We start from the raw sequence: 65,436 nt of genomic DNA on the forward strand, positions 1-65,436 counted from the left end.
AAAAATGCCGAACAGGCAACAGGGCCAAATAGCTGAATGCCCTAGAAAATGTGAGATACTAACCCCAAATTATAAACCCACAAAGTGAACAGGCGTGAAAACACATTTGTGACATCCATAATAAACCTATTATAGGCCTTATTTAAGCCTCTTTATAATCTATCATTTTGGCTTGGAGCATTCCATAGGACTCAAACAATGCCAAATTTATTCTGATTGCAAAGAAAAAGAAGTTTCTGTAAAGTCTGAACAAAAGATTTTTAAAATTACAAGTAATTAAAAAATTACCCTGAATTTAAAAACATTGGAATTTTGTCTAATGTTTCTTTGTGTCCCTCTAGCTCAAAAATGGCAGCTTACTGCCCCTTCAAACTATCCACAGAGTTCAGTGCAATTGAAAATACATGCACCAGCTACATTTAGAGATCAAAAGCTGTGTTTAATTAGGTAGCTAATTAATTTTGGTTTGACATATAGAGGTTTAATTCTGCTCACACTGGTGCCACTTGGTGATTTCAGTCCTTATCTACACTGGAAGCAGGACAAGGTATTGTGTGTGTGTGTGTGTGTGTGTAAGAGAAAGTGTGCAAATGATCAAGAAAATATAATGCCCTCAATTGGTTGGTTTAAGTTTTGAAGTTAAGGGTGCTCTTATATTCAGCACCTAACAGCTGCTTTAGCTCACATGTAGGAGCCTTTATTTCTGGAGCTGCATCATAAGAATTCCAGTCCTGTTACTAGTATTTTATTACATTTAAAAAAATATGTTAGAAGAACATTAAGGTTGCAAAGCCAAGAGCTCAACAGTTAAGAAATGCTAGAATTAAGTTTGCCTGTAACCTTAATTCAGCCCCCTTGTGTGTATAAATTATGATACAGTCTTTAATTACATGATCACAAACTATTTTTTCCACAGGATCTATGGTGCACACTGAATGGGTAACTAGTCAATATTTCTTTTTATCTGCATCATTCAAAGTCTGGCCCCAGGCCTCATTTACTGCCCAAACCCTGCACTGAATACAGTATTAATTTTGTCATGGGCATTTCTATGGTGCTCGTCACCATAATATCTGAGTGCTTCACAAACAATAATGAACTTATCCTCACAACACCTCTGTAAGGTAGGGAGCTATTACCCCCATTTTACACATGGAGAACTCAGGATCAGAGAGAGTAAGGCCAAAAGTACACTGATGTATTTTCATGCCTGAACTCAAATTTTGGGTGACCAACTTGAAACACATAGATCCTGATTTTTCAGAGTACTTAGCATTTTATACCATTTCCTGTGTACAGAAAGCACAGCTCCCATTGATCTGTTGCATTTACTTCCAACTTCTGCCACAAATGAGGCAGGGAGCCTCTAGGCAACTGTCTCATTCACTATAAACCTCTGATTAATTCCCTGAACACCATCCATTCCATGCACTGAATGAGACAGGGGTCCTGTGGAAAACAGCATGTGATTTTGTAATTAAAGATTGTATTACAGAGTATACACACAAGGGGATTGAATGCAACCTTAATTCTGGCATATCCTAACTTCTGAGTGTTTGATTTTGAAATCCTAACTTTCTGTTAACATAGTATTTTTAAAAAGTAATGTATTATTTATATTGTGGTAGCACCTAGAGGTCGCAATCATGGATCAAAGTCCCATTTCACAAACAAATAAAACAAAGTTTATGCCCCAGAAAACTCACAATCTGTGTTTATGACAAGACACAATAGGTGGTTAAGCATACAAATTGGCGTGGGAATCATTGGGGACAAGATAACTATAAAGATGCATTCGTATAAGTGATTAGCCCTGGCGTTGCAATTTTGTGTGGTTTATCATGGAGAAGTGGTAGTTTCTCCAAGTAAGGTTAATTTTTTGGCCAGAGGAGAGGAGACTGCTATGTGGAGGCATGGCAAGGAGCTGAAGGGTTGTGGGGCTAGAGAGGGCCTTTTCAGGAGTGTAGTTTTGGGAGGAGGAACCCATTGGCAGCATGACTAGAGGGGACATGATGGGGAACAAAGCGGGAACTCTCAGCTCACAAACTAAGGAGGTTCGCTGGCTAAGGATGCTGGCTAAGGATGCAGTCATCCTCCTTGAATTGGTGTTGGACAGTCCTATGGTGGATGCAAATGTACGCAAGTGGCTTGTGTGGGTGTCAAACAACCAACTGAAGCACAAATGGCTGAGTGCTCTAGTGCAGACAAGGCCTCAGTTGGACTTACTGTAAAGTGGGAGTAATGACACTAACTCATCATTGTGAAGAGCTTTGAAATCTACTGGTATGTGAAAAGCATTATTAGCTACATTTTTTTCAAGGTGGGTAAATAACCCACAGAGATGCTGAATGACTCAGCCAGAGGTGGTCTTGAGAAGCGGGCCCTGGTTATAGAACCAAAAGCTCTGTGTTCTAGTCATGGGTCTGACATTTAACATGCTATCCTTTTCTAGCACTTTTCTGCACAAGATTTTCTAGCATTCCAAGGGAAGGTCTCCTGTGTTGTACACATAGATTGTGTGCCTTTTTTGCCAGGTATGGATTGAATAAAGCAGGGATCACACTTTACTTTGATGCATGTGAAAATACTTTCCAGGGCTAGCAGCTTTGTCAATATGTTCCAGATTTGGGAATATTTAGTTTCTCTCCTTTTTCCTAGAAAACCTAGAAAAAATAAACATAAAAATAACCTATGCTAAGAGGGTGCTAAACTTGCCCAGAGAAGCACTGAAAAATCAGGAAATGTGAGAGTTCCTGGGCACCCCCTCATATATCTCCATTTACATTGCTGTCTTTAATTATATGATTATATGATCAGATCATAGACAACTTCTGAAATAATAATGTTGGCTCTTGGGCTGAGTGGAAGGCTGAAATTCAAGGCCTTGTGGGGTGGCGCCATTCGGATGGGAAATCAAGGAGATGGTAATCCTTGGTGAATCTGTTTATTTACAGAAACATACACAAAGTCCTGTTTGCCTGAGGAGCAGTAGCAACATAGAGCACACAGGGCATTTCCTTGCTGGAAAATCCCACCAGCCAGCTCAGGAGAGGCTGCCTCTCTGTCTCTGCTTCCTCAGGTTCACACAAACCCGCTTCTCCTGCTTTACTCGAAATCTATCTACAACCAACCCGTAGCCGCTGTATTTGTAATATCTAGGGCAACCCTGTAGCTCCACACAACTATAGAGCCTGCATGCTTTGACCGGGGGATGGGCCATTTGGCTCATAACTTTAATACCCCTTTAACGAGTTATGTCCTCTATCCACCCTTTCAATACCTTGACAACTCTTAATGGTGGCCCATTACAATATCATATAGTTTATTTTTTATAGTCTTTGGCCTTCAGCACCAAACCACAAACTCCTATACCTGATGGTATCCAGTATCTCATAGAAGTAGCCCAGCCCGTAACAGTTGGGGCCTTGTGAGTACCTCTCCTGTGTATATCCCAAAGGCTATAGGAGGGTTAGGAGAAGAGCTCCTCCTCTTCTTTGGTCATGTTGTTCTACAGGAAATCAGTTTCACTGCTGCCCAACCCTTAAGGTGTGAGAAAAAAATATAAATAAAAATAGTAAAAAGTATGATATTATAAGGAGGCAGTAGCTCTCCATCATTAAGGCTGCCCTATGATAAGGTTGATTTTGAGACAACTCCCTCCATCCACACTCTCACACAAACAGATACACACATTTATGAGTGAGAAAACCAACATTCTTCATGCTCACAGTTTTCAGATTAAATTTTGGTCTGAAAATGTCAGCTAAACAGAGCGACTATATTTTGAGATTAAGCAATTTACAAATGCTTCCTTTTTTTAAATGTTATAAAGTGTCTACCATCTCTTTGTATGCCTCAGTCTGGAACTGAAATAACAGTACACCACAATATTCTGATAGAAACATTTGATATTGGTTTGTGCAACAGGCAATTTTCAAGGGCAAAAATAATAAATTATTTATTATATTACTATTGAATGTAAACTAGAAATGAATCTGTATCATTGAGGCTGATAGCAAAAAGAAAAAAACAGATGAAGAATATAGTCTAGGATACCCCTCCCAATGAGGAATTATTTCAACAATGACTAAAGCAAAGATATTGAGGCAATGTATTCTTGTACATATTGTGCGCTCATTGACAAATTCTTTCACTTACAAAATCAGAGATACTGAGGTGATATATTGCTTGTGTGTGTGTGTTCCCATTGACAAGTGTTTTCCAGAACCTTCACTGGCATACTGGGGTGATGTATTGCTTATTAACCATGAATCTTCACTAACATATTCTTTCCACAATAATTTCAGTGCCTGCTGTTATTACCTTGACCAGCATGGCCCAGTCCACTAATTCAGTAATTTGATGACATATCCCATCGCATGGATTTTTTTTTTCCAAACATATCTTCATTTACCTACACAAAAGAAAAAAATGAAAACGAATGGCAGGAGAAGAAAACAAAACAAAACCTAGGAAATTCCAAAACTTAAAAACTGCGTAAAAAAACAACTAAGGTTGCTAAGCAACATCACATCATTTACAAATCCTAGGCACTTAAAAGCAAGGAAATGAACAGTGGAGTGTCCACATAATAAATATAACATATTATTCATATCTGATGCAAATAAATGCATATTTAATCACAAAACAACATTAACTATTATTCTAAATAATTACCATTTTCATCGGTTATCTAAAAGTATAAACACAATACAAAACTCTTCTGAAAAAGACACAAATTATATGCATATGCATTACTGATATACTGATCTGCCTCACCAAGTTTTCATGCAAACATAATTTGATTATATATCAAAATGCTATGTTTTCCATATTAAACTACACATAAAACATCATTATCAAGACACAGCACACACACCTGTGCCAATATACTCCAGTCTAGCAGTCTTCTGATATTCCAGTCCTTCCCAACTCATTTGCAGATGCACCTCAGTCCAGACCTGCAGCACCCTCAATTCCAGTCCCTCACACACACACCAACTCAGCTGATACCCCTCATTTCTGTCCAGTAAGACCTCCCCTTTACGCACATTTCAGTAACCTTGCTCACCCTGCCAAACTCACTGACAGATAGACTAAATAAGGCAATTTAGCAATTCTGCCATTCTCCTGTTTGAGCTCTGGCCTTGGACACTACTGCCCTCTCATGGGAGATCCACAGTCAAACATCCTCCTCTTCAACCTCCCCTCCCCTACCTGCTGAAGAGATACGCATTTTGAGAAAAGGAGAGGAGAGGGAGACAGGAAAATGGAGCTTTTACCAAGGTGATTTCTGAACTACAGTTCCCAGAATGCTTCTTGTTATCCCCAAATGTGGCCTCACAGATGGTGTCAGATTGCACATTCCCATATCAGTAGGTGGTGCTCAACCCTCTGAGGCAGTGGGGATTCTGTACTGTAGATGGCTCAGACTACATCTACTCTGCAAGCATTACAATGACACAGCTGCAACAATGCTGTCAGGATCCTGCTATTTAACCCAGACCACAAGATACCTATATACCATCCCTAGCCTTCCTGCCATAGCAGCATACTTAACTATGGCTTCTGGCCAACAGCCTTAGTGCTAAAGGCCTACAGCCCCACAGCAACCATGCCCCAGGGTCCTGAGTGGCTGGACAGACAGCATTCTCATTGGGTACCTGGCCTACATAAAGAACCTAACAGGAACAGGAAGCTGTGACTGTCTGAGCAACAGGCTGTTGCCTGATGGTTGCTGCCTAGACCAGCGGTTCCCAAACTGTGGGTTTGTGCCCCCAAAGGGGGCTGTACTATCAGCAGATGGGGTCACAATGATTCCCAGTGTGCAGAGGATGCTATTTTGCTCCATACAGCATGACCTTGCATGTACAGTGCGTTGAGGTCATGATGCATGGAGGACACCATTTTGCTCTACCATCCTTTTCACATTGTGACCTTGCATGCATCATATGTACATGCCGTGTGGAGGATGACATTTTGTAGAACAACATGGCATCCTACATGCATTGTGACTTCACATGTATGGTATGTGAGAGGTCATGCTTTACAGAGGATGCCATTTTGTTCTTCAGAATAGCATCCTCCATGCTATCTAGGGTCCTGGGAGGAAATAGTTAATTAAAATGGAATCATGCCAGCAAAAAGTTTGGGAATCCCTGGCCTAGATCCTGTTGCTTCTCCTGACCTTGCCTTGCAGGCTTCCCACCTCGCCTCCCTATCTCACTGACCTTGCCCCTTGAATTGGATCTTCCAGCTGGTGACCCCTGTGAGAACTCCAACCACTGCCTTGGACTGCCTTTAATACCGATTGATCTGGCTACCTTGACCACCTGTGTGCACTTGACCACTGCTCCAGACTGCCCCTAGCCTTCCTTGGCCATCAGGCCTCACAGTTTGCTCATACCGCTTCAGTCTTCTCCTAGGTTTATCCTACCCCAAAAGGGTATGGAACCTACAGACTCGGCATTGTAGGTGCCCCAGGGTGCACTGAGACACTAGGAGCAGATTGCCCACCTGCAGGTGGAAAACTAAATCTTACAGGCCACAATAGGAACAGATCACTGCAAGTGGGTACATCTTCCCTAGCCCCACATCCCATTCTGCCTTCTGGACCCAAAACCACAATAACTTTACCCAAGCCCTATGACAGGAACTGAAGCAAATTTGGAGGTTTTGCAAACCACTACAGGTTCTGTTTCCTGCTACAACACCTGCCAGATGGACCAGGCAAAGATAGGACTGCTCATCAGCTTTAATAGGCAAAGCCCTGGACTGGCTGTCCCCGTTGCTAGAGTAGGATCATCCCATACTGGCCAGCTGGGACATCTTCCTGAGAGCCTTTGTGACAATTTTCCGTGATCCTCACTGGGCTCATACCATGAAGATGGCTCTATGGAAACTTCACTAGGTCTTGGGGCCCACTACAACATATGCGGCCCACTTCCAATGCCTGGCAGCAGATACAGTTTGGAATGAGCTGAGCCAGCTACACTGATTCCATCTCGGTCTCGGCAAGGAAATAAAAGATGAACTTGCCTCTCTGGAACCTCTCACAGATCTAGGCGTGTTTATTGAGCTTTGCATCCAAATCACCACCTGACCTAGTGAAAGGCAACTTGAGAGGCAAGGGATTTCACTCTGTGTCCAGGCATCATCCACAATCCCTGCAAAGGCCCCCTCATCCAAGCCCATGCAGGTGGACTCGGCATGGACCTAACTGGTCTTTTCTGAATGAGAAAACTGATGGCGAGAGAACTTGTGCTTTTACAACAGTGGCACCGGCCACGTGGTGTCTGTCCTGGCAAGCCCCTGCACCATGCGGCTCCGAGAAATGACTGCCCAACCTTGATAAGGCAGGTTGAGCCTGGACAACACCAGAAAAACCCCATGCAGCCCCCTCCAGCAACCATTCTGGGTGCCTGGCCTGACACTTTGAAAACGTCCCTGCATCTAGAACTCCAGCTGCAACTCCAACTTTGGGATTCTGGACAGGTACTTCCCCCCCATCTCCAAGAAAGCCTTGATTGACTCTGGGGCAGGAAATAACTTCATGGACTCTACTGTGGCTCAAATACTTGGCCTATCCATACAACCTAAGGCTATCCCTGATTTAGTTGAGATAGTTGAAGGATCACTGCTCTCTTCTAGCCCCATCAGTCAAGAAACTACTGACGTGTGTAAATTACCATGCCCTAAATAAAATCACTGTGCAGAATTGATACCCAGTACTGCTAATCCCAAACCTCTTGGATCAGGTCAGAATAGCCCAGATATTCACTAAATTAGACCTCAGAATGGCATATGACTTAATCAAAATCTGATGAATGGAAAACTGTGTTTTAAACTTGGTATGGCCACATTGAATATCTAGTGATGCCTGTAGGACTTACTAATGTCCCCACGACCTTTCAGCATCTAATTAAAGATGTCTTACAGGGTATGCTGTACCACCATGTGATTGTTGCAACATTCTAATTTACTCCAAAGACCAACCTATGCAAGATCAGCATGTGCACAACGTCCAAGAAAGACTCTGCCAACATGGACTGTATACTTGACTGGAGAAATGCATCTTTGATCAGCCCGCCATGGAATACTTAGGTTGCATTCTGGCCACTGAAGGAGACCGCATGGGTCCCTGGAAGGTGGAAACAGTTCGTGATTGGGCAATGCTGCAAAGCATTCAAGAAATTCAGTGCTTCATTGGGTTTGCAACTTTGTATAAAAGTTTTATATGTGACTACTCCCAAATCTGGCCCCTGTAACCTCTCTGTTGTGAAAACCACCAAGTTTGCTTGGACACCAGAAGCCCAAGAAGCCTTCAAATATCTGAAGATGACATTCACCTCTATGCCCATCCTTGCACATCCTGACCAAATCAGCCATCCATTCTGAAAACCGACACCTTCACCTGGAGCGGGGACTGTCCCAGACACAGGGCCTCAACCAAGAAGTTCATCCCCGTGAGTATTATTCCCACAATCTCTCTCTTGCTAAGCACAATTATGACATTTCAAACGAAGAGCTACTTGCCATCAAAGTGGTTTTTGAGACCTGGAGGCATTAACTAGAACGAGCCAGGCACCCTGTTCGAGTATTCACTGACCACAATAATTTAGAATACCCGTGCTCTGCTAAAGCCCTAATCCAATGACAGCTACGCTGGGCTCTTCTTTTCAAGGTTTGATTTTACTATCACCTACTGCCCTGAATCCTGTAACAGGAAGGCAGACGTTCTGTTCCACAAAGGGGAATATGCCACTGATCCTTAGGTGAAGAGCCTCCCTGCATCTGGAAACTACATCACTTCCTCAGGGGATCACTACTATCTAAAATATTTATGACCATAAATTCTTCCCTACCAGATGACCCCTTCGCCCAGACACTCCTAACTTCCAGTGCTGAACCTCAGAGTAACTTCATACACAAGGATGGACTTCTCCTTGTTTATAGGCGTATCTAGTCCCTGAGGGATGCCCCCACTTGGAGCCCCTACATATTTGTCATGATGTCCCCTGGGCCAAACACTTCAGCCAGGCAAAGACCACTCTCTGGTATGTTGATTGTTCTGGTTGCCAAAACCGTGATCCAATGTTCAGGTCTATGCCAGGTCTTGCGATACCTGTGGCTGTAACAAAGTGCCCTGCACCAAACCCTTTGAGATGTTAATGCCCACCAAGACCCCCTTATGAATCCTTGGTCCAATATTACGATGGACTTCATTGTCGAGTTACCAAAATCTGAGGGATGCCATTCCATACTGACAATAAAGGGTTCATTGATGAAGATGGTACACTTTGTTCCCTGCTTACATCTTCCCACCACTGAGGACGCTTTTCATCCCCTCATCACCCATGTGTTCTGCCTCCCAGACCACGTCACCTTAGTTTGGGGGTCCCAGTTTTTATCTCAGTTTTGGCGGGAGGTGTTCTGCCTACTAGCTGTCTATCCCCAAGCTGATGGCTAATCAGAAAGATTGAACCACCAGTAGAACAACATGTGTGATGCTTCACAAACTACCACCAGAATGACTGGGCCTCATTGATTCCTCACATGGAATTTGCATACAACAATGCAAACCAGGTCTCTACCAAGATGAGTCTGTTTTTTGCCAATTATAGTTTCCACTCCTGTTTCCATCTTGCACTGCCCACAGCCCACTCAGTTCCTGCAGCCTCAGATCTCATTAATCAAATCCGAGGAACACAGGAAGAGTTGGAACAAATCCTAGAGACAGCCAAGGCAGCATACAAACATCATGCTGACCAGCACCTTCAGGTGCAGTAGGACAGAAGGTATGACTATCAGCCAGACACCTCAAGATGGGCAGACTTTGAACTAGGACACAGATGAAACATCTCCCCCAACAGAGGCTTTCCATGCTCGTTTTCAGTCCTTGCCTTTTCATGTCCCAAATAGCTGCAGTTCCAACCTATCACCAGTAGGTGTCACCTGGCTAACCAGTTTGAGGCCTGCTCATGGCTCCCACCCATGTTAACTTGACAGGGGAGAGTGACTGAAATTCTTTGCACAACTTCTCCTTCTGGGAGTTATTTTGGATGGCACAGGGTATGGGGTGGGACTTGACACCCCAGCACAGACTTTTATCTCAGATATTCTTCAGACTCCCTCTCTAGAATTTGGTGGCTTGGAGAGCATTCTTGGGATATAAACACATTCATAGCCAGTGAGCTACTGCCTGCAGTGAACTTCCTCTGACAGTACCATGAGGAGGGTCTATTGGACAGGAGTAGTGTGTGTATGTGTGTATGTTGAGGGGTGAACCACTTCTCCCCACCTCACCATTTCCTTCTTAACCTTTGCTTGCTGCTCGTTTTGGTGTTCTTTCCTCCACTTTCTTAAACCCCATGTAGTATAGAATCATAGAAATGTAGGACTGGAAGGGACCTTGATAGATCATCTAGTCCAGTCCCCTGCACTGAGGTAGGACCAAATATTATCTAGACTATCCCTGACAGGTGTTTGTCTAACCTGTTCTTAAAAACCTCTAATGACAGAGATTACACAACCTCTCAAGGTAATTTGTTCCAGTCAGGGCCAGCTTTAGGCCGATTCCCCCGAATCAGGCCCCGCGCCCAGTTGTGAGTTGGGAGCCGATTCCCAAGCTCGGGCAGCTGTCTGCCCCGCCCCCGGCCCCAGCTCACCTCCCCCTCCTCCCCTGAACACTCTGTCCCCCTTCTCCTCCCCCTCCCCTGCTTCCCGCGAATCAGATGTTCGCGCGGGAAGCCTGGAAACAAGCAGTGGCAGGTAAACTGGGGCGGGAGGGCGCGAGGAGGGCTCCAGGGAGGCGCGGCCCAGTCCGGCTCCGGCCCGGTCCTGGCCCCGACTCTGGCCAGGCGGCGTGGCTCCGGCCCGGCCCCGGCCCTGACTCTGGCCGGATGGTGCGGCTCCGGCCTGGGCCCCGGCCCTGGCCTGGCTCCGGCAGGGCGATGTGGCCCTGGGCCCAGCTCCGGCCCCGGCCCCCGGCCCTGGCCCCGGCGTGGCTCCAGCGGGGGTAAGAAGCATGTTAAGAGGCCGGGGCTGGGAGAGGGTTGGATAAGGCAGGGGCAGGGAGTCCTGGGGACAGGGAGCGGATGCGGGGGGGGGGGGGGGGGGGGGGGGGGGGGGGGGGGGGGGATGTACTCACTGGGTGGTTCCCTACCGGGTCTTCGTTGGCAGGTCCTTCAGTGCTGCGAAAGACCCGGAGCGCCGCCGGGTAAGTCATCCTTGCCGGGGCCCCGTCGAATTGGGCCCTGTACTTCCTAAAGCCGGCCCTGGTTCTAGTGCTTAACTACCCCTACAGTTAGGAAGTTTTTCCTAATGTCTAACCTAAATCTTGCTTGCTGCAATTTAAGTTAATTGCTTCTTGTCCTGTCTCCAGTGGAAAAGAATAGTTTATCAGCCTCCTCTTTAGAACAACCTTTCACATACTTGAAGACTGTTATCATGGCCCCTGTATGTTCCTGTCTCCCAGGAAGTAACACACAGAGAGAAATTTCAGGCTCAGCCAGGGGACTCAGGTGTGAAATAGATTTTAATTGAGTTTAGAGTTTTGTTTTGTCTCTTTTGCTCAGTTGTGGATGGATTGTCCAGAGGACAAAGCAGATGTGATGGATAGGAACAGGGGGTGAAGGAGAGAGAGAGATACAGAGAGGGAGACAGCAAGAATGAGATCCAGGGAAGCAGCCAAGGATGTGTGTATGTGTGTGTGTGCGCGCGCTTTTCCACACCCACATACCACAATGCACTGACCCACAAAACTTCACAGAACAAATGACCCAGAGATTCATAACATGCACACACAAACCAAGTGACACATAGCAGTGAAACTCAATGGTAAGTGCAGACAAACACAGCTTAACACAACACTCAAAGTCAACCACACAGATTCCAGCACACTTCAACATAGACACACCTGGGACAAAAGGACATTTGGAGATCAGCAGAGACACACACAACACACTGACACAAAGACACACCCACCCAGCAAACAGCCACTGACAACACACAGAGTCAAACACAACTATACACACAGACTCACACTAACCAGCACAGCACACAAAGGGAAAGCACACAACCTGACACCACACAAACTCAGACACACATCTGCTCACCATACACACAACAAAAACACTAGCAAATATGCTCGTGCAATCTAATACCCAAACAGAATGACTGGAACATACCCACACACCAAGAGAAAATACAAACGGCGCACAATCAGACACGCTCACAATACCCCTCAGCAGGTGACAAAGGGAAGCCTCATTCTTATCTTTCCCTTGGGTAATTCCAGCTAGGGAGACCTGCACTCAGGGATTTGAGGAGAGAGGAGACCAGCTGGTGGAGTGGAAAAAAGCGAGGGAGGTGTGTGTGTGTGTGTGTTGGGGGGGAGGGGGATGGTGCGGGAAAGGTGGCTTCAGAGTCTGTGCATTGGGAATTGGCTGGGGAGTTGCAGTGTGCCATGGGCAGTGTTCAAAGGACACTTGGGTTACGAAAGTTGTGTCCAGCGAAGCGAGCTTCATCCCCAAGCTCTTCCTCAATCCTGCCAGAGAAAGAAAGAGAGGTAGTGCAACTCAGAGCCTCAACATGAGGGACTGTCCTAGACATGTTTCAGAGTAACAGCCGTGTTAGTCTGTATCCGCAAAAAGAAGAACAGGAGTACTTGTGGCACCTTAGAGACTAACAAATTTATTAGAGCATAAGCTTTCGTGGACTACAGCCCACTTCTTCGGATGCATATAGAATGGAACATGCATCCGAAGAAGTGGGCTGTAGTCCACGAAAGCTTATGCTCTAATAAATTTGTTAGTCTCTAAGGTGCCACAAGTACTCCTGTTCTTCTTTTTGTCCTAGACATGGGGAGCAAGTGCAACACACCAAGTCATACAGGAGCTTGGAATGGGGCAGAGCAGGAAAACAGGCCACTGTAAGTGTGGTGACTGCATTGACAGAGGCATCATGTCTTGGAGCAGGGAGAGACAAGTCAGGTCTGGGGTGACTGCACCTACGGTACTGCACTCAGGTCTGGGATCCTTCTTGGTACCAGGGAGACATGCCCATGCTGGCATCCTTACTCCTGGAGACTCCCTCTCTCCCTGCACTGTCAGTTCTTCCCTCTCCAGTGAGTCTGTCCCCTAGTGGAGCCAGAGACACATTCCCGCCTTTGCATTCTCAGCCCCAGGCCACTCACCTCATGAGCTGGTTGTATTTGGCCAGTCGCTCAGACCTGCAGGGGGCTCCTGTCTTTATCTGTAAAATATTCACCACAAAGCACAGTGTGAGACCCCCCACACACACACCAGCCTTCCCGCATGGGACCCTGAAGGTGCTCTGAGAGGTAGGAGCGGGATTCATGCTCTATGTTAATTCAGTGCCAGTCTTCACCTCCCTCAAGCTTTCCATGGCCTGGATTTCAGCTTAGCTGACACTTACCTGCCCAGTACACAGGCCCACAACCAGGTCAGCAATGAAGGTGTCTTCAGTCTCCCCAGATCGGTGACTCACCATCACTCCCCAGCCATTCTCCTGGGCCAACTTACAGCTGCAGAGAGAAATTAAGTAAGTGGATCATCCTTCTTAGGCCTCCACCTTCTGGGGATGGGACCCTGACACCCCCAATCCCCAGTGATGGTCCTGGGGGCTTTTACCCCGGTGATGGGGACCAAGGCTTTGTCTATACACAAAAACTGCCCCGATTTGACTAATCAGTGTAGAAAGTACTGTAGTTAGATTGGTGCTGGGAGCAGGTGGCTGGCTAGACTCACGCTTGAATGGCTTCGGTAACTGATCCAATCTGGTTGACTTTGAGCAGGAGGCAGTTGCAGGCTTTTTCCTCAACAGCTCGCTCGATGCGCTTGGGGTTGGTCACTGTCAGGTCATCCCCCACAATCTGAATCCCCACATTGGCTGTGAACTTGGACCAGGCCTCCCAATCATCCTGATCAAAAGGATCCTCAATGGAGACCACTGCAGAGACAGGGAAGATGGGTGAGTTAAAGCTGCCCCACTTCCCAATCCACAAGCATGGTAGGGCCACACCCCGGGACATGAGCACTAAGATTCACAAAGCACAGCAGTTCACCTGGGTAATCGCGAACAAAGCTTTGGTAGAGGTCACCCAGCTCGTCGGCAGAGATGTAGCGGCTGGGGTCATCGGGGGATTTGAAGTCCAAATCGTATTTGCCATCGCGGTAGAACTCAGATGCTGCCACATCCATGCCAATGACAATCTTCTCAGTGTAGCTGGCTTTGTCGATGGCTTCCTTGAGGAGTTCCAGAGCTGGGATGGGGAGAGAGACAGAATGAAATTCAGCCATCTGTTTTGGAAAAACTCCTCCCAAACCCCAGATATTCAACTGCCTGAGGGGCAGGACAACTGAGGGCAGTCAGGAAGGAATGGTCTCTCTCTCGTAAGACCCTGCTTGGGGAGAGGGGGACAGCAGACTATCCAGGAGTTTGCAGTGGGACAGAGCATGGGGTGGGTATGTAGGTTGGGGCTGAATATCCCAAGGTCTCATGTTCCAGAGCAGAAAGGAGATAGTCCCTCTCTGTGTGGCTCTGGGGAGACCCCACCTGGCATGCTGAGCCCAGCTATGGGCTCCTCAATCCCAGAAAGAGAGTGACAAGCTGTGGGAGCTGGGAGGGGTGAAGTTCTGGGGACTGATTCAAAGAGCAAAGCCCAGCTGAGCAACGCCACAACCGAGAGGGAAGGACATGAGAATTGTCTGCTAGTGTGTGAGGGGTGTAAGCCCCAGAGGGAAGGTGTTGTTTAGGGGGACTGGGAATGGGGAGAGATTAAGCCAAGGGAAAGGCGCTTAGGAGCTGTCTTCTGAGGCTGAGGGATCTGTGAGCCTGGGGAGCTGCTGCACCCAGGGACAGGCCAGGGGCTCAGCACCTGGGGAACTAGGAATCAGGTGTCCTGGAGAATCGATGGAGTGGGGAATTGTGAGCCTGCCCTGAGCCTCAGCATACGGGCTTTGCTTCCTTGATGTCTCTCACCTTCGCTGTTCTCCAGGATGTTGGGGGCAAAGCCGCCCTCATCACCCACATTGGTGGCATCCTTCCCATACTTTTCCTTGATGACGCTCTTGAGGTTGTGGTAGACCTCGGCTCCAATGCGCATGGCATCCCGGAAGTTTTCAGCCCCCACGGGCAGAATCATGAACTCCTGCATGGCCAGCTTGTTCCCTGCGTGGGAGCCTCCGTTGATCACATTGAAGGCCTGGAAAAGTCCAGAAAGAAGCAGGGGTGAAACTGTCAATATCCCAGCCCGGTACTGGAGGGACCCTCTGCTGAGTGAGTGCTTAAAGTCTCTATGTTCCCACATTCCCGGCCTCCCCTCCCTGCCTCCCCAGTTCTCTAAGTGTGTTTGCAAGTGGACTTTGAAGCCAGGGATAGAAGGTTCTTACGGGCACTGGCAGGATGAGGTCGGAGTTCCCAGCCAAGTCAGCGATGTGTCGATACAGGGGCACATCCTTCTCCGCAGCACCTGCCTTGCACACAGCCAGAGAGACCCCCAGGATGGCATTGGCTCCAAATTTAGCTGTGGACATTCCAAAATCAGGGAGGAATGAATTCTCCAAACAACCTCAGGTCTGCCATGCAACCCCCTGCTATTCCAGTGCTGGGCTCCCCACACAGCTCTGCCAATGCCCCTCAGTCCTGCCCTGCAGCCCCCTGCTATTCCAGTGCTAGGCTCTCCACACAGCCCTGCCAATGTCCCTCAGTCCTGCCCTGCAGCCCCCTGCTATTCCAGTGCTGGGCTCCCCACACAGCTATGCCAATGCCCCTCAGTCCTGCCCTACAGCCCCCAACTATTTCAGTGCTGGGCTTCCCACACAGCTCTGCCAATGCCCCTCAGTGCTGACCTGCAGCCCCTGCTATTCCAGTGCTGGGCTCCCTACACAGCTCTGCCAATGCCCCTCAGTCCTGACCTGCAGTATCACCTCACACACCTCTACATTTCTATTTCCCATGCCAAAGGAGAGTGGAATTACATTTATTTTCTGTCCCATCCATCTCTAGCATGAGGTTGTCTATCTTCTCTTGATCCACAACAGAGAGGCCCTGCAAGAAGACACATCTGCTAAGAAGGGAAGGGGTGGAAAGAGGCTCAGCTAAGGGAGGGCTGTGTGTGTAACTGTATAGTACTTCTGTAGCACATGGATTCAGTATACATCACACTTCTGCCCTGGTTGTGAGGAACTGGCTCTGGCTGGGCCATGTAGGTTTTGTCACCTCCAACGTACAAAAAAAATAGGACATCGGGGGAGATCCTGAGCCCATAAAAATGGCCAGCTGGCAGTGTGTATTGAGCCCTCTTACAGATTTCCCAGGCCAGGGCCGGCTTTAGGAAGTGTGGGGCCCAATTCAAACATTTTCGGCAGGGCCCTGGCAGGGATGACTAAAAAAAAAAAAAAACACGTAAAAAAAACCTCTTTCATTTCTTCCATGTATTATTTACTTTCCATAACTATATAAATAAAAACAAAATTATATATTACGTACATTGCCGCTGGAGGCAGGGCAGGGCAGGGCAGGGGCTGACTGGAGGTAGGGTCTGGATGGATGCAGGGCAAGGGGTGCGGGGCTGGCTGCAGGCAGGGCAGGAGGTGCGGGGCTGGCTGGAGACGGGCTGGTGCGGGCAGGGCAGGGGGTGCGGGGCTGGAGGCAGGGGGTGCAGCAGGGCCTGGCTGCGGGCAGGGAGTGCGGGGCTGGCTGGAGACAGGGGCTGGCTGCGGGCAGGGCAGGGGTGCAGGGCTGATGCAGGCAGGGGCTGGCTGCGGGCAGGGGGTGCAGCAGGGGCGGGCAGCTGGTGCGGGGCTGGCGGGAAACGGGGGCTGTCTGCGGGCAGGGCAGGGGGTGCGGGGCTGGTGCGGGCAGGGGGTCCGGGGCTGGCTGGAGATGGGCTGGCTGGAGATGGGCTGTCTGTGGGCAGGGCAGGGTCTCGGGGCTGGTGCAGGCAGGGGGTGCAGCAGGCGCTGGCTGCGGGCAGGGGGTGCGGGGTTGGCTGGAGACAGGGGCTGGCTGCGGGCAGGGCAAGGGGTGCAGGGCTGGTGTGGGCAGGGGGTGCAGTAGGGGCTGGCTGCGGGCAGAGCAGGGGCTCCCCTGCTTCTACCGCCCTGGCCCTTTAAATAGCTGCCGGAGCCCTGGGGAAGCAGCGGGGCTCCTGCGGCTATTTAAAGGACTGGGGCGGCAGAGGCAGCTGGAGCCCCGGCTCTTTAAATAGCTGCCGGAGCCACCCGCTACCCCAGGGCTCTGGGGGCTATTTAAAGGGCCCAGGGCTCCCCCGCTTCTACCGCCCCGGCCCTTTTGGTAATTGGAGTATGGGGGAGGGCCATATGGAATAAAGCCCCACCCACCAGTGGAGCAGAGACCTGTCAACTGCACACACACACACACACACACAACATGTGCACACACACACAGGGGCCTGTGAGAGTGTGTGCCTGGAGTCATAGGGAACAGCAATGTGCCAACCCAGTTGGTAAAATGAAGAGAGAGACAGAGGCAGAAAGAGATTAGAAAGCAAGAGAGTAAAATAAACCTCCCAGAAAGCAGATTAAAGGGAAATCCTTACAGAGCCCAGGAGAGCTGGGGCGATAGTGCTGTTGATATGATCCACGGCCTGCAGGACCCCTAGAGAAGGGAAGAGACAGAGACAGCGAGTGAGACAAAGAAAGAGACAGAGATTCAAAGCCTAATTCTCCACTCAGTCACACCAGCTTTATATTCGTGTGACTCCACTGAGGTCAGTGGAATTATACCAGCACAAAACCGGGAGTGCTGAATACAGAATCAGGCCCTGAGAGGAATGGACACACATGCACACACACAGCACTGGGGCTACGAAGTTGCCTGAGACTGTTCAGTGAGGGTGAGCAGGAGCTGAAATGTCCCCACCTTTTCCAAGGAATCTGAACTTGTCATTGTCTCGCAGCTCCAGAGCTTCGTAGATGCCAGTGGAAGCACCGCTAGGGACTGCAGCACGGAACATGCCTGAGAAAAAGCAAAACATAGGTGTGAAAAGAGAGCAAAGAAGGAAGAAAAAGGGAAACTTCTAAGCCCCTGCGCACCCCTTGTTTGCCTATCCTCCTGAATGTAACTTACAGCCCACAAGCTATTTGGATAGTGGCATTACCCCACAGTCTAGGTGGGGAAACTGTGTCGCAAGGAGGGGAAAGGACTCACCCAAGGTCACACAGTGAGACAGTTGCAGAGCTACGTAGACAACCCAGGTGTCCTGACTCCCAGCTCCTCCCTGTGGTGCACCCACTATATCCTACTCAGGGCGGGTGCAAGGATGTTTCGCGCCCTAGGCGAAACTTCCACCTTGCTTCCCCCGCTTTCCCCAAGCCCTGCGGCAGCTCTCCGCTTCCCACTCCCACCCTGAGGCGCCCCCCCTGCAGCAGCTCCCCCACTCCGCCCTGAGGTGCCTCCTCCCCCCTCACCCGCAGCAGCTCCCCCCAGCCCGGGGAGCCATGCGGCAGCTTTCTGGCTGCCGCGGTCACCGCCGAAGGACCCGAAATGCCGCCCCCCAAATGCTAGCGTCCTAGGCGACCGCCTAGGTTGCCTAATGGGTTGCACCGGCCCTGATCCTACTCCATCTCAGAACTAGAGCTAGAACCCAGGAGGTCTGCTCCTCAGTCTCATACTCAAACACCTTAGTCTCCACCCCTTCTAGGGGAGTCTGAGTTTGAAGGGTGGCTGACTGGTAATTTCTCCTTTTTTGATATTTCATTGAATAAAGAAGTGAATGAAACATTCAGCTCTAGAAGTGGACAGAAACCTGACACAAACACAGATACACATGGATACGTGCACAGATATGAACACACAGGAGTACTTGCACATGTATGCATATAAATCTACATTATAAATCTATAAACATGCAAGGCCCATGACCATGCACGTGCCTGAAGATACAGCTAGACTCTATAAATACGTACTAGACAGAGAAACCCAACTCTGTGACATTGTACAGACATGGAAGGACACAAGCATGCACTAACATACTCAGGGACAGATAGCTGTTACTGTATACACAGATGCACAACCCATCATGTACACACAGAAATCAGCAGTTTCATTTCAGTTTCCAGTGAGTATCTCACTCTGGTGCTCATGTACTAGTACAACACTGGACTGTAAACCTCCTGGAGGTTAATGAATATTCATGCTGCAGAGCATGCACACATTCACTAGAGAAATCACACACCCCTACCTAGGGATCCAGCCACAAACTCTGATCCTTCAGCTCCAAAACCACAGGCCTCTCCTGCCTCAGCTAACAAGATCTCTCAGAGGACATGAATTGTATGGGAGGTGCCTTCTCCTCTCTGGGAGCTCAGTGACAGACACACATGCACACTCACTACACACTCATCAGCACAAACTCATTCACGCATTCTCTCATTGATAAGGTTACAACTTTGGGACCCAACTTCTCTTAGTTGTAAATTCACCAGCAGGAATTAAATGAATCATAGAATCATAGAATATCAGGGTTGGAAGGGATCTCAAGAGGTCATCTAGTCCAAACCCCTGCTCAAAGCAGGACCAAACCCAACTACATCATCCCAGCCAGGGCTTTGTCAAGCCGGGCCTTAAAAATCTCCAAGGAAGGAGACTCCACCACCTCCCTAGGTAACGCATTCCAGTGCTTCACCACCCTCCTAGTGAAATAGTGTTTCCTAATATCCAACCTGTACCTCTCCCACTGCAACTTGAGACCATTGCTCCTTGTTCTGTCATCTGCCACCACTGAGAACAGCCGAGCTCCATCCTCTTTGGAACCCCCCTTCAGGTAGTTGAAGGCTGCTATCAAATCCCCCCTCATTCAATCCCAGTTTCCTCAGCCTCTCCTCATAAGTCATGTGCTCCAGACTCCTAATCATTTTTGTTGCCCTCCGCTGGACTCTTTCCAATTTTTCCACATCCTTCTTGTAGTGTGGGGCCCAAAACTGGACACAGTATTCTAGATGAGGCCTCACCAATGTCGAATAAAGGGGCACGATCACGTTCCTCGATCTGCTGGCAATGCCCCTACTTATACAGCCCAAAATGCCGTTAGCCTTCTTGGCAACAAGAGCACACTGTTGACTCATATCTAGCTTCTCGTCCACTGTGACCCCTAGATCCTTTTCTGCAGAACTGCTACCTAGCCATTCGGTCCCTAGTCTGTAGCAGTGCATGGGATTCTTCCATCCTAAGTGCAGGACTCTGCACTTGTCCTTGTTGAACCTCATCAGGTTTTTTTTTGGCCCAATCCTCTAATTTGTCTAGGTCCCTCTGTATCCAATCCCTACCCTCTAGTGTATCTACCACACCTCCTAGTTTAGTGTCATCTGCAAACTTGCTGAGAGTGCAGTCCACACCATCCTCCAGATCATTAATAAAGATATTAAACAAAACCGGCCCCAGGACCGAACCTTGGGGCACTCCGCTTGAAACCGGCTGCCAACTAGACATGGAGCCATTGATCACTACCCATTGAGCCCGACGATCTAGCCAGCTTTCTATCCACCTTACAGTCCATTCATCCAGCCCATACTTCTTTAACTTGGCGGCAAGAATACTGTGGGAGACCGTATCAAAAGCTTTGTTAAAGTCAAGGAATAACACATCCACTGCTTTCCCCTCATCCACAGAGCCAGTTATCTCATCATAGAAGGCAATTAGGTTAGTCAGGCACGACTTCCCCTTGGTGAATCCATGCTGACTGTTCCTGATCACTTTCCTCTCCTCTAAGTGTTTCATAATTGATTCCTTGAGGACCTGCTCCATGATTTTTCCAGGTACTGAAGTGAGGCTGACTGGCCTGTAGTTCCCCAGATCCTCCTTCCCTTTTTTAAAGATGGCACTACATTAGCCTTTTTCCCGTCATCCGGGACCTCCCCCGATCGCCATGAGTTTTCAAAAATAATGGCTAATGGCTCTGCAATCTCATCCACCAACTCCTTTAGCACTCTCGGATGCAGCGCATCCGGCCCCATGGATTTGTGCTCATCCAGTTTTTCTAAATAGTCCCGAACCACTTCTTTCTCCACAGAGGGCTGGTCACCTTCTCCCCATATTGTGCTGCCCAGTGCAGCAGTCTGGGAGCTGACCTTGTTTGTGAATATAGAGGCAAAAAAAGCATTGAGTACATTAGCTTTTTCCACATCCTCGGTCACTAGGTTGCCTCCCTCATTCGGTAAGAGGCCCACACTTTCCTTGACTTTCTTCTTGTTGCTAACATACCTGAAGAAACCCTTCTTGTTACTCTTAACATCTCTTTCTAGCTGCAACTCCAAGTGTGATTTGGCCTTCCTGATTTCACTCCTGCATGCCTGAGCAATATTTTTATACTCCTCCCTGGTCATTTGTCCAATCTTCCACTTCTTGTAAGCTTCTTTTTTGCGTTTAAGATTAGCAAGGATTTCACTGTTTAGCCAAGCTGGTCGCCTGCCATATTTACTATTCTTTCTACACATCGGGATGGTTTGTTCCTGCAACCGCAATAAGGATTCTTTAAAATACAGCCAGCTCTCCTGAACCCCTTTGCCCTTCATGTTATTCTCCCAGGGGATCCTGCCCATCTGTTCCCTGAGGGAGTCAAAGTCTGCTTTTCTGAAGTCCAGGGTACGTATTCTGCTGCTCTCCTTTCTTCCTTGTGTCAGGATCCTGAACTCGACCATCTTATGGTCACTGCCTCCCAGGTTCCCATCCACTTTTGCTTCCCCTACTAATTCTTCCCTGTTTTTGAGCAGCAGGTCAAGAAAAGCTCTGCCCCTAGTTGGTTCCTCCAGCACTTGCACCAGGAAATTGTCCCCTACACTTTCCAAAAACTTCCTGGATTGTCTGTACTCCACTGTATTGCTCTCCCAGCAGATATCAGGGTGATTAAAGTCTCCCATGAGAACCAGGGCCTGCGATCTAGCAACTTCTGCTAGTTGCCAGAAGAAAGCCTCGTCCACCTCATCCCCCTGGTCTGGTGGTCTATAGCAGACTCCGACCACGACATCACCCTTGTTGCTCACACTTCTCAACTTTATCCAGAGACTCTCAGGTTTTTCTGCAGTTTCATACCGGAGCTCTGAGCAGTCATACTCCTCTCTTACATACAATGCAACTCCCCAACCTTTTCTGCCCTGCCTGTCCTTCCTGAACAGTTTATATCAATCCATGACAGTACTCCAGTCATGTGAGTTATCCCACCAAGTCTCTGTTATTCCAATCACATCATAGTTCCCTGACTGTGCCAGGACTTCCAGTTCTCCCTGCTTGTTTCCCAGGCTTCTTGCATTTGTGTATAGGCACTTAAGATAACTCATCGATTGTCCCTCTTTCTCAGTATGAGACAGGAGTCCTCCCCTCTTGCGCTCTCCTGCTTGTGCTTCCTCCCAGGATCCCATTTCCCCACTTACCTCAGGGCTTTGGTCTCCTAAATGGTCAAGGTCCTAGGTGTTGCAAGGAGAAGATGCCTGGCTGCTGAAGAAACAAAGCTTATCCAGATTGTGGGTGCTATTTCCTAGCTGGCTGCCACAGGACTGAACTAATTCCACTGCCTCCCAGTGCTGGACAGTCCAGACATGCGCAGTCTCCTCCCACCTTGTCACACATACCTTTTTCTGTGTACAAATCCACCTCAACGGTGGGATTCCCACGGGAATCCAGGATCTCCCGGGCATGGATCTTTTCAATGGACATGGTGATCCTGATCTTTCCTGCAGAAGAGTTGGAGATGGGCAGTGGGGGGAGGAGAAGCAAGGAAAGAGGCTCAATTCTGAGTTTCTCCATCGCAGAGGCCTCACATCCTATCTGGGATACGGGGCTCAGCTCTGGGCCCTTCATTCCCAGAAAGACAGTGACAGGCAGGAGGGAACTTAGGCTATGTCTGAGTACCCTTGGAGCTGGGGGTGCGATTCCCAGTTCACAGAAACATGCTCAAGCTGATGCACTAAAAATAGTGGTGTAGCAAGGGCAGTGGTGAGCAGCAGCACAGGCTAGCTGACCTAAGTACGTACCCTCAGGGTCCGGGCAGATTTGTACTTGATCTGGCTAATCCGGGCCATCACTCGCAACTGCTCATGCTACCATGGCCACACTGCTATTTTTAGCACACTAGCTTGAGCAGAGCTGGCACGTGTGTGTCTACCTGAGCTGGGAATCTGTCCCAAGTGTAGATGCAACATTGGAGACAAGCCAGAGAAACGCTTCTGGGGCCGCAGGGGTTGGGTTCTGGGCACAGGTAGGCTAAACCCACCTGGCTGCGGGAAGCCATGGCTAAGGGAAGGACATGCGAACTGCTGGCAAATACCCGAAGGTGTGATTCCTCAGGGGATGGGGTTGTTTAGTTCAACATTGTCCAACCTTTTCAGCCTGAAGTCTGAACACAATATTGCAAAATGGTCAGGGGGCCACAACCAATCTCTGCCATGTTCTGCTCCTTTTATGTTCAGGCAGCACAAGGGAACTGCCCTGCCCCAGTGGGTGTAGCATTGGCATAGCTGGTACCTACATCTCCCTCCACAGAGGCCCTGGCACTGGGGGGAGGCACGACAGGATGGGGGGAAGGGGCATGGCTGGAGCATGCTAGAGCTATCTCCACTGGTATATGGTCTTTTGGGAGCTGGCCAGACCCCAGGCTGCTCTAACCAAGACTTGGACAGAGAATCAAGTCACTGTAATTGGTTGGTAGTTCTCAGCTTGGGCTGCCTAGGCTGGCTATCGGGGAGGGGAGCCACCCATCACTATCCTGCTGTCCCGGGGTTACCCACAGCCTGGCAGGGAAATAGGCAATGGAGCAACCAGAGCTCCTCTCTTCCATCCACTGCAAAGCAGTAGGCAAGCAGCCAGGGAAAGCCTAATCTCTCTTCCTTCTGGATCCTGGTTTCTTGTGGTGGGGCTGATCCAAACACTGCAATTTTAAAGCGCAGGGCACAGCTCAGGGAGCACCTTTGCCATTAAAATTCCAATACACTGTTCTATCCTACGGTCACCTTTGAGGGTCACATTTCAAAGCCTTAAGGTCCACAGGTTGCACACCTTTGCTTGGGGGCAGGGGGATGAGGGGGGCAGGGAAAGGAAAGGGTGAGACTGATACAAGGCAAAGGAACACAGGAATCAGGGCCCTAGCACAGAGGGGTTTGTGAGCTCAGGGAGCCATCTCCCTGAGGGAAGGGCCTGGAGCCCCAGCATTAGGGAAAGTGGGCGCTAAGGAGCCCCAGGAATGGACTAAGAGGAACGCTCTTGTCTTGCAGCCCAGGGGGAGGAAAGAGGGGTATGGGGCTGGTCCCAGCTTTTAAATCTTTAGTTCTATATGTAAGTCATGCTAATGAGTGTGGTGGGAGGGGGAGGATGGAGGTCTCTTGTATTGTGAGGGTTGGGAGGTGAGGAGGTTTGAAGATTCAGTCATAGCTAACCAACTGCCACCCATCTATTGGCTGCCAGACAAAGTACCTAGCAATAACTGTAGGGGTGGGCAAACTTTTTGGCCTGAGGGCCACATCTGGGTATGGAAATTGTATGGCGGGCCAAGAATGCTCACAAAATTGGAAGTTGGGGCGCGGGCTATGGGGTGGGGTCGGAAATGAAGAGTTCAGCATGCGGGAGAGGGCTCCAGACTGGGGCAGGGGTGAGGGTGGGAGGGTCAGGGTTCCAGCTGGCGGTGCGGGCTCTGGGGTGCAGGAGGGTGGGACCGAGGGGTTCGGAGGGTGGGAGGGGGATCAGGGCTGGGGCAGGGGGTTGGGGTGCTGGAAGGGGCAGGGTTTCAGGCTCCAGGTGGCACTTACCTCAAGCAGCTCCAGGAAGCAGCGGCATGTCCCCTCTCCAGCTCCTACATGGAGGTGCGGCCAGGCAGTTCTGCGCGCTGCCCCATCCATAGATGCCGCCCCTGCAGCTCCCATTGGTTGCAGTTGCTGGCCAATGGGAGCTGCGGGGACGGCGCTTGGGGCAGGGTCAGCGTGTGGAGCCCCCTTGCTGCCCCTACACGTAGGAGACGGAGGGGGGACATGCTGGTGCTTCCAGGAGCAATGTGGCGCCATGGCATGCACGGAGCGGGGGCAAGCCCCCAACCCTGCTTCCCAGCAGGAGCTTGAGGGCCGGATTAAAATGTCTGAAGGGCCAGACGTGGCCCCTGGGCCGTAGTTTGCCCACCCCTGCTCTAGGGAGTGGTACCCTAGGGCAGGGGTGGCAGAATTCAATGCACCATCCCCCCCCCCAGCCATTTCCCCTTGAATCCCCCCAGTTCCTATCGCTTCCCTTCTCTGCCTCTCCTTATTGCTTCCTCCCTCTTTCCTTCATCACCCCTCCCCTCCTCTCTTGCTCACACAGATTCAGTCCGCCTTCCCCACCCTCAGGGGTAACCAGTTCTGAGTGGGGATATTAAACCCAATCTGAAGCGGAGACCAGGGAAACTCAATTCTCAGTTGGTGAGCCCTGCAAAGCCTTTGCGCAGGGGACAAATGCCCAGTACAAGGCACAGTGGAGTGGGGGTGGGCAGAGATTTACACCTCACCAGGGACTGTGTGCAGTGCATGTGGTGGAGGGAGCAGAGGGGAGACCAGGAGCAGCCCATACTGGGGGCAGGAGCTGGTCTCAAGCCCCTTCTCCTGGTGTCTAGAAATCACAATGTTGTTACAGAAAACATCTCCAACACTGGGAAATCTCAGCCAGTGCTCCAATGCTGGGAAATCTCACCCACGCAGGGCTGTTCTCCCCCTTGCAACTCCTTTCACAGCCACCATCTGGGCTGGCATCCCCATCAGCTGCCCTAGCAGCTGCTCTGCAAGCCGAATTTCTCACGCAGTCTGTCAGACCCCACAGGCGCTTCCCCCATGGTAGTGCCCTGGCAGTACCCTAGCAGGCAGCATAAAGGAGGGAGAGGGCAAGGAGGGGCAGACCCCATAAGTGTGAGTTTCCTGATGATGACACATGAACTGGACTAAACATTTCCCAACCCCTCAGCAGCAACATTGTCAGCTTCATTTCAGACTGTCAATTTTCCTCTTCTACCCAATCCTTCCAAAGGTCACTGAGCAGCTGGCCCAAGGACACCAAAGGAACTAGACTTCAGCCATGCTGCATCCCCATGGCCCCATCACTCTCTCTGTTCCTCTTTCCTCTCCCCTCTGTACCCTTCCTTCCTTGCTTCTCTCTCTCTCTCTCTCTCACTGTCCAGTTCTCCACCTCCAGGGCCCCAGATGGAGGAAGAGCCGCACTGGAACTCACTGGCTGCAGCAGGGCTGTCCTGAAAGGAGGTCAGAGACGGATAAGCTGGGATAAAGGATTGGAACAGAGCCACAGCCTGGAACTCATACGCAGCTCAAGAAGAAGAGGGCAGACGTCAGGCTGAAGAGTGCAAAGGCCCTTGGGAGAGGAAGCCTGGATAGCTTCCGCAAGGAGCAACCACACAGTGCTGGGAGAGGGACTGGTGGCTGGTGGAATGGGCAACGTTGGCAGGAGGCTTGCACTGCTGTACTTCCCCCAAGTTGGCACTGCTTCAAGGAAGTTCACACTGCCAGGGCATGGCGTTGTAGAAGCTAACACTGCTGCATCCCTCCATCCCCCACTTGCCAAGCCAGGCAGTGGCAAGGACTGCCTAATCCTCCTCCTCAGTCCTCAAGCCTGCTGCAGTTCTCTACAACAACGCACTGGTAGGGCACTGCTGTAAGGCAGCTGGCACTGCTGCAATTCCCCCAGGCTCGGCACTGCTCCCAGGAAGCTCACACTGCTGCAGTGCTGTGGCTGCTGCAATTAGTGCTTCCTTGGCTGCCATCTCTTCCCATCACTGCCCCCCCCCAGCGGGGTGTGGGGCTGTGAACTATGTGATGTCGCACAAGGCAATTCCCCTCCCTCCCCTTGGGAGGCAGCTCTGTGATGCTGCCAACGCCCTGCTAGACTAGGAAACTAGCCTGATCCCAGGGTTCAGCAAAGCTGGTCCTTTTTGGTTCCCTCCCACATGAATGATGCTCACCGGCACTTCAGATTAGTCCCCCTCCTAGCACCAAGCTCTTTCAGAGACACCAGGAATCAGCTGCCCCCAAGTAAGCCTCTAAGCCACAGCATCTCCCTTGGGTGCCCTTGGGAACATAACCTACCTCTGGTGGTTAAGCCCTCCCCAAATAAATACCCCATGGAGAGGCACAGCTGTGTTATCTTGCAGCTTTGTGATGTAGCACAGATAAGGGCAGGACAGGGGGGATTGCATGACATTAAAATAAGAAGGAAAGGAGAGAAGCAGAGGAGGGAGAATGCAGGGGGGAGGGGAGAGCAGGAGGAGGAAGTGAGGGGAGTTTAGCTAGTTTATTTGCCTCTCCGCCTGGTCCCTTTCTCCAAGGACCCAAATGCTGGTGGGTGCTGGGGGCCCCCCAGGATGGGGAGTGTAGAGATGCACAAGGGGGATGTTGGATGTGAGGGGGACACTTACCTTCCTAAGGCAGGTATGAGCAAGAGACTGAGAAAGTGCTGCTGGAAGGAGGAGGAGGATGGAGCTGAGGAAGGATGTAGGAGCAGGACCTCAAGGGGAGATGATGTGTCCTCTAAGCCAACGGCGGCAGCAGCAGCAGGATGGAGACGCCCCTGATAGGGCCGAGACAGCAGCATGTGACCCAGAGCTGCGATGAGTCAGGATTTAGAAGAAGCTTTGCAAACAGCACGTAGGGGATGGAGAGAGCGAGCCAGAGACACAAAAGGAGAGGAGAGGAGAGAAGAGGAAAGGGGCCCAGGATAATCAACTTCACTCACTCCAGATTCATTAATTCTTTTTATTCAAAGCAGAAAATATTGCAGGAGCTTCAGGCTCCACAATTCAAACTGCACAAACCTTAACTGTCCCTCCTTCTCCTTGGGCCTGTGAGGAGCAGAGCCTGTGCTGCACTGACTGCAATAGAGCTGCATTCCCTTGGTCAGCACAGGGGGGTGTCTGACACCAACTTCTCCCAGGAGAGACAGGGAGTGTGGGCAAAGGAAAGGTCTCTGAGGGCCAAATATATGGAGTTGTAGACACTGGTCCTGCTCCCTGGCCAACCTACTCTTGCCCCACAGAGTTCTGAGAGACTCTAGGGGCAACTGGAGGGTCACTCAGTCACTTCCCCTTGGGCAGATTCCTCCATTTCCTGAGGGGAAAAAAGAAAAGGGAGAGGTTAACAAGGATGGTTCCAGATGTTGCTTTCTTTCCTCCTTTTGGGGTAGGTGGCTCTATAATTGTTCTGACTGTTTTCTCAATGCTGACCCTTCTCAGGCCATTTTGTATGGCAGATGTGATGCAGCATGTTTCAGAGGATGTTTCACATACTGTACTCTCTCCTGAGGCTCTACTTTAGGCTTTCTTTTTTTCCCTTAATCTAAAGAAAAGACACTCAGACTGAAAATCTCTAGTCTTTCTCCTTTCCGAGTCTCTTACCGCCCTGACCCCCAACCCCGCTTCCCCTGCTCTAACCTGGTCCTCATCCCGGCGTCGCTGCCGTGTCTCCTCAGCCTCTGCCCGCTCATCTTCCTCAAAGAAATCCTTGTCGAGACGCTCAAGACGGGGAAGCAGCACCAGAGCCTCCATCCGGTATTCACCTTCATCAGAACAGGGATTGTCCATCAGCACCAGTGCCCGCAGCATGGGCAGAACCTGCAGCTTTGCCATCTCCTGAAGGTTCAGAATCCCGTTCCCCCTGCAGAGGGGTGGGGGGAAACAGGGAGAGAGAATAACTCTATTTATTGAGATCCCCCAATGAAAATAACAATAAAGTGACTGAACAGACATGACCAACTGAAAGGGACTCATCAGCAAACAGCCCTGAACACCTGGGGCTCCCCAAACTGAGAGAGATAAAAAGAAAGACCTTCCCCTCTCTGGGTTTCCTTAGGTGTCTCCTCTGTGTACAGACAGCCCTTTGGATTAGCCAGTGTCATTGCCTCCCCTGTATAGCAAATACCTAGGAGAAAAGGGTATTTGCAGTCATCAACAGGGTACTGAAGGGGGGAGGGCAGAGGGACCAAAGAGGATAAGGTACAGCAGGGGAGATCTGAGATGGATGTGGAGGGGCCAATCTCTCTGAAGGAACACAGGGCAAAGAGTGGCATCCTAAAGTGGTTGAGGAATCGGAGCACTGGGGCCCATCAAGGTAGCTTGGCCTGGGCCGTAGAGATCAGTGGGCTGGGAAGACCAACCCAGCCCCACCTGCTGGTGAAGACTAGTGTCTCCAAAGCAGCTAACTTGACATGTTTTGAGGAGAGCAGTCCCATTGCTCACAGGGGGTTCCCAGTACTCTCCAGAGGGGTCTCCAGGGCCAAAGTTGATCAGAGGAGGACCCACCGCAGATTGAGGTACTGCAGGCACTTCATGCTCTTAGAGAAGCCATCCAGGTTCTCAAGCCTGTTGTCACGCAGATGCAGGGTCGTAAGCTGCACCAGTTCCTCCAGGCCCTCAAGGTGGGTAATGAAGTTTTGGGCCTGAGCACCAGGAAGGGAGAGGAGAGATTGGGGTGAGGGAAGGAAAGAAAGTTGGAGAAAGGGAGGAGGGAATCAGAATAATGTTATAGTGCTAAAATCCCTTTCACTTTCCACATACTCATCACCCCCAGTGCACTCCTCTAAAGTGCACCCTTCTCTGAGGTGGGGCACAACAACTGTTTAACAATCCAACAACAGTGCTGTGTAATGACTTAGGATAGGAGGTTCAGTGGAATACTGTTTCCAATAGAAGCTACAGGAAAATTTTTAGGGATGATGAGTCTCTCAGGGGGCTGGGGCACATGACTTACGAGGAGAGGCTGAGGGAACTGGGTTTGATTAGTCTGCAGAAGAAAAAAGTGAGGGGGGATTTGATAGCAGCCTTCAACTACTTAAAGGGGTATTCCAAAAAGGATGGAGCTTGGCTGTTCTCAGGGGTGGCAGATGACAGAACAAGGAGCAATGGTCTCAAGTTGCAGTGGGGGAGGTCCAGGTTGGATATTAGGAAACACTATTTCACTAGAGGGTGGTGAAGCACTGGAATGGGTTACCTAGGGAGGTGGTGGAATTGCCATCCTTAGAGGTTTTTAAGGCCCAGCTTGACAAAGTCCTCGCTGGGATGATTTAGTTGGTGTTGGTCCTGCTTTAAGCAAATGGTTGGACTAGATAACCTCCTGAGGTCTCTTCCAACCCTATCTTCTATGATTCTATGATTGAGACTAAAATAATCTGAGTTGGGATTTGAGTATGAGGGTTAACACCCTGACTTGGGCAAAGGGATAGGGTATCTTTGGACTACAAGGACTCAAGAAAAATGTTTTGTGAAAGACTTAACCTCCAACAGCATCATGCTGAGGCAATGGGGCCAGTACTAATTCCAAGGGGAGAATGTCCCCTACTGAGTAACCCACACCACTCCCTGCAGCACAGTGGGCCCTAGAATTACACTGGGGCATTGAGATCATTACTGATTAGAGAACAGAGTGAGCCCTATGGCTTATCCACAGCACTACCAGCACAGTACTCCCTACCACAGCAGTACCCAATCTGTGGCCTTGGGTTCTAAATTATCGCCCTATGTGTTTGATTATGAATTGAAAATGTGTTTGCAGGGTCACTGAGCTTGCCAGACTGGATCAGCCCAGTGGGCCATCTAGTCTGCCATCCTTGCCTTTGACAGTGGCCAGAAACAGACACTTCAGAGGCAGGGATAAGAAAACTGCAAAAGGCAAATGTGAGATAATCTGCCCCCAGGGATGGTTTAAGCCCTGAAACAGGGAAGTTTATGTTCCTTCCAATTTTTTGTAGGCTTTACTGTTATAACTGGATATTTTTGTTATCCATATAAATGTCCAGTCCCTCTTTGAATCTTGCTAATGTTTGGCTTCAACAACTACCTCTGTCAATAAATTCCATGGTCTAATCACATGTTGTGTGAAAAAAATATTTCCTTGTATTGGTTTTTAATTTGCCACCTTTCAGTGCCATTGAATGTCTCATTGTTCTTGTGTTAGGTGACAGGGAGAACAGAAGTTTGATTTATTTTGTCTAGGCCAGTCATTATTACAGTTATAGGAGAGGCTGGGACAGTTTGGAGAAGAGGGGGAAGATTAGGGTGAAGCTTGTGGGGAAATGGGCAGAAGAATCTGTGCCCACTAGAGCACACTCCCTTCCAGAGCTGGAATGGAACCCAAGATTCCTCACCATTTGTCTGCTGTCAATAATCATCTGTGAAACCCACTGGCAAATGTAAGAACATAAGAACGGCCATATTGGGAGAGAACAATGGTCCATCTAGCCCAGTATCCTGTCTTTCAACAGTGGCCAATGCCAGGTGCCCCAGAGGAAATGAACAGAAAAGGCAATCATTGACTTGACTGATCCATCCTGTCGTCCACTCCCAGCTTCGGACAGTCAGAGGCCAAGGACACCCAGAGCATGGGGCTGCATCCCTGACTATCTTGGCTAATAGCCATTGATGGACCTATCCTCCATTAACTAATTATTTTTTTAACCCCATTATAGTTTTGGCCTTCACAACATCCCTTGGCAATGAGTTCCACAGGTTAACTCTCCATTGTGTCAAGAAGTACTTCCTTTTGTTTGTTTTAAACCTACTGCCTATAAATTTCATTGGGTGACCTGGGTTCTTATGCTATGTTAAGGAGTAAATGATACTTCCTTATTCAGCTAGCGAACAGGAGCGGCTAACAGGGGAGTTTCGTGAGAGAGTGCTCCAGGTGAAGGAGGAGCAATTACGTGACCTTTGGGGTAAGTTTGTTGTCTGTAGTGTGTATGTTTGTGATGTGTTTGCTGCTTGACTGAAATATACTGTGTGGTCTGTTTGTTTGGGGGACAGTGTGCTGACCATGTGTGTGCTGAGCCTAGCGGCCTGCTAGGCAAGGCTGAGAGCTTCTTAATGAGGTTTTGATCCCTAAGCCCTGTAGCAACTATCAACCCTTAATCAGGGGATGGGACTGCTCAGGAAGACCAGGGCTTTAAAAAGCCTGCTCCTAAGCAACCAGAGGAGCTAGTGAACAGGAGCGGCTATCAGGGGAGTTTTGCAAGGGAGTGAGAGCCAGGGGGCTAGATACACTTAACATTCTTTAAACTTAAAGCCAAACACCGCCCCCCCCCCCGATAAAATCAAAACAACAACAGAGGAATGAGCTTCAGGAGTAAAAAGATAATGCAGGCAGAAGTCCAGCAACAGAGTGGGAGCTATCCAGTTTATTGCACCCAATGCAGCATGTATGATTACCTGCTCTATGGGCAGGTGGAGTATGTGTGCATTCGGTGCTTTGGAGACTATGGTGGCTGAGCTGGAGGAGCTGAGGGAGACAGAAAGGTACAGAGATGAGACTTTCCGGGACACAGTAGAACGGTCCCACCCCGGGTCTGACAGCCTCTGTGCTGTTGAGGAGGATGAAAGTCGCAGGGAAGGAGAACATCCAACTGGAGCAGAGGGAAATGATCCCATAGTTGGGACCCTCCTTCCAGATGATGTTGTGGTATCCTCTCGCACTGAGGATACTTCTCCAGGGGAGGGAATTCCAGTTATTAGGAAGAGACAGGTATTAGTTATGGGGGATTCAATCATTAGAAACATAGACAGCTGGGTTTGCGATGACCGGTAGAACCACATGGTGACTTGCCTGCCTGATGTGAAGGTTGCGGATCTCTCAAGACATCTAGACAGACTTATGTGTAGTGCTGGGGAGGAGCCGGTTGTTGTGGTATATGTAGGTACCGGTGACATAGGCCTGGTCTACACTACGAGTTTAGGTCGACTTTAGCAGGGTTAAATCGAATTAAGCCTGGACACGTCTACACGACGAAGCCCTTTCTTTCGACTTAAAGGGCCCTTTAAACCGGTTTCTTTACTCCACCTCCAACGAGGGGATTAGCGCTAAAATCGGCCTTTGCGGGTCGGATTTGGGGTAGTGTGGACGGAATTCGACGTTATTGGCCTCCAGGAGCTATCCCACAGTGCTTCATTGTGACCGCTCTGGACAGCACTCTCAACTCAGATGCACTGACCAGGTAGACAGGAAAAGCCCCGCGAACTTTTGAATTTCATTTCCTATTTGCCCAGCGTGGAGAGCACAGGTGACCATGCAGAGCTCATCAGCACAGGTAACCATGATGGAGTCCCAGGATCGCAAAAGAGCTCCAGCATGGACAGAACGGGAGGTACAGGATCTGCTTGCCATATGGGGAGACGAATCAGTGCTAGCTGAACTCCGTAGCAGTAAACGAAATGGCAAAATATTACAAAAGGTCTCAAAGGCCATGAAGGACAGAGGCCATAACAGGGATGCACAGCAGTGCCACGTGAAAATTAAGGAGCTAAGGCAAGCCTACCACAAAGCCAGAGAGGCAAACAGAAGGTCTGGGGCAGAGCCGCAAACATGCCGCTTCTACGCGGAGCTGCATGCCATTCTAGGGGGTGCAGCCACCACTACCCCAACTGTGTGCTTTGACTCGGTCAATGGAGAAACACGCAACAAGGAAGCGGGTTCGGGGTACGCAGAAGATGATGATGAAGACAATGAAGATAGCTCACAGCAAGGAAGCGGAGAAACCGGTTTCCCCAACAGCCAGGATATGTTTATCACCCTGGACCTGGAACCAGTAACCCCTGAACTCACCCAAGGTGTGCTCCCAGACCCTGAGGGCACACAAGGGACCTCTGGTGACTGTACCTTTGTAAATATACACATGGTTTAAAAGCAAGCGTGTTTAATGATTAATTTGCCCTGGCAATCACGGCCAGTACAGCTACTGGAAAAGTCTGTTAACGTGTATGTGGATGGAGCGGAAATCCTCCAGGGACATCTCCAGAAAGCTCTCCTTCATGTGCTCCCAAAGCCTTTGCAAAAGGTTTCTGGGGAGGGCTGCCTTATCCCGTCTGCTATGGTAGGACACTTTACCACTCCAGGCAAGTAGCACATAGTCTGGAATCATTGCATAACAAAGCATGGCAGCGTATGGTCCCGGTGTTTGCTGGCATGCAGACAACATCCATTCCTTATCTCTCTTTGTTATCCTCAGGAGAGTGATATCATTCACGGTCACCTGGTTGAAATGGGGTGATTTTATTAAGGGGACATTCAGAGGTGCCCGTTCCTGCTCGGCTGAACAGAAATGTTCCCCGCTGTTAGCCACGCGGTGGGGGTGAAGGGATCATCCCAGAGAATTGTGTGTGTGTGTGTGTGGGGGGGGTAGTTGGGTTTGTGCTGCATTTTAACCGGGAAACCCCAGCCCCTCCTTTTACATTGCAAACCCATTTTAAATGGCCAACCCAACGGGTCCTTGGTATGGGAAATGAGGGTGCTACTGTTTGAAACCATTCCCACATGTTATGAGGGTTAAAAAAGCCAAAAGACTGTGGCTTACCATGGCTGCCTGCAAGCTGAATTCTGTTGCCTGGTACCGTGTGAGTGATCTCTCACACCAAACCGGCAGGCCCTCAATATAAGAGGAAAAATGTGACCTTGTAACGAAAGCACATGTGCTGTGTAATGTGAACAGCAAAATTTAACGTGAAAGAGTGTACCCATTGTTCTCTAAAATGTGTCTTTTTTAACCACCTCTCCCTTGTCCTCCACCAGCTGCAAATGTTTCTCCTTCACAGAGGCTAGCAAAGATTAGAAGGAAAAAATGGCAGACTCGGGATGATATGTTCACAGAGCTCCAAATGTCCTCCCACCCTGAAAGAGCACAGCAGAATGCGTGGACGCAGTCAATGTCAGACTACAGAAAAGCACAATATGAACGAGAGGAGAGGTGGTGGGCTGAATCGCAGGATGAACAGAGCAAGTGGCGGGCTGAAGATGATAGGTGGTGTCAGCTTGCAGACAGAAGGCAAGAGTCGATGCTCCGGCTGCTGGAGCATCAAACTGATATGCTCCACCATATGGTTGAGCTGCAGGAAAGGCAGCAGGAGTAGAGACTACATGCCCTGTGTAACCAACAGCCCTCCTCCCCAAGTCCCATTGTCTCCTCACCCAGATGCCCAAGAACACGGTGGGGGGGCCTCCGGCCACCCAGTCACTCCACCCCACATGATTGCCCGAGCATCAGAAAGCTGGCCTTCAATAAGTGTTAAAGTTTTAAAGTTTTAAACTGCAGTGTGTCCTTTTCCTTCCCTCCTCCCCCACCCCTCTTGGGCTACCTTGGCAATTATCCCCCTAGTTGTGTGATGAATTAATAAAGAATGCATGAATGTGAAGTAACAATGACTTTATTGCCTCTGCAAGCGGTGCTCGAAGGGGGGAGGGGAGGGTGCGGTGGTTGGTTTACAGGGAATTAGAGTGAACCGGGTGGGGAGGCGGAGGGTTCATCAAGGAGAAACAAACAGAACTTTCACACCGTAGCCTGGCCAGTCACAAAACTTGTTTTCAAAGCTTCTCTGATGTGCACCACGCCCTGCTGTACTCTTCTAACCGCCCTGGTGTCTGGCTGCGTGTAATCAGCAGCCAGGCGATTTGCCTCAACCTCCCACCCCGCCATAAATGTCTCCCCCTTACTCTCACAGATATTATGGAGTGCACAGCAAGCAGCAATAACAATGGGGATATTCTTTTCGCTGAGGTCTGAGTGAGTCAGTAAGCTGCGCCAGCGCGCTTTTAAACGTCCAAATGCACATTCCACCACCATTCGGCACTTGCTCAGCCTGTAGTTGAACAGGTCCTGATTACTGTCCAGGCTGCCTGTGTACGGCTTCATGAGCCATGGCATTAAGGGGTAGGCTGGGTCCCCAAGGATCACAATAGGCATTTCAACATCCCCAACGGTTATTTTCTGGTCCAGGAAGAAAGTCCCTTCCTCCAGCTTTAGAAACAGACCAGAGTGCCTGAAGACGCGAGCATCATGTACCTTTCCCGGCCATCCCACGTTGATGTTGGTGAAACGTCCCTTGTGATCCACCAGGACTTGCAGCAGCATTAAAAAGTACCCCTTGCGGTTTATGTACTCGGTGGCTTGGTGCTCCGGTGCCAAGATAGGGATATGGGTTCCGTCTATCGCCCCACCACAGTTTGGGAATCCAATTGCAGCAAAGCCATCCACTATGGCCTGCACGTTTCCCAGAGTCACTACCCTTGATATCAGCAGGTCTTTGATTGCCCTGGCAACTTGGATCACAGCAGCCCCCACAGTAGATTTGCCCACTCCAAATTGATTCCCGACTGACCGGTAGCTGTCTGGCGTTGCAAGCTTCCACAGGGCTATTGCCACTTGCTTCTCAACTGTGAGGGCTGCTCTCATCCTGGTATTCTGGCACTTCAGGGCAGGGGAAAGCAAGTCACAAAGTTCCATGAAAGTGCCCTTACGCCTGCGAAAGTTTCACAGCCACTGGGAATCGTCCCAGACCTGCAACACGATGTGGTCCCACCAGTCTGTGCTTGTTTCCCGGGCCCAGAATCGGCATTCCACGGCATGAACCTGCCCCAGTAACACCATGATTTGCACATTGCTGGGGCCCGTACCTTGTGTGAGGGCTGTGTCCATGTCAATTTCCTCATCACTCTCGTCGCCGCGCTGCAATTGCCTCATCGGCTGGTCCTGGTTTTGCTTTGGCATGTCCTGGCTCTGCATATACTCCAGGACAATGCACGTGGTGTTCATAGTGCTCATAATTGCCGCAGTGATCTGAGCGGGCTCCATGATCCCAGTGCTATGGCGTCTGGTCTGAAAAAAGGCGCGAAACTGACGGAGGGAGGGAGGAGCGACTGACAACATGGCGTACAGGTACAGGGAATTAAAATCAACAAAGGTGGCTGTGCATCAGGGAGAAACACAAACAACTGTCACACAGAATGGCCCCCCCAAAGATTGAACTCAAAACCCTGGGTTTAGCAGGCCGTTGATTTCACGGAGGGAGGGGGAAGCAAATTAATACAGAACAAATCTGGTCCATCTATTTATTCCTTGACTTTAGCAAAGCTTTTGATACGGTCTCCCACAGTATTCTTGCCGCCAAGTTAAAGAAGTATGGGCTGGATGAATGGACTGTAAGGTGGATAGAAAGCTGGCTAGATCGTCGGGCTCAACGGGTAGTGATCAATGGCTCCATGTCTAGTTGGCAGCCCGTTTCAAGCGGAGTGCCCCAAGGGTCGGTCCTGGGGCCGGTTTTGTTTAATATCTTTATTAATGATCTGGAGGATGGTGTGGACTGCACTCTCAGCAAGTTTGCAGATGACACTAAACTAGGAGGTGTGGTAGATACACTAGAGGGTAGGGATTGGATACAGAGGGACCTAGACAAATTAGAGGATTGGGCCAAAAAAAAACCTGATGAGGTTCAACAAGGACAAGTGCAGAGTCCTGCACTTAGGACGGAAGAATCCCATGCACTGCTACAGACTAGGGACCGAATGGCTAGGTAGCAATTCTTCAGAAAAGGACCTAGGGGTCACAGTGGACGAGAAGCTGGATATGAGTCAACAGTGTGCTCTTGTTGCCAAGAAGGCTAACGGCATTTTGGGCTGTATAAGTAGGGGCACTGCCAGCAGATCGAGGAACGTGATCGTTCCCCTTTATTCGACATTGGTGAGGCCTCATCTGGAATACTGTGTCCAGTTTTGGGCCCCACACTACAAGAAGGATGTGGAAAAATTGGAAAGAGTCCAGCGGAGGGCAACAAAAATGATTAGGGGTCTGGAGCACATGACTTATGAGGAGAAGCTGAGGGAACTGGGATTGTTTAGTCTCCAGAAGAGAAGAATGAGGGGGGATTTGATAGCAGCCTTCAACTACCTGAAGGGGGGTTCCAAAGAGGATGGAGCTCGGCTGTTCTCAGTGGTGGCAGATGACAGAACAAGGAGCAATGGTCTCAAGTTGCAGTGGGGGAGGTCCAGGTTGGATATCAGGAAAAACTATTTCACTAGGAGGGTGGTGAAACACTGGAATGCGTTACCTAGGGAGGTGGTGGAGTCTCCTTCCTTGGAGGTTTTTAAGGCCTGGCTTGACAAAGCCCTGGCTGGGATGATTTAGCTGGGAATTGGTCCTGCTTTGAGCAGGGGGTTGGACTAGATGACCTCTTGAGGTCCCTTCCAACTCTGATATTCTATGATTCTATGATCTATTTTTTACATCTTAAGCTGGCAGCAGACGGTGCAGCATGACTGATAGCCCTCGGCATCTTCTGGGTGCTTGGCAGAAGATACTGTACTACGACTGCTAGCCATCATCGTCAAGACGGTTCAATAGGACTGCCGGCAGGACTGAGTCTCCAGGAGACAAAGCATGTCTGCCCAGGTGCCTATGATTGAACTGGAGTATGACGACGACAGATACCAGTCGTAATACACCATCTACTGCCAAAAGGCAAGGGGCTGCTGCTGTGTAGCAATGCAGCCCCACGTCTGCCAGTACCCAGATAGCCGATGAAGGCTACCAGTCATACTGCACCGTCTACTGCCAAAAGGCAATTAGCTGCTGTTGTGGAGCAATGCAGTACCACCTCTGCCGGCACCCAGATGACATATGGTGACGGTGAGCTGAGCTGAGCAGGCTCCATGCTTGCCGTGGTATGTTGTCTGCACAGGTAACCCAGGTAAAAAGGCGCGAATTGATTGTCTGCCATTGCTCTGACGGAGGGGGAGGGGCCTGACGGCATGTACCCAGAACCCCCCGCGACACTGTTTTGCATCATCAGGCATTGGGATCTCAACCCAGAATTCCAATGGGCGGCGGAGACTGCGGGAACTGTGGGATAGCTACCCACAGTGCAACGCTCCAGAAGTCGACGCTAGCCTCGGTACTGTGGACGCGGTCTGCCGGCTTCATGCACTTAGAGCATTTTATGTGGGGACACACACAATCGACTGTATAATACCGATATCTATAAAACCGGCTTCTATAAATTCGACCTAATTTCGTAGTGTAGACATACCCATAGGGAAGGATAGGAGAGAGGTCCTGGAGGCCAAATTTAGGCTGCTAGGTCCAGGATCTGCATGGCAGCATTCTCTGAAATGCTTCCAGTTCCACACGCAGGACCAGTTAGACAGGCAGAACTGCAGGGTCTCAATGTGTGGATGAGACTATGGTGTTGGGAGGAGGGGTTTAGATTTATTAGGAACTGGGAAAACTTTTGGGAAAGGGGGAGCCTATACAGGAAGGATGGGTTCCACCTAAACCAAAATGGAACCAGATTGCTGGCACTTAAAAAGGTCATAGAGCAGTTTTTAAATTAAGGGCTGGGGGAAAGCCAACAGGTCTGGAGGAGCATGTGGTTTGGGCAGAGACATCCCTTAGAGGAGGATCTATTAATGGATATTCTCTATGTCTTAGTAAGGAGGAGAGGATGGAAGATGATAAAATACAGGTAGGATCTGATGAGAAACAGTCGAATGAAAAAGAGTCCCATTCAATTACACCACATAATGACAGACAGCTAAAAAGTGACAAGTTTTTAAAGTGCTTATATATCAGTGCTAGAAGTCTAACTAGTAAGATGGGTGAACTAGAGTGCCTCGTTTTAAATGAGGATATTGATATAATAGGCATCACAGAAACTTGGTGGAGTGAGGATAATCAATGGGACACAGTAATACCAGGATACAAAATATATTGGAAGGACAGAACAGGTCGTGCTGGTGGGGGAGTGGCATTATATGTGAAAGAAAGCATAGAATCAAATGAAGTAAAAATCTTAAATGAACCAAATTGTACCATAGAATCTCTATGGATAGTAAGAATATAACTGTAGGGATACATTATCGACCACCTGACCAGGATGGTGATAGTGACTGTGAAATGCTCACGGAGATTAGAGAGGCTATTAAAATAAAAATCTCAATAATAATGGGGGATTTCAACTATCCCCATATTGACTGGGTACATGTCATGTCAGGACAGGATGCAGAGATAAAGTTTCTTGGAACCTTAAATGACTGCTTCTTGGAGCAGCTAGTCCTGGAACCCACAAGAAGAGATGCAATTCTTGATTTAGTCCTAAGTGGAACACAGGATTTACACCATAGCTGGACCGCTTGGTAACAGTGACCATAATATAATTAAATTTAACATCCCTGTGGCGGGGAAAACACCACAGCAGCCCAACACTGTAGCATTTAATTTCAGAAAAGGGAACTGAACAAAAATGAGGAGGTTAATTAAAGAGAAATTAAAAGGTACAGTACCAAAAGTAAAATTCCTGCAAGCTGCACAGAAACTTTTTAAAGACACCATAATAGAGGTTCAACTTAAATGTATACCCCAAATTAAAAAACAAAATAAGAGAACCAAAAAAGTGCCACTGTGGCTAAACAACAAAGTAAAAGAAGCAGTGAGAGGCAAAAAGGCATCCTTTAAAGAGTGGAAGTTAAATCCTAGTGAGGAAAATAGAAATGCACATAAACTCTAGCAAATTAAGTGTAAAAATACAATTAGGAAGGCCAAAAAAGAATTTGAAGAACAGCTAGCCAAAGACTCAAAAAGTAATAGCAAATTTTTTTTAAGTGCATCAGAAGCAGGAAGCCTGCTAAACAACCAGTGAGATGCTAAAGTAGCATTCAAGGATGATAAGGCCATTGCAGAGAAACTAAATGAATTCTCTGCGTCAGTCTTCATGGCTGAGGATGTGAGGAAGATTCCCAAACCTGAGTCATTCTTTTTAGGTGACAAATCTGAGGAACTGTCCCAGATTGAGATGTCATTAGAGGAGGTTTTGGAACAAATTGATTAACTAAACAGTAATAAATCACCAGAACCAGATGGTATTCACCCAAGAGTTCCAAAGGAACTCAAATGTGAAATGGCAGAACTACTAACTGTAGTCTGTAACCTACCATTTAATTCAGCTTTTGTACCAAATGACTGGAGGATATCTGATATGACACCAATTTTAAAAAGGTTCTGGAGGTGATCCCGGCAATTACAGGCCGATAAGCCTGACTTCTGTCCCAGGCAAACTGGTTGAAACTATAGTAAAGAACAAAATTGTCAGACACATAGATGAACATAAGTTGTTGGGGAAGAGTTTACATGGTTTTTATAAAGGGAAATCACGCCTCACTACTAGAATGTGGACAAGGGGGATGCAGTGGATATAGTGTACTTAGATTTTCGGAAAGCCTTTGACAACGTCCCTTACCAAAGGCTCTTAAGCAAAGTAAGCTGTCATGGGATAAGAGGGAAGGTCCCCTCATGGATTGGTAACTGGTTAAAAGATAGGAAACAAAGCATAGGAATAAATGGTCAGTTTTCAGAATGGAGAAAGGTAAATAATGGTGTCCCCCAGAGGTTTGCACTGGGCCCAGTCCTCTTCAATATATTCATAAATGATCTGGAAAAAGAGGTAAACAGTGAGATGGCAAAATTTGCAGATGATACAAAATTGCTCAAGATAGTTAAGTCCCAGGCAGACCGTGAAGAGATACAAAAGGATCTCTCAAAACTGGGTGACTGGGCAACAAAATGGCAGATGAAATTCAATGTTGATAAATGCAAAGTAGTGCACATTGGAAAACATAATCCCAGCTATATATATAAAATGATGGGGCCTAAATTGGCTGTTACCACTCAAGAAAGAGATCTTAGAGTCATTGTGGATAGTTCTCTGAAAACATCCACTCAATGTGCAGCAGCAGTCAAAAAAGCGAACAGAATGTTGGGAATCACTAAGAAAGGGATAGATAAATAAGACAGAAAATATCATATTGCCTCTATATAAATCCATGGTGTGCCCACATGTTGAATACTGTGTGCAGATGTGGTTGCCCCATTTAAAAAAAGATATATTGGAATTGGAAAAGGTTCAGAAAAGTGCAACAAAAATGATTAGGAGTATGGAACGGCTTCGTACGAGCAGCGATTAATAAGACTGGGACTTTTCAGGTCGGAAAAGAGAGGTATGATTGAGGTCTATAAAATCATGACTGATGTGGAGAAAGTAAATAAGGAAGTGTTATTTACTCCTTCTCATAACACAAAGCTAGGGGTCACCAAATTAAATGAATAGGCAGCAGGTTTAAAACAAACACAAGGAAGTATTTTTTTTCACACAACGCATAGTCAACTTGTGGAGCTCCTTGCCAAAGGATGTTGTGAAGGCCAAGACTATAACAGGGTTCAAAAAAGAACTAGATAAGTTCATGGAGGATAGGTCCATCAATGGCTATTAGTGAGGATGGACAGGGATGGTGTCCCTAGCCTCTATTTGCCAGAAGCTGTCAATGAGCGACAGGGAATGGATCACTTGATGATTACCTGTTCTGTTCATTCCCTCTGGGGCACCTGGCATTGGCCACTGTTGGAAGACAGGATACTGGGCTAGATGGACCTTTGGTCTGACCCTGTATGGCTGTTCTTATGTTCTTATTCACTTTTTCCACATCATTCATGATTTTAGACCTCTATCATATCTCTCCTTAGTCGTCTCTTCCAAGCTGAACACTCCCAGTCTTTTCAATCTCTCCTCATAGGGAAACTGTTCCATACCCTTAATCATTTTTGTTGCCCTTCTCTGTACCTTTTCCAATTCTAGTATATCTTTTTTGAGATAGGGCGTCCAGAACTGCACACACCACTCAAGGTGTACCCTGGATTTATATAGTGGCATTATGATCTTTTCTGTCTTATTATCTATCCGTTTTCTAAAGGTTCATAACATTATGTTATCTTTTTTGACTGCTGCTGCACATTGAGCAGATGTTTTCAGAGAACTATCCACAACGACTCCAAGATCTCTTTCTTGAGTGGTACCAACTAATTTAGATCCCATCATTTTGTATGTATACTTGGGATTATGTTTTCTAATGTGCATTACTTTGCATTTATCAACATTGAATTTCATCTACCATTGTGTTGCCCAGTCACCCAGTTTTGTGAGATCCCTTTGTAACTTTTTGCAGTCTGCTTTGGACTTAATTCTCTTGAGTAATTTTGTATCGTCTACAACTTTTGCAACCTCACTGTTTACCCCTTTTCCCAGAACATTTAGGAACATGTTGAACAGCAGTGGTCCCAGATCTGCTCCCTGAGGGACACCACTATTTACTTCTCTTCATTCTGAAAACTGACCCATTCGTTCCTACCCTTTGTTTCCTGTCTTTTAACTCATTACTGATCCATGCAGGGCTGGCTCTAGGTTTTTTGCCGCCCCAAGCAAAAAAAATTTTGGCTGCCCCCTGCCCCAGCCCTGGGCTCCTCGCCGCACCCCCCTGCTGCCCCAGCCTTGGCCTCTCCCCACCCGCCCACCCACGCCCCCTGCCGCCCCAGCTCTGGGCTCCCTCATTCCCCCTCACCATTGCCTCCCACATACATCTCCTGCCGCCCCAGCCCTGGGCTCTCTCCCCCCTCCCCCACCTGCACCCTCCTTCCGCAGCAGCCCTGGGTCACTGGTAACTCGCTCCCACGGCAGGTCATTCAGCATGAATTTTAGAGGTGCACAGAACACAGACAGGATTGGTTCCCATATGGTTACAGAACTGCAGTAAAGTGGAACAATTTTCAGCTTGTGTGATTGGAGGATATCTGGATGCATATTATAAGACTGTCCTACATAAATGAGGAAAAGTTGAGGTGCCTTTATTATTCTTTTCTTCCACTCTTTCTTTCTATGGGGAATTTGCCAATGCAATATCACTGTCTTCCTTTTAAACAAACAAACAAACAAACAAACAAAAAGGCAATGGCTGTTGAAAATAGCAATTCCAGTCCTAATAACCACTGGGAAGCATTTCTTGCTCAATTTTATCCTACTTTTTCTACAGCAAGTTATAGTGGATCAGTATATTTGATTTGGGAGAAATGAAGTAACAGCTGCCCAAACTGAGTTTGAGCACTCCTGAATTTTGAGGTGTTCAAATCTGGAAGGCAGGTGCTGGGGGGGGGGGGGGGGTAAGGGGGCTGTGGCTCCACAGGGGAGCATGGCAGCATGTATGCAGCAGTGTATCTCGCGCTGTGCGGAGCCAGACATGCTGGTCTGAGTGGCACGGTAAGGGGGTTGGGGGATTGGATGGGGCGGAGGTTCGGGGGGGCAGTCAGGGGCAGGGAGAAGGGGGGGGGGGTAGATGGGTCAGGGTTGGGGGGGGCAGTCAGGAGACAGGCAGCGGTTGGATAGGCATGGGAGTCCCGGGGATTTGTCAGGGGACAGGTAGGTGTGGGGTCCTAGGGGGGAAGTTGGGGTGGTCTCAGGAGGGGGCAGTTGGGGACAAGGAGAAGGGAGGCTTAAATAGGCGGTGGGATCCTGGGGGGCAGGGGTCCCAGAAGGGGGTGATCAGGGGACAGGATGCAGGGGGGGTTGGATGGGTTGGGGTTTCTGTGGGGGGCAGTCAGAGGGGGTGGATGGTGGCAGGGTGGGGCTACCCTCCCTCCCTGTGGAGTGTCCTATTTTTTGAATGTTAAAATATGGTATCCCTACCCTTCAGATTGCAGCTCTCCATTCATAGCAGGCTGCAGCATGAGGTCTCAGCTACTTCACTCCCTCCCCCTCTTTCCTGTTGGTAGTGGCCAAGGGAATGCTGGGAAATATAGTTCTTTCCCTGCTCCAGGGCTGGCTCTATAGGCAGGGAGCTAACCAAGGAACTACAGTTCCCAGGGCCCCCTGTTGGTTCTCAGCTCCCATGCTGGATCCCTGCTGCCCCTGCAAATGGGCTGCCCCAAGCACGTGCTTGCTTTGCTGGTGCCTAGAGCCGCCCCTGGATCCATAAGAGGATCTTCCCACTTATCCTATGACAGCTTACTTTGCTTAAGAGCAGTGATGGGCAAACTACGGCCCGGGGGCCACATCATGCCCTCCAGACATATTAATCTGGCCCTCAAGCTCCCACCAGGGAACAGGGTCTGGAGCTTGTTCCGCTCCATCCAGGGAGCGGGGTCAGGGTCTTGTCCCACTCCGCATGGCTCCTGGAAAAAGCGGCATGTCCTCCCTCCGGCTCCTACACGTAGGGGCAGCAAGAGGGCTCCACATGCTGCCCCCGCAGCTCCCATTGGCCGGGAACCACAAACAATGGGAGCTGCAGGGGTGGTGCCTGCAGATGGGGCAGCGTGCAGAGCCGCCTGGCTGTACCTCTGCGTAGGAGCCAGAGGGGGGACATGCTGCTGTTTCTGGGAACTGCTTGAGGTAAGCACTGCCTGGAGCCTGCCCCCTGAACCCTTCCAATACCCCAACCCCCTGCCCCAGCCCTGATCCCCCTCCTGCCCTCCAAACTCCTCGGTCCCAGCCTAGATTACCCTCCTGCATCCCCAACCCCTCATTGCCAGCCCCACCCCAGAGCCTGCACCCCCAGCCAGAGCCCTCCCGCCCTCCAACCCCCAATTTCATGAGCATTCATGGCCCGCCACACAATTTCCATACCCAGATGTGGCCCTTGGGCCAAAAAGTTTACCCACCCCTGCTTAAGAGCCTTTGGTGAGGGACCTTGTCAAAGGCTTTCTGAAAATCCAAGTACACTATGTGCACTGGACCCCCTTGTCCATATGTTTGTTGCCCCCCCCAAAAAAAAATTCTAATCGATGGGTGAAGCATGATTTCCCTTTATAAAAGCCAGGCTGACTCTTCCACAACAAAGCATTCATCTATGTGTCTGATCATTCTCTTCTTTACAATAGTTTCAGCCAATCTGTGAAACCCTTCTAGTGCTGGTCCACTTAGAGCAGGGGTGGGCAAACTACAGTCCGGGGGCTGCATCCAGCCCTCCAGACGTTTTAATTCAGCCCTCGAGTTCCCACCGGGGAGCGGGTTCCGGGCTTGCCCCACTCCAACGCTCCAACCAGGGAGCAGGGTCGGGGGCTTGCCCCATTCCGCGCAGCTCCTGGAAACAGCGGCATGTCCCCACTCCAGCTACTATGTGTAGGGGCAGACAAGGGGCTCTGCACGCTGCCCCCACCCCAAGCTCTGCCCCCGCAGCTCCCACTGGCCAGGAGCTGCCTGGCCGCGCCTCTGCGTAGGAGCCAGAGGGGGGACATGTCGCTGCTTCTGGGAGCTGCTTGAGGTAAGCACCGCCCGGAGCTTGCATCCCTGACCCCCTCCCCAACCCTGATTCCCCCTCCCACCCTCTGAATCCCTCAGTTCCAGCCCAAAGCACACTACTGCATTCCCAACCCCTCATCCCCAGCCCCACGCCAGAGCCTGCACCCCCGGCTGGAGCCCTCACCCCCTCCCACACTCCAACCCTCAATTTCATGAGCATTCATGACTCGCCATACAATTTCCATACCCAGATGGCCCTCGGACCAAAAAAGTTGCCCACCCCTCACATAGAGGATGGCAACTTATACTGCTATCAGTTACTCTGTTAATTGAAATGGCAGAGGTTTGTGCAATGAATCCAAAGGTTCCAACTTTGCTGATGACACCCCACATTAAAAGAACATTATTAAGGTTGCACTCAAAAGTTAAGAAATGCCATAATTAAAACTGCCTGTGCAAACGGAATTCGGCTCCCCTTATGCATATGCATTATGTTACAATCTTCAATGACATGATCACATACTATTTTTTCCACAGAACCACTGCTTCATTCAGTGCACAGGATGGATGGTGCTCAGGGAGTAAATCAGAGCTGTGTAGGAAAGGAGGCTGTTTTCTGTAGGACCCTATCTTGTTTGTTGCAGAAATTGGAAGGCATGTACTGAAAGAAGCACAGGGTTGCAGGAAGAGAAAGAAGGGTCTCATGGTTAAGGCTGCGCTGGAGAATTAGATTCTATCCCTGCCTCTGCCACAGAGTTCCTGTGTGATGCTGGGCAAACCACTTCAACCAGACTTTTCACAGGTGGTCACTAACTGTATGTTCCTCATTTTCAGGGATCTGATTTCAGAGCTGGGGCTGATCAGCAGAAGTGCTGAGTGCTCATATCTGCAACTGAAGTCAATGTGAGTTCCGCTTTGAGATTAGTGAGACATGATTTTCATTTGCAGAATCCATGCTGGTTAGACCCTATCAACTCATGATCTTCCAGGTGTTTTATTATTCTCCTTTTAATTATAATTTCAACCAATTTGCCAGGCACAGAAATAAGGCTCACTGGGATGTAATTCCCTGGGTCACCCCTTAATTTTTTTAGGTACAACATTTGCTACCTTCCAATCTTCTGGAGCAGTGTCTGATTTTAATTAGAAATTGTATATTATTGCTAGTAACTCAACCACTTCATTCTTGAGCTATTTAGCACTTGGGTGTAACCATCTGGGCCTGGGGATTTATTACTGTTTAATTTATCAATTTATTCCAAAACCTTCTCTATTGACACCTCAATCTGGGACTATTCCTCAGATTTATCTCCTAAAAAGAATGGCTGGGGTGTGGGGCTCTCCCCCACATCCTCAACAGTGAAATCCAATGCAAAGAATTAATTTAGCTTCTTTGTAACAGCCTTGTCTTCCTTGAGTGCTCCTTTAGCATCTGGATCACCCAGTGGCCCCACTGATTGTTTGGCAAACTTCCTACTTCTGATGTACTTAAAAAAAATTGCTATTAGTTTTTGTGTCTTTAACTAGTTGCTCTTCAAATTATTTCTTGGGCTGCCTTATTATACTTTTACACTTGATTTGCCAGAGGCTGTACTCCTTTCTATTTTCCTCAGTAGGATTTTATTTCCAGTTTTTAAAGAATGCCTTTTTGCCTCTAACCACCTCTTTGACTCTGCTGTTTAGTCATGGTGGAATTTTTTTTGTTCTCTTACTGTTTTTTTTTTATTTGGGGTATACATTTAGTTTGAGCCTCTGTTATAGTGTTTTAAAATCATTTCCATGCAGCTTGCAGCCATTTCATCCTTGTGACTGTACCTTTTAATATCTGTTTAACTAGCTTCTGCATTTTGTGTAGTCCCCCTTTCTGAAATTAAATGCTGCTGTGTTAGCTTTCTTTGGCATTTTCCTCCTACAATGATGTGAAATTTAATTACATTATGGTTGCAATTATCAAGTGATTCAGCTATATTCACCTCTTGGACCAGATCCTGTGCTCCACTTAGGACTAAATCAAGAATTACCTTTCCCTTTGTAGGTTCCAGCACTAGCTGCTCCCAAGAAGCAGACATTAATGGTGTTTCTGCACCCCATCCTGAGGTGACATGTACCTAGTCAATATGGGGATAGTTGAAAACCCCCATGATAATTATGTTTTCTGCCTTTGTAGCCTCTCTAATGTCTCTGAGCATTTCATAATCACCTTCATCATCCTGGTCAGGTGGTCGGTAGTATATTCATACTGCTATTGTTCAAGCATGGAATTTCTATCCACAGAGATTTTATAGTACAGTTTGATTCATATAAGATTTTTCCTTTACATATAATGCCACTCCTCGGGTTACCATATTGCAGTCCTGGAAAAAGAGGACACTCCAAGGGGCCCTGCCCCCGCCCCAACTCCGCCCCTTCCCCAAAGTCCCGCCCCATCTCCGCCCCCTCCCCTGAACGCTCCACCCCCCTGCTCCTCCCCCTCCCCTGCTTCCCGCGAATCAAATGTTTGCAGGAAGCCTGAAACAGGCAGGCAGGCAGCAGGTAAGCTGGGGCGGCGGGGGGGGACGTGAGGAGGCGCGTCCCAGTCCGGCTGAGCGGCTCCCTCCGGTGGCCGGCCAAGAGGCTCTGGCCCCGGCAGCCCCGGCCCTAGCGACTCCAGCTCGGCTTGGGCACTGGGCCTGGCCCTGGCTGAGCGGCTCCGGCCCGGTTCCGGCCCTGGCCGAGCGGCGTCGGCCGGCGGCAGAGCACCTCCAGACCCGGTCGCTCCGGCCCGGCCTGGCCCTGGCCGAGTGGCGCCGGCCGGCGGCCGAGCACCCCCAGCCCCAGTTCCAGAGGCTCCGGCCCGGCTCAGCTCGGGCCCCGGTTCTGGCCGAGTGGCTCTGGCCCGCCGGCGGCCGGTGGCCGAGCACCCCCAGCCCCGGTCCCAGCGGCTCCAGCCCGGCTCGGGCCCTGGTTCTGGCTGAGCGGCGCCGGCCGGCGGTGGCATCTGAGCTCGCAGCCGCCTCCTCCCGGGCTTCGGCTGCTGCTGCGCTGGGGAGAGCGGCGGGAGCTGGGAAAGTTGGAGCCCGTGGAGGAGGTGGTCGCCTTACCATGCATCCCTATTTTCTCGGACATGTCCTGCTTTTTGGAAATTCCTCCCGGACGGGGATTTGAGGACCAAAAAGCCGGACATGTCTGGGAAAATCCAGACGTATAGTAACCCTAGCCACTCCCCCACCAGCACAACCTACTCTGTTGTTCCTATGTATTTTGTACCCTGATATTACTGTGTCCCATTGATTATCTTCATTTCACCATGTTTCTGTGATGCCTATTATATCAATGTCCTCATTTAATGCCAGGCACTCTAGTTCACTCATTTTAGTATTTAGACTTCTAGCATCTGTGTATAAGTGTAACCCATGTGTCTAATAGGGAGATTTCTCTTTAGGAGACCCAATGAGGGGAGGTAGGACTGAGCTGTGTCTGGGTCATTGTTGCTAGGCAGATTAAGCACTCCACATCCAGAAGCTTCTGGAATTAGGTGTGGTAGTTTTGGGTCTGCTTCAATAGATTCCCTGTTGCTGGAGTCAGACTCCATGAGGGCAAGCAGTCCGGGCAGCTTCTTTACAAAGGGCCATGTGCCCTGTGTGAGTTGGGAGAAGTTGAGCCTGGGAGCAGATAGCAGGCGGTTGTCCCTAACTCTGAAGCATTTTGGAGCAGGTTAGTGCTATTGTTAACCCTCTAACAGGGAAGCCTGGGTAATGCTAATATAGCAAGGGGAAATTGGGAGGAAAAAATAACTATTTTAATTGTATGCTTTGAATGTTGTTTTGATTTTAGCCAAGCTGTTCTAGCTAGTCTGAGTCACAACTTTTCTTTAAATGTAGTAATGGGGAAAGAGTCATTTCTATTTTGCTATTCTAAGTTTTGTATTTTCTTGTAACAGGGTTTCTTTAAATCTATACACTTAACTGAGTGGTTGGTTAATCAGTTAGCTGACTGGCTAGCAGTGATTTCAGTGGAGGAAGAGTCTGCATGGATTCCAACTGAAGATCCGTACAAGCAAGCGGAGGGAAGATGTTGTTTTAGACCGGGGTGGGCAAACTTTTTGGCTCGAGGGCCACATCTGGGAATAGAAATTGTATGGCAGGCCACGAATGCTCACAAAATTGGGGTTGGGGTGTGGGCTCTGGGGTGGGGCAGGGGATGAGGAGTTTGGGGTGTAGGAGGGTGCTCTGGACTGGGACTGAGGGGTTTGGAGGGTGGGAGGGGGATCAGGGGTGCGGGAAGGGGTGCAGGTTCCGGCTGGGGGTGCAGGCTCTGGGGTGGGGTTTGGGATGAGAGGTTTGGGGTGCAGGAGGGGGATCAGGGCTGGGATTGAGGGGTTTGGAGAGCAGGAGGGGGATCAGGGCTGGGGGTTGGGGCATGGGGTGCAGGCTCCAAGTGGTGCTTACCTCAAGTGGCTCCCAGAAGCAGTGGCATGTCCCTTCTCTGGCTCCTACGCAGAGGTGCGGCCAGGTGGCTCTGCATGCTGCCCCATCCGCAGGCACCGCCCCTGCAGCTCCCATTGGAGCGTAGGAGCTGGAGCGGGGCCATACCGTGGCTTCCAGGAGCCGCCTGCTGTGGCTCCTGACCCAGTGCCCCGGCCAGAGTGGGGCCGAGCCACGTGGTGCCGCTCAAGGGCCAGCTTAAAACGTAGTTTGCCCACCCCAGTTTTAGACTCAGCAGACTGTCTAGATTTGGTGATCAAAGACTCTAACTGAGACTTAGGTGTACAAAACCTAAGCTTTTGGGAACTTTCAGTTTCTTCTCACTGTATTTCTGTGAGGACTGACCCTGTTCAGATTTTAATTTGTTTTCTTTATGTATGCTTATGTATAACTGTGAAGGTAATGTCTGTGGATTATAAAATAGCCATGTCACGTTGTAAAAATTAGATTATAAAATCTTATGATAAACAAAGAATAAAGTTATTTAATGAAATTCATTTCTTTAGTTCCTTTCGGGGCGTGAATATGGAGAGGTTGACCCTGTGCAATCCTTGCTGAAAACCCTTATATACTGAACTCTGGGTCTCCAGCTACTCTTCTATGGGAGTTGAGGTTTTTTTAGGCACTGAAGAAGGGTAATGAAGTGAACTCTAGCACACCCAAAGGTTACATAAGCACTTGTACATTTTGTCAATATTCAGCTGCTTTTCTTCATGTGTTATATTTAAATGGAACTCTTTTGCGTTTGATTGTTCCTCACTAGCTCCTACCTGAACTTCACCAACTTCTTCCTATCCTCTTTACTAGGATATTGAGTCCCCTTTAATAAACTCATCTCTAAGAGGTGTCTCTGCCCAAACTGTTTGCTCCTCTGCCTCCGTCGGCTTTCTCCCAGTCATTACTTTACAAAATCCTCTCAAGGATTTTAATTTTACATGCCAGCAATCTGGTTCCCTTTTGGTTTAGATAGAGCCCATTCTTCCTATATGGGCTCCTCCTTTCCTAAAAGGTTCCCAGTTCCTAATAAACTTAAAACCCTCCTTCCTACGCCATCGCCTCCTCCATCCATAGTTTTCTTAGGTAGAATCCTTGTCAAATCTAAGGACTTTACTTCTTTTACTTTTAATTTAGGGTCTTTTTGACTAATCTGATTTTACTGAAATCTCCCTTTATAAAGCTTAGGGTCACTCACTGTATCACTTTTTGTTACCCTACCTGCCCCTTGGATGTTGAACCTAATTTTATTGTAGTCACTATTACTTAGTGGCTAGCTCCTGTCACTGAATATTACTTAGGACTAAGTTAGGAATAGCTTCTCCTCCTGGCTGCTCTAGCTTTAGCTGTTCCAATCCTTTCAAGTGCTGACAAGTTCTTTCTCTGACCTATCAGTCCTCAGTCTCAAAGAAAACCTGCACAACACTTTCAAAACTGGGGTTGGAATCAGCCCTGTCAGGGAGAAGGAAGACAGCATCATCTCCCTACCTGCCTCACACCTCATATTCTGCACCTATTGAAGATTAGGGGCATGGGTGGGTGCAAACCTGCCCACATATAAAGCCCCACCCCCAGCTTAAGGGGGGGAACTACTGGACCCAAAGCTCAAATGATTCCAGAGACGACAAAGGGGAAAAAAAAGGATGGGAGTGCAGGTATCCAGAGTGGGTAACATACCTTGCTCCTGTTGAGAATCTAGGGGCTGGTCTACACTGGGGGGAGGGGGTGTCGATGTAAGATACGTCGACTTCAGCTACGCTATTCCTGTAACTGAAGTTGTGTATCTTATTTCGACTTACCTCCCGTCCTCAGGGTGCGGGATCGACAGCTAAGGCTCCCCCGTCGACTCTGCTACCACCACTCACCCTGGTGGAGTTCCGGAGTCAATGGGAGCGCATTTGGGGATTGATATATCGCGTCTAGATGAGATGCGATATATCGATCCCTGATAGATTGATCCGGCGGGTAGTCTGGACGTACCCTTAGAGCGGATGGGCACAAGCCCACCCACATCTAAAGGTCCCTCCCTTCCCCCAACCTAAGGGGAGGAGCTGCCAGACCCAGATCTCAAGTAGTTCCAGGGGTACAACTAATGAAAAACAGGGACGGGAGTGAGGGTCACAGAGGAGCTAAAGGAAGTTACATCCCCTGCAACCGCAGAAGCAGGTCTAGCTGGGAGGTCTCTGAGCACCTGCAGTGCTTTATCTGCTACAGTTGCTCAGCAACTTCCCTGCAGGCTGCCTGCTGCATCACAGAGAGAAGAGAGTAACTCTGGTTGTTCCATTGCCTGCTGTGGGAGCCCCAGAGTGTGCAGGATAGGAGCTTGACTTGCTCGGCACAAGATGCTATTCTCCCTTACACTGATACCCAGTGCAGCAAAGGGGATAGGTTAAAAAGGAGAAGCTGAGAGCCACTGACTGAGCATGTTGGGAACACAATAGATCACAGAATCTGCCCCAAAGAATTGATTGTGATCCCCTAACCTTTTTGAAACATGTTAGTCTCTCAGGCTGACAAGGCTGCACAGTGCTGGCCTACCACCACACTGGCTCATGGACACCCCAATGGAGTCTCACACCACTCTCTGCAGCATAATGCCCCTGAGGTAAGGTGCTCTTACCAGGTAAAGGTTCTTGAGCTTGGGCAGGTGCAGCCCTGTGGTGGTTTCTAGCTTGTTTCCTCGCAGCTCCACCGTGTGCAGGTTTGTTAGCTTCCCTGGATCCAGACCCGATATCACCTGGATTTCATTCCCTGAGTGACAGAGAAGGAAGCAGCAAAAGGGTTAATCCTTCCAGCGTTCCCTTCCCAGCACACAGCAAGGAGCACTTCTTTGTGGTGAGGCCTAGTACACACCCACCTCACCTTTAAGGTTGAGGCTGCCCAGACGTGGGTGGGTAATGCCCTCTGTGTCCTTGATGCGGTTGTGGGCGAAGCTGGCAATCTGAAGGTAGGGCAGCTCTGGGAGACGGGCGCTGATCAGCCGATTCCCATCCACCTTCAGCCACAGAAGGTGGATGAGGCTGCCCAGAGGAGACAGATCTCGCAACTGGTTCTCTGACAAGTCCACATAACGCAAGTGAATGTAGTTCTGGAGAAGGCTGATATCTGTCAGGTCCCTGCCACAGGATGAGCATGTGAAACAAACATCCAGATTTCTTCCTCCCATCCCTCTCCTCCCAGAGCTGGCCTCCACTCTGCCCCTCCTCACTGTTGGGGAGCCAGTTCCCTCCTCTGCTGCCTACCTACATCTGGTCTGGAGAAGCTTCTCTGGACATGAGAAGGAGGGAGAAGGCAGATGGTGGAGTGAGCAGAGGGGTTGGAAACAGAGCCCTGAGGGACCTCTGGGTGGAGACCGCTCCCAGGAATGGAGAAGGAGCTGTCAGGAGCAGGCAGAAACTGAGGGGAGGAAACCCAGAGAGGTTGTGAAGAGATAAGTCCATCAGATAGTGGTCTTAGCTTTGAGGGCTGGGTGGGGAAAAGAGGGAGATGGGGAAGGACAAGGCTGCAGGGCTAGGAGGCTGGAATGCATAATTAGTGACGGCGCCGGTTCTAGGGGCAGGCGAGCAGGGCGGTTGACCTGGGTTCCAACTTCCAGGGCCCCCAATCTCTCCTGATTGGCTACCCTTTTTTTTTTTTTGCAGGGCCGCTCAGGCATAGGGTGCAGAAAACATTTTCCACCCTGGCCAGCAAAACAGCAAGGGCTGCTCCTGATTAATGAAAGACAGGAAGGTCTCTCTAGTACCTGGTGGACATGGCCAGGGTGGGGGCTCCGTTCACAGGGATGTAAGTTCCAAAGTCTCCCAATAGTGTCCTCCCCCCATGACACTTATGGGTCCATGGATTACTGGCAACTGGTGGGTGAGGAAGAGGATAATTCAGGTGGCTGCTGAGTTTGGGGTGGTGAAGTCACTTGAACAGCCCCAGGAATCAGTGCAAAGGGCATAGCTCTGGGGGATGTCATCTAAGCCTCCCCACTGTTCACAAGGGGAGAGCTGCTGAGAGCATTTCCTGGAGCGTCCATCTAACTATCCATCTGTCATATCTACCCAGTTATTGTATCTACCTGGACGTTGATATTGGTGTTCTCAACAATGTATCTGGGCATCTACCTGACTCTACTGATCAAAGTGATCTGGAATGGGGTATCTCAGAGGTAACTTAGGGCTGGCTAACTGTGGTGAGGTCTCCACCAGGGCATGATGTCCTGCCAGCTGCAACCTGGGAGTCCAACCAGAGAGACAGGGCCGTAGAAATGCTTTGCTGGACCAACAAGCTGAACTCCAGTTGGCCAGTCATCTCCTGGTGCCAGCTTTGACTTGGGAGAGCAGGAACAGGCCTATGTAGATATTGGGGGAGAAGCAGACACAGGGAGGGAGGAGGGACACTAACAAAGTGACAGCCCCAAAGCCCATATCCCTTCCCATCATCCTAGAGTACAGTCAGAGGTAACTCATAATATGATCTGTTCAGAATATTGAGTGGGATGCCCCATCAACCATGGAAACCCATACAGAAAGAAGCCACACCACTAGGCACTGCAATCCATTTCACCATTAATCATCATTCCAGAATTTTTTCCCCAACCTCCTCCCATTCACCTAGAAAGGGTGCTGCAGGAAGGGAGTTGGCTTCTGCCCTGTTGCCACTGGGTGGGGGGGAAGAAGGATTTGATTGTGCATGTTACCACACTCACTTTTCCTTTGCCTCTAGTTTTACATAGGCATGAGCCAAGCCATTGCCTGTTTTACACAAGAGGGAGAGGCCTTCCTTCATGATCTCTTCTGTAAGAAGGTGGGGAGACAAGCTCTAAAGTGGTGAGGGGAGGAATGGAGAGAGACAGAAACAAACAGTCAGAGAAAGAGAGACTTAGAGATAACATCTCACAAAAATAAGGCAGGGTCAGTCTCTCAGCTCACCCCTAATCCCAGCCATGTCCCCCTACAGATTCCCTCTCCTCATGCTCAGAGTCCTTCTCTCCATGTCCTTCCTTACCTCCTCCTCCTCCTCCTCTGTTGGCTCCTTCTCTTCCTCCCCCTCCTCTCCCTGCTTTTCTCGTTCGTTGGCACTGTAGTCATCATCAAATTCCTCATCCGACATCTTCAGAGACTAGAAAAAGCCCCATTAGAAGAGAATTTAATTCTGGCCAGAGAGCCCTGACCAGCAGCCCCTGGGGGCCTGTGTGTAACCCTGGCCTGCCAGCAGTGAGGAAAACTTTGCCTTACCTACACCCATGCCCCCAGCTGCTGTGCCTTGGTCTGCGCTGGGGGCCACCTTTGAGGGGAGAGAGGAGTTCAGTCTGCAGAGGCTCCCAGTCACACTGATGCAGACCCCAGTCCTGCTGAGAACCCACTACCTTCATGCACACAAAGGGCCCTGAGAAATCTCCACCAGGTGGGGATGGGGCATCAGCTGGGGCAAAGGGGGCCTGGTGACTAGAGGGGAGAAGCCTCCTATCCCATCCACCAATGCCAGTGGGTGCCCTGGATCTGGGTCCAGACTGGCACTGGGGCACCCAAACCTGCCCCCAGTTTTTTTGGGGGGGGGACTGACCCCGGCGCTGAGCTGCTCCAGAAGCCTGGGACCTGCAGGGAGAATGAAGGTTTGTTTACTGCTGCTATGGAAATCCAGGAGATAGGTGGGGACTCTTGCCAGGATCTGCTGCCATGGCAACACTTGGTGATTGACAAGTCCCCGTGGCTGAGAGTTCCCAGGAAATTGGCAGGAGCCGGAAGTTGTTTGGCTGCCGCTTGGTAGGAGGAGGTGGTGCATGATTTTGCATGAAGGGGTGGGGTCGTTTGAGTACACGGACGGGGGGAGAAGGCAGGAGCGAGGCTAGGAACTAGGGCAGGGCCAGTGTGTGGCTGTGATGTGATCATAGTGCTGTAAAGGAGGCATGGGGGTGGGGGGCTTTGGCGGGAACGACTTGCTGATCTGCGCAGGGGGTTGCAGCCTAGCGTGGCTGAAGGAGCACCAGCAATCATAGGCGCTGCTGCACCACTGGCTTGAAGTGTTCCCATCATATACAGGGTTTACAGTTTGGTTCAATGGCTCTCAGCACCCCCACTATAAAAGCTGTTCCAGAACTCCTGCCAGAAATGGCCTGCTCTGCGGAGACCAGCAGCTCCAGATGAGAGGCGCTAGCCTGGCCAGGTCGTGCTGGCACTGTGGCTGCCCTGTGCTGGGGTTGTGGCAGTGCTGTGCTAAGTGTTGACCCAGGCGGGCCATGCTGTGGCTGTACCGTGCTATCTGAACAGCATCTGTGGATCCAGCATTGACATTTTTGATCTCTTGTCAGTTAAGCTTTTCCATGGAACCAGCTCCTGGGAATCATTTTGAACCATAGGTGCTGGAACTAGGGGTGCGGGGAGTGTTGCTACACCCCTGACTTGAAGTGGTTTCCATTATATACAGTGTTTACAATTTGATTCAGTGGCTCTCAGCACCCCCAGTACACAAATTGTTCCAGCACCCCTGCTTTGAATCCACCATGTTTACAAGCAGGGCCGGCCTTAGCAAGAGCGGGGCCCGATTCCTGGGGGTGGGGCTTGCCACCGGCAAGCCCCGCCCCCAGGAATCGGGCCCCGCTCGGGCTGGGGTCGTGGGGTTTGGGTCCGGGCCGGAGCCGCTGGGGCCGGGGCCAGGCCGGAGTTGCTCGGCCCGGGGCCGAGCCGGCGCACCGGGGCCCGAGCCAGAGCCACCGGGGACTGAGGGGCTCGGGCTGGGGCCGCTCGGGCCAGGGCCTGAGCCGGGCCGGGGGTGCTCAGCTAGGGCCGGGGGTTCTCGGCCGGGGCTGGAGCCGTGGGGCCCGAGCCGGGCTGGGGGTGCTCGGCCGGCACCGCTCGGCTAGGGCCAGGGCCGGTGCCCCGGGGCCTGAGCCAGAGCCGCCAGGGCCGGGGCCAGGCCGGAGTCGCTCGGCCTGGGGCCGAGTCGGCGTGCTGGGACCCGAGCCAGAGCCGCCGGGGCACGAGGGGCTCAGGCCGGGGCCGCTCGGGCCAGCGCCCCAGGGCCCGAGCTGGGCCGGGGGTGCTCGGCCGGGGCCGGAGCTGTGGGGCCCGAGCAGGGACGGGGGTGCTCGGCCGGCTCTGCTCGGCTGGGGCCGGGGCCGTCGCCCCAGGGCCTGAGCCAGAGCCGCCGGGGCCTGAGCCAGAGGTGTTCGGGCTGGGGCTGGGCTGGCGCCCCAGGGCCCAAGCTGGGGCCGGGGGTGCTCGGCCGGGGTCGGAGCCGTGGGGCCGTGCTGGGGGTGCTCGGCCAGAACTGGGGCCGCTGTCCCATGCCAGGCTGGAGCCAGAGCCACCGGGGCCGCTCGGCCAGGGCCAGACTGGGCCGCGCCGCGCCTCCCAGGAGCCCTCCTCGCGCCCCCCCCTTACCTGTTGCTGCCGCCGCCTGCCCCTTTTCAGACTTCCCGCGAACATCTGATTCACGGGAAGCAGGGGAGGGGGAGGAACAGGGGGCGGAGCATTCAGGAGAGGGGAGGAGGGGGAAGTGAGCTGGGGGCGGAGTGGACAGCTGCGGGGCCCTCTTAGGCGCGGGGCCCAATTCAGCCGAATCGGCTGAATTGGCTTAAAGCTGGCCCTGTTTACAAGCATCAACTGGGAAACATTCAGGTTGAATCCATCCCTGCTCAGTGTCAGTGACTGTCCAGACACTACCAGAGTGCAGCTAGTACCAGCGTCCAAGGTGCTATTTCCATGATCTCTAATGTACACTATTTCACAGCCCTAATGTTCCTGTTACACAAGCTGTGACTCTTGCGTTCTGCTGTTCAGGGGACTGGACTGATTCAGTCTGTTCTGGTCACTGTTCAATGTGCCTCTTAAGCCCCAGCCCCCATAGTCCATCTGTCACCTAGGAATTGTGCCACAAACCCAGTTTGCTCCGGCAACTTCTCTGTGCAGGATTACTTGCCTGTGCTGATCAACAAGATCTGCCAAATTCTACTACCTCTTCCCCCACAGTTCTCTCTGTTCCTTTGATCCAGACTCTGTGCTTCCTTGAAGGTTCTCCACTTCTAAGTTCTCCTCCTACTTAATTGGCCCCATCCGCTCCTGGCTGTTCACTTCCTTTGCCTCCATTCTCATGATCCCCTCCCTTCTTAACTTCTCTTTGTTTTCCGGTACTTCCTCTCTTAATACAAGCCTGCTCCTCTTCCCCATTCTCAAACAGCCATCCCTCCACCTCCGCTGCCACTCCAGTTGCTGCCTCAGACATAGGGCCCTACTAAATTCACGGTCCATTTTGGTCAATTTTATGGTCATTGGATTTTAAAAATCATAAATTTCGTGATTTCAGATATTTAAACCTGAAATTTTACGGTGTTGTAATTGTAGGAATTCTGACCCAAAAAGGAGTCGTGGGGAGGGGGCTCGCAAGGTTATTATAGGGGGAGTGCGGTACTGCTACTCTTACTTCAGCTGCTGGCCGGGATCCCAGCTCTGAAGGCAGAGCCGCTGTCAGCAGCAGCACAAAAGGAAGGATGGCATGGTATGATATTTCCACCCTTACTTCTGTGCTGCTGCCTGTAGAGCTGGACCCTCAGTCAGCAGCCGCCACTCTCCGGCTGCCCAACTCTGAAGGCAGCAGTGCAGAAGTCAGGGTGGCATGGTATGGTATTACCACCCTGACTTCTGCGCTGCTGCTGGCGGGGCGCTGCTTTCAGAGCTGGGCACCCAGCCAGCAGCTGCCACTCTCAGGCCACCCAGCTCTGAAGTCAGTGCAGAAGTAAGGGTGGCAATATCGCACCCCCTCCTAAAATAATCTTGCAACCCCCCTGCAAATCCCTTTTGGGTCAGGACCCCCAGTTTTAGAAACACTGGTCTCCTCCATGAAATCTGTATAGTATGGGGTAAAAGCACACAAAAGACCAGATTTCACGGGGGCAGACCAGATTTCATGGTTCATGATGCATTTTTCATGGCCGTGAATTTGGTAGGGCCCTACTCACACTCTGTCTTGCCTCTGTTCACACTGTTTCAACCGCCATTTACCTTGTTGGCTCACAGATCAACCTCTCTGCTCCCACGCTGACTCCCTGACTATGTCCTATGGGGAAATGGATTAGATGCTATCTGATGGGGCTTTTCCATCTCTTGGGCAAACTCCTGGAGCATCTGTAGGGAACAATCCTGCTTTGGGTCCCTTTTCCTCACGGGATTTTGCCTGACTCCACACCATGTGGTGAAGGGGCTCATCCCATTGATTCAGCATTTACTCACAGTCGTTATGCTTATATCATGAGGGGGTTTCTTCATAGGACATTTCAGACCCTTTGTAATCTATCACATACTTTGGCGCATGCCCTCCAGCTCTAAATCCTGCAGAAAACCCTGGAGAGACGTCACTAGATATGCTCTTACATTCAATTGCTAATGGTTTAAGGACCTTGTAAGGTAATCTGTAAAATTGGTTCGGGGGTGGGGGGGTTTGTGTGCTTCTTCTTCCCCTCCCCTTCCCTTTTATTCTGATGGATTAAAAAGACCTGGAAGGCTTTTGTTTGTGTTTAATTTTTTTCCAGCCTGACTTTTACAATAACAATTCAGGTCTTTTCTACTTTCTTTTTCCTGGATGGCGCTATGGAGGATTGGAGAATGTGTATTCTTATGAAATCAGATTAATTAAAAGGAGAAAATTTTACACAGCTTGAATAAAAAAAATTGTTTTTTAACACCTAACAATATAAAATGCCTAACAAATAGTTTGGAGAAAATCTCTTTTTGTTAAAGATGCAACACTCTGACTCTTCAATGACCCACTCAGAGAACTCCGACTCCATGTATCTGTGTCCTCTAAGGAGCTGGCAGCAAAAAATAGGGAAGATGAGATTTGGCATTCCTGATAGTTCTAAGATTAAAAATTAAGCAGAGCCCCACTCACTCCTTCCTACTTAAAAAAGTTCTTTCAGGGCTCTCTATTCTCCATAAAGAAGCAAAATAATGGCACAAATTCCATTTTTTCCCTTTGCAGTTCACTTGCATGGGCTTTTGCTCAACTCCTCATCTGGCAGTGCTGAGCAAGATAGAAGGAGCAGGAAACCAACAGACCAGAGCCTCATCTTGCTCTAATCCCTGCATGAGATGCACCTTGTTCTAGGAATGGCAAAGAAATCAAAAGGTCATCCCAGTACACAATTCCTCCTGAGTATTCCAGGGTCTCTATTCTCAGTCTGTTTATTTACATAGCACCCACTGCCTGGTGCCTGCCAGGGATAAGTACCAAAGTCCTCCTGTCAGAGGTGGGCATTATTCTGCTTTCTTCTCATGGAGAATCTGTGAATTTTGCAGATTATATGATTTTTCCCTTGAAATGCCCCACTCCCTGCACACACACACCATGTTCCCAGGGAAGGTGGTTTTTGCCACACTGAATTTTAGTCTTTTCTCCCCTTCTTGTGATTAGTGCTTGTGATTTCTTTCATTATGAAATTGTGGCTAAATCACTTTACTCTGGGACCACAAGCCCTACTTTGTACTAATCATATTTGGTATCACAAGGCAGACCTGTGGAGGTTCTGTGTATTTAGTGATGATGTCTCAGAGTTTCTTAACATATTTCACTTCAAATTTAACCTGACCTTTGAATTTCCTGGTTTGTAATGCCTGATTTTGGGATAAATTACCCCATCCCTTTAACATAGTTTACCCTAAATTACTGATACGTACTCTCAGCCCAGGTCTACACTACGAGTTTAGGTCGAATTTAGCAGCATTAGATCGATTTAACCCTGCACCCGTCCACACGATGAAGCCATTTTTGTCGACTTAAAGGGCTCTTAAAATCGATTTCTGTACTCCTCCCCAATGAGGGGATTAGCGCTGAAATCGACATCGTTGGGTTGAATTTGGGGTAATGTGGACGCAATTCGATGGTATTGGCCTCCGGGAGCTATCCCAGAGTGCTCCATTGTGACCTCTCTGGGCAGCACTCTCAACTCAGATGCACTGGCCAGGTAGACAAGAAAAGCCCTGTGAACTTTTGAATTTCACTTCCTGTTTGGCCAGCGTGGCGAGCTGATCAGCACAGGTGACTGTGCAGTGCTCATCAGCAGAGGTGACCATGGAGTCCCAGAAGCGTAAAAGAGCTCCAGTATGGACCGAACAGGAGGTACTGGATCTGATCGCTGTATGGGGAGACGAATTCGTGCTATCAGAACTCCGTTCCAAAAGACCAAATGCCAAAATATTTGAAAAAATCTCCAAGGGCATGAAGGACAGAGGCTACAACAGGGACACGCAGCAGTGCCACATGAAACTTAAGGAGCTCAGGCAAGCCTACCAAAAAAACAAAGAGGCAAACGGCTGCTCCGGGTCAGATCCCCAGACATGCCACTTCTATGATGAGCTGCATGCAATTCTAGGGGGTGCCCCCACCACTACCCCACCCCTGTTTGTGGACTCTTGCAAGGGGGGCTTCTCATGCAACAGGGATGGGGATTTTGGGAACGAGGAAGATGATGAGGAGGAGGAGGAAGAGGAGGAGGGTAGCGCACAGCAGGCAAGCAGAGAAAGCGTTCTCCCCGACAGCCAGGAACCTTGGAGCCAATACCCTCCCAACCCTCCCAAGGTGGGCTTCTGGACCTTGAAGGCGGAGAAGGCACCTCTGATGAGTATACCTTTGTAAATATAATACATGGTTTAAAAGCAAACATGTTTAATGATTAATTTGCCCTGAAGACTTGGGATGCATTCGCGGCCAGTACAGCTACTGGAATGCATTCAAGCAACATCCGTTCTTTATCTCTCTGTGTTATTCTCAGGAGAGTGATATCATTCATGGTCACCTGGTTGAAATAGGGGAATTTTATTAAGGGGACATTCAGAGGCAAAATGCAACCTTGTACCGAAAGCACATGTGCTATGTAATGTTAACAGCTTAGTTCACCATGAAAGAGTCTACCCATTGTTCTCTAAAAAAATGTCTTTTTAAGTACTACTGTCATAACTATAAAGGGAAGGGTAACAGCTGTCCTGTGTACAGTACTATAAAATCCCTCCTGGCCAGAGACTCCAAAATCCTTTTCCCTGTAAAGGGTTAAGAAGGTCAAGTAACCTGGCTGGCATCTGACCCAAAGGACCAATAAGGGGACAAGATACTTTCAAATCTTGGCGGGGGGGGAAGGCTTTTGTTTGTGTTCTTTGTTTGGGAGTGTGTTCGTTCTCGGGACTGAGAGGGACCAGACATCAATCCAGGTTCTCCACATCTTTCTAAACAAGTCTCTCCTATTTCAAACTTGTAAGTAAATAGCCAGGCAAGGCGTCTTAGTTTTACTTTGTTTTCTCAACTTGTAAATGTACCTTTTACTAGAGTGTTTATCTTTGTTTGCTGTACTTTGAACCTAGACTAGAGGGGAGTCCTCTGAGCTCTTTAAGTTTGATTACTCTGTAAAGTTATTTTCCATACTGATTTTACAGAGATGATTTTTACCTTTTTCTTTAATTAAAAGCCTTCTTTTTAAGAACCTGATTGATTTTTCCTTGTTTTTAGATCCAAGGGGGTTGGATCTGTATTCACCAGGAGTTGGTGGGAGGAAGGAGGGGAATGGTTAATTTCTCCTTGTTTTAAGATCCAAGGGGTTTGGATCTGTATTCACCAGGGTGAAAGGTTTCTCAAGGCTCCCCAGGGAAGGGAATTAGCTTGAGATGGTGGCAGCGGACCAGAGCTAAGCTGGTAGTTAAGCTTAGAAGTCTTCATGCAGGCCCCCACGTTGTACCCTAAAGTTCAAAGTGGGGGATACAGCCTTGACAACTACTCTCCCTTTTTTTTCCTCCCGCAGATTCAAATGTTTCAACGCTCCCCCTATCATCTCTGTCCCAGAGGCTAGTGCAGATAAGAAGGCGAAAAAAACGCACTTGCGATGAAATGTCCTCCCACACTGAAAGAGCTCAGCAAAATGCGTGGAGGCAGACAATGTCAGAGTCCAGGAAAGCACAAAATGAACGCGAGGACAGGAGGGATGCGCGAGAGGCGAGAGCAAGATGATAGGTGGCGGCAGCATGATGAGAGGAGGCAGGATGCAATGCCGAGGCTACTGGAGGATCAAAATGATATGCTCCAGCGTATGGTTGAGCTGCAGGAAAGGCAGCAGGAGCACAGACTGCCGCTGCAGCCCCTGTGTAACCGACCGCCTTCCTCCCAAGTTCCATATCCTCTTCACACAGACACCAAAGAACTCGGGGGGAGGGGCCTCCGGGCACCCAACCACTCCACCCCAGAGGACTGCCCAAGCAACAGAAGGCTGGCATTCAATAAGTTTTGAAGTGCAGTGTGGCCTTGTCCTTCCCTTCTCCCCTCCTCCCCCACCTCTCCCGGGCTACCTTGGCAGTTATCCCCCTATTTGTGTGATGAATTAATAAAGAATGCATGGATTCGAAACAACAATGACTTTATTGCCTCTGCAAACAGTGATCGAAGAGGGGAGGTCTCGGTTGGTTTACAGGAAAGTAGAGTGAACCAAGGGAGCGGGTTTTCATCAAGGAGAAACAAACAGAACTGTCACACCATAGCCTGGCCAGTCATGAAACTGGTTTTCAAAGCTTCTCTGATGCGCAGCGCACCCTGCTGTGCTCTTCTAACCACTCTGGTGTCTGGCTGTGCGTAATCTGCGGCCAGGTGATTTGCCTCAACCTCCCACCCCGCCATAAACGTCTTCCCCCTTACTCTCACAGATATTGTTGAGCACACAGCAAGCAGTAATAACAATGGGAATATTGGTTTTGCTGAGGTCTAAGAGAGTCAGTAAACTGCGCCAGCGTGCTCTTAAACGTCCAAATGCACATTCTACCACCATTCTGCACTTGCTCAGCCTATAGTTGAACAGCTCCTGACTACTGTCCAGGGTGCCTGTGTATGGCTTCATGATCCATGGCATTAAGGGTTAGGCTGGGTCCCCAAGGATAACTATAGGCATTTCAACATCCCCAACGGTTATTATCTGGTCTGGAAAGTAAGTCCCTTGCTGCAGCTGTTCAGACAGACCAGAGTTCCTGAAGATGCGAGCGCCATGTACCTTTCCCAGCCATCCCACGTTGATGTTGGTGAAATGTCCCTTGTGATCCATCAGTGCTTGCAGCACCATTGAAAAGTACCCCTTTCGGTTTATGTACTGGCTGCCAAGGTGGTCCGGTCCCAAGATAGGGACCATACCACTGCAAGCATGGAGCCCGCTCAGATCACTGCGGCAGTTATGAGCATTGTAAACACCTTGCGCATTATCCTCCAGTATGTGCAGAACCAGAATCTGCAAAAGCAGGTGAGGAGGCGAAGGCAGCACGGTGACAAGAGTGATGAGGACATGGACACAGACTTCTCTCAAAGTACAGGCCCCGGCAATTTGGACATCCTGATGGCAATGGGGCAGGCTCATACCATGGAACGCTGATTCTGGGCCCGGAAAACAAGCACAGATTGGTGGGACCACATAGTGTTGCAAGTCTGGGATGATTCCCAGTGGCTGCGAAACTTTTGCATGCGTTCCATCTATCACCCCACCACAGTTAGGGAATCCCATTGCAGCATCCACTATGACCTGCACATTTCCCAGAGTCACTATCCTTGATAGCAACATCTCAGTGATTGCGTTGGCTACTTGGATCACAGCAGCCCCCACAGTAGATTTGCCCACTCCAAATTGATTCCTGACTGACCGGTAGCTGTCTGGCGTTGCAAGCTCCCAGAGAGCTATCGCCACTCGCTTGTGTACTGTGAGGGCTGCTCTCATCTTGGTATTCTTGTGCTTCAGGGCAGGGGAAAGCAAGTCACAAAGTTCCATGAAAGTGCCCTTATGCATGCAAAAGTTTCGCAGCCACTGGGAATCATCCGAGACTTGCAACACTATGTAGTCCCACCAGTTTGTGCTTGTTTTCCGGGCCCAGAATCAGCGTTCCATGGCATGAGCCTGCCCCATTGCCATCAGGATGTCCAAATTGCCGGGGCCTGTACTTTGAGAGAAGTCTGTGTCCATGTCCTCATCACTCTTGTCACCGTGCTGCCGTCGCCTCCTCACCTGCTTTTGCAGATTCTGATTCATGGCACCAGGAAGACAGAATGGCAGCAGAACCGTTGGTTGGATGGCCAGTTTTGCCGACCTATTGCACTGTCTGCTGCCAGCAGCACCAGGACACAACAGTCCCT

General features: G+C 49.7%; 3 protein-coding genes across 6 annotated transcripts in view; all 3 read right to left on the reverse strand.

The window, feature by feature from the left end:
* Nucleotides 1–5,178, reverse strand: part of ATN1 (atrophin 1) — an 85,076-nt gene extending 79,898 nt beyond the window's left edge. The window contains exons 1-2 of the mRNA XM_034787041.1: nt 4,880–5,178; nt 4,324–4,414 (exon numbers count right to left, since the gene is read on the reverse strand). The gene's annotated coding sequence lies outside the window, so the exon portion shown is untranslated. The remainder of the gene's footprint in view (nt 1–4,323; nt 4,415–4,879) is intronic.
* Nucleotides 5,179–11,518: 6,340 nt separating this feature from the next.
* On the reverse strand, nt 11,519–27,578 carry ENO2 (enolase 2). The gene is made up of 12 exons (XM_034787151.1): nt 27,416–27,578; nt 22,611–22,712; nt 17,908–18,003; nt 17,585–17,643; nt 16,002–16,071; nt 15,414–15,547; nt 15,004–15,226; nt 14,087–14,284; nt 13,770–13,971; nt 13,438–13,546; nt 13,196–13,254; nt 11,519–12,547 (listed from the first exon to the last, which is right to left on the reverse strand). Exons 2-12 carry the CDS (start codon nt 22,693–22,695, stop codon nt 12,478–12,480), a joined length of 1,305 nt encoding a protein of 434 aa, XP_034643042.1. The 5' UTR covers nt 22,696–22,712; nt 27,416–27,578; the 3' UTR covers nt 11,519–12,477.
* Nucleotides 27,579–27,738: 160 nt separating this feature from the next.
* Nucleotides 27,739–56,039, reverse strand: LRRC23 (leucine rich repeat containing 23). Of its 4 annotated transcripts, none has more exons than XM_034787164.1 (8): nt 55,864–56,039; nt 55,306–55,419; nt 55,007–55,119; nt 53,176–53,429; nt 52,934–53,064; nt 29,294–29,430; nt 28,427–28,649; nt 27,739–28,103 (listed from the first exon to the last, which is right to left on the reverse strand). In XM_034787164.1, exons 2-8 carry the CDS (start codon nt 55,408–55,410, stop codon nt 28,065–28,067), a joined length of 1,002 nt encoding a protein of 333 aa, XP_034643055.1. In that variant the 5' UTR covers nt 55,411–55,419; nt 55,864–56,039; the 3' UTR covers nt 27,739–28,064. The 4 variants fall into 4 exon arrangements, with proteins under 4 accessions (XP_034643055.1, XP_034643059.1, XP_034643060.1 ...); XM_034787168.1 differs by lacking the exon at nt 55,864–56,039 and adding an exon at nt 55,536–55,818; XM_034787169.1 differs by lacking the exon at nt 55,007–55,119.
* Between the last annotated feature and the right edge of the window lie 9,397 nt (nt 56,040–65,436).

This window comes from Trachemys scripta, chromosome 1 (assembly GCF_013100865.1).
Source record: "Trachemys scripta elegans isolate TJP31775 chromosome 1, CAS_Tse_1.0, whole genome shotgun sequence".
Classification (NCBI taxonomy): domain Eukaryota; kingdom Metazoa; phylum Chordata; order Testudines; family Emydidae; genus Trachemys; species Trachemys scripta.

Coding starts and splice junctions, on each gene's coding strand:
- ENO2 (XM_034787151.1), bottom strand. CDS start 22,695: ATGTCCATTGAAAAGATCCATGCCCGGGAGATCCTGGATTCCCGTGGG. Junction 18,004..22,610: donor GGATTTGTACACAGAAAAAG/GTATGTGTGACA, acceptor GCTTTTTCTCAG/GCATGTTCCGTGCTGCAGTC. Junction 15,548..16,001: donor GGATGGGACAGAAAATAAAT/GTAATTCCACTC, acceptor GAATGTCCACAG/CTAAATTTGGAGCCAATGCC.
- LRRC23 (XM_034787164.1), bottom strand. CDS start 55,410: ATGTCGGATGAGGAATTTGATGATGACTACAGTGCCAACGAACGAGAA. Junction 28,650..29,293: donor CTGCAGTACCTCAATCTGCG/GTGGGTCCTCCT, acceptor ACCCCTCTGCAG/GGGGAACGGGATTCTGAACC. Junction 28,104..28,426: donor GACGCCGGGATGAGGACCAG/GTTAGAGCAGGG, acceptor TTTTCCCCTCAG/GAAATGGAGGAATCTGCCCA.